The 67,477-nt window shown below is 40.8% G+C and overlaps 9 protein-coding genes across 14 annotated transcripts; 7 read left to right on the top strand and 2 right to left on the bottom strand.

Moving 5' to 3' along the window:
- Positions 1-8,534: 8,534 nt before the first annotated feature.
- On the bottom strand, positions 8,535-10,456 carry ift22 (intraflagellar transport 22 homolog (Chlamydomonas)). 3 transcript variants are annotated; one of them, XM_069692288.1, is made up of 5 exons: positions 10,179-10,456; positions 9,660-9,742; positions 9,388-9,474; positions 9,042-9,244; positions 8,535-8,956 (listed from the first exon to the last, which is right to left on the bottom strand). In XM_069692288.1, the coding sequence occupies exons 1-5, from the start codon at positions 10,215-10,217 to the stop codon at positions 8,808-8,810; spliced, it is 561 nt and encodes a 186-aa protein (XP_069548389.1). In that variant the 5' UTR covers positions 10,218-10,456; the 3' UTR covers positions 8,535-8,807. The 3 variants fall into 3 exon arrangements, with proteins under 3 accessions (XP_069548389.1, XP_069548390.1, XP_069548391.1); XM_069692289.1 differs by having other exon boundaries at positions 9,120-9,244; XM_069692290.1 differs by having other exon boundaries at positions 9,660-9,699.
- Positions 10,457-10,634: 178 nt separating this feature from the next.
- Positions 10,635-19,034, top strand: LOC138617341 (outer dense fiber protein 2-like). Of its 2 annotated transcripts, XM_069692271.1 has the most exons (17): positions 10,635-10,714; positions 11,071-11,242; positions 11,348-11,471; positions 11,593-11,724; positions 11,927-12,001; positions 12,438-12,509; positions 12,589-12,705; positions 12,812-12,997; positions 13,108-13,217; positions 13,297-13,432; positions 13,718-13,828; positions 14,392-14,496; positions 14,887-15,045; positions 15,447-15,547; positions 15,628-15,790; positions 16,821-16,946; positions 17,089-19,034. In XM_069692271.1, exons 2-17 carry the CDS (start codon positions 11,079-11,081, stop codon positions 17,260-17,262), a joined length of 2,055 nt encoding a protein of 684 aa, XP_069548372.1. In that variant the 5' UTR covers positions 10,635-10,714; positions 11,071-11,078; the 3' UTR covers positions 17,263-19,034. The 2 variants fall into 2 exon arrangements, with proteins under 2 accessions (XP_069548372.1, XP_069548373.1); XM_069692272.1 differs by lacking the exon at positions 14,887-15,045.
- A 1,343-nt stretch (positions 19,035-20,377) lies between these two features.
- Positions 20,378-22,136, bottom strand: LOC138617342 (CCN family member 1-like). The gene is made up of 5 exons (XM_069692274.1): positions 21,964-22,136; positions 21,646-21,859; positions 21,206-21,556; positions 20,882-21,078; positions 20,378-20,760 (listed from the first exon to the last, which is right to left on the bottom strand). The coding sequence occupies exons 1-5, from the start codon at positions 22,003-22,005 to the stop codon at positions 20,440-20,442; spliced, it is 1,125 nt and encodes a 374-aa protein (XP_069548375.1). The 5' UTR covers positions 22,006-22,136; the 3' UTR covers positions 20,378-20,439.
- A 5,523-nt stretch (positions 22,137-27,659) lies between these two features.
- Positions 27,660-30,113, top strand: bcl10 (BCL10 immune signaling adaptor). Of its 2 annotated transcripts, none has more exons than XM_069692270.1 (3): positions 27,660-28,141; positions 28,559-28,847; positions 28,961-30,113. In XM_069692270.1, exons 1-3 carry the CDS (start codon positions 28,091-28,093, stop codon positions 29,359-29,361), a joined length of 741 nt encoding a protein of 246 aa, XP_069548371.1. In that variant the 5' UTR covers positions 27,660-28,090; the 3' UTR covers positions 29,362-30,113. The 2 variants fall into 2 exon arrangements, with proteins under 2 accessions (XP_069548371.1, XP_069548370.1); XM_069692269.1 differs by having other exon boundaries at positions 28,958-30,113.
- Positions 30,114-31,153: 1,040 nt separating this feature from the next.
- LOC138617339 (mucolipin-3-like) lies at positions 31,154-35,232 on the top strand. The gene is made up of 12 exons (XM_069692268.1): positions 31,154-31,307; positions 31,411-31,578; positions 31,675-31,828; positions 32,103-32,184; positions 32,261-32,357; positions 32,485-32,584; positions 32,809-32,921; positions 33,386-33,535; positions 33,719-33,820; positions 33,914-34,036; positions 34,153-34,359; positions 34,465-35,232. Exons 1-12 carry the CDS (start codon positions 31,218-31,220, stop codon positions 34,603-34,605), a joined length of 1,527 nt encoding a protein of 508 aa, XP_069548369.1. The 5' UTR covers positions 31,154-31,217; the 3' UTR covers positions 34,606-35,232.
- A 1,240-nt stretch (positions 35,233-36,472) lies between these two features.
- Positions 36,473-42,819, top strand: ssx2ipa (synovial sarcoma, X breakpoint 2 interacting protein a). The gene is made up of 14 exons (XM_069692249.1): positions 36,473-36,674; positions 37,644-37,773; positions 37,996-38,159; positions 38,252-38,458; positions 38,812-38,922; positions 39,027-39,162; positions 39,273-39,348; positions 39,443-39,623; positions 39,755-39,902; positions 40,070-40,206; positions 40,520-40,693; positions 40,788-40,905; positions 41,868-42,021; positions 42,239-42,819. The coding sequence occupies exons 2-14, from the start codon at positions 37,740-37,742 to the stop codon at positions 42,381-42,383; spliced, it is 1,785 nt and encodes a 594-aa protein (XP_069548350.1). The 5' UTR covers positions 36,473-36,674; positions 37,644-37,739; the 3' UTR covers positions 42,384-42,819.
- A 102-nt stretch (positions 42,820-42,921) lies between these two features.
- Positions 42,922-45,802, top strand: gng5 (guanine nucleotide binding protein (G protein), gamma 5). Its single transcript, XM_069692250.1, has 3 exons — positions 42,922-43,094; positions 44,857-44,999; positions 45,528-45,802. Exons 1-2 carry the CDS (start codon positions 43,014-43,016, stop codon positions 44,980-44,982), a joined length of 207 nt encoding a protein of 68 aa, XP_069548351.1. The 5' UTR covers positions 42,922-43,013; the 3' UTR covers positions 44,983-44,999; positions 45,528-45,802.
- A 992-nt stretch (positions 45,803-46,794) lies between these two features.
- On the top strand, positions 46,795-62,236 carry gpt (glutamic--pyruvic transaminase). Of its 2 annotated transcripts, XM_069692246.1 has the most exons (12): positions 46,795-46,966; positions 50,954-51,140; positions 55,007-55,096; positions 55,268-55,376; positions 55,581-55,714; positions 56,646-56,889; positions 57,905-57,984; positions 58,073-58,209; positions 58,448-58,622; positions 59,207-59,362; positions 60,632-60,744; positions 61,580-62,236. In XM_069692246.1, exons 1-12 carry the CDS (start codon positions 46,932-46,934, stop codon positions 61,668-61,670), a joined length of 1,551 nt encoding a protein of 516 aa, XP_069548347.1. In that variant the 5' UTR covers positions 46,795-46,931; the 3' UTR covers positions 61,671-62,236. The 2 variants fall into 2 exon arrangements, with proteins under 2 accessions (XP_069548347.1, XP_069548346.1); XM_069692245.1 differs by lacking the exon at positions 46,795-46,966 and having other exon boundaries at positions 50,522-51,140.
- Positions 46,977-49,192, top strand: fuz (fuzzy planar cell polarity protein). The gene has a single exon (XM_069692248.1). It carries the CDS (start codon positions 47,357-47,359, stop codon positions 48,665-48,667), a length of 1,311 nt encoding a protein of 436 aa, XP_069548349.1. The 5' UTR covers positions 46,977-47,356; the 3' UTR covers positions 48,668-49,192.
- Positions 62,237-67,477: the final 5,241 nt, after the last annotated feature.

Below are 67,477 nucleotides of genomic sequence, written 5' to 3'. Positions count from 1 at the left end.
AGATCTTTTTTCCCCAAATATACATGTGTATTCTCTATGCTTATATTACAAAGGGGTATCTAATAATTTTGTATGCATTACAAAATAATTTGAATGATTTAGGATGTCTGTCTGAAGTTTAAATATTCCCAAGAAATTACAAAACTGCAAATGCAGAGGTCGGCAGTTTCAAAGTAAAATTGCTATTAATCAGCTTAATATGTAATCACTTCGGAGCAAAAAAAAAAAAAAAAAAAGCCACAATCACTTGATCAATGAACTGATAATTTTGTTGATAAATTAATTGTCAGTGGTTTTTGTTATGTTATGACTGACTTTTGGTCTGTTGGACAACAACAAAAATAAGCTTAATATATTGACACGGGCTTTGGGCAATTACTTTTGTTTAATGATACATTAATCAAGTAAATTATCTAGATGTCAATCAGTCATGAAAATAATCATTAGTTGCAGCCCTAAATAGTTTGTCAGCTTTAGCAGTAGTTTGGCAAACTCTGAAACCTGCGAGGATGCAAACATGAGCTCCACTTTTTGGCTACTGTTCAGTGGCAACGTGTTGTTCCTCCAACAAGCCCTCCAAACTACTGATGACAGTAATGGCGCACACATGGTAACCAGTTCACTACCAGACCGTGTCTAGTTAGTGAAAGATTATTTTTTTCCACCTATCACTTCATTCCAGTAGTTTACCTCTAAAGACAAATCTGTAAGATACTAACTTTAGTCCAAGTTGAAGCTGAGACAGACACCTGACTGAATAATCACTGATTGCTGTTTGTTTAACCACAACTAACCAAGTTGAAAGGTGATTTTGTCTTGTGTATATATACATATATACATATTTCTGGGCTTGTTTTGCCTTTGTTTTGCCAGTTCTCAGTTGGTTTTGTCTGCTGCAAGCATTTAATAATAATTTCCTTCTCTAATCAAACAATTAAGCACAACATCAAGGTTGATATAAAAAAAAAAAGAAGAAAAAAAAAAGAAAGCCCAACGCATTATTCCAACTTGTAAACTAACTAAGTTCTGTTAATTATTTATAAAAATGAATCATTATCAAATTGCTTTATTGGACGGTGCAACACTTAGGGTACCTTTGCAACTATTTTCTTTGTTCCGGACATTTGGACTTTTCACTTTGGTTCAGACCAAAATTGCAGGTGTGAAAGGTGCCGAGGACCCCGTCCGGCCAAAAGGGCCAAAATTCAGTCCAAGCAAGATCAAACTGAACTCTGGATCATTTTGTCCGCAGTCTAAAAACCCTTTTTGGAGGGTTTGAACTTTCAGCCCAATTACAGGAAGTTTACAGAAGCTATCGTCACACATTAAACAATAGAAGAAGAAAAATAACCAGAGTAGGAGTAAAAACTTATCGAAGGAACACGGAGGGAGGATGAGACAAAGTTGTTCACTGTGATTTCATCCAACAAATAAATCAAAGCTTAAAAATGTCAAAACTTTTCTGGTTGTAAAGTCGTCATAAGAATAATAATAATAATAATAATAATATAGAGACAAGGAAATTAATGTGTTCATTACTTTTCTGCATTCAAACAGAAAAGGCCACCGGCTGCAAATCTATCTACAAACCAATCAATGTCCAGCATAGGGATGTAAATAACTCGAGCAAAATTGTTTAGTGCGTTCTCAAGATTGCAATGTAAAACCAAAAAAAAATTTTTTTTTAAATCTTGGTTTGGACTTTCGTTTGTGATTAAAATCCTCGTTAAGGATTGCACCTGCTTACATGAATCCTGCACTGCATCTTATTGCTAAGCCTGAGATAGCGGTCGACAATATGCTGTATATTAAAAGATAAAAGTGACAGATGTAATGTTTAGAAGCTGCGATGATGTTGCTAGTGTTACATCTTACCTTGCACCTCAGCCTCAAGCTTTTCCCCGGTCTGGATCCTGCAGCTATGAGTCACGTACCCGCTTTGTTTGTCATGTGGCCTGTTGTATCAGCACATAAAGGTGATCACATACACATTTATGAACACGTCTGAAACCACACAAACACCACGATTACATAAAGCCCAGTTTTTGTTACTCCCACGGGCTTAAACTGTACTGCACCAAGAAGATCCATACTAGCCAGCATTTTCCCTTTGCTTTGTAACATCACAACATTATTGCGCCACCATTGGAACTTTATCTGCATTTTGCATCTCAGTAAAAACACAGCCATGAACTTGTACTAAATTGATGGAGATGCCAGCTTGCGTGACAACAGATCCTCTCCCCCATCTGAGAGAAACGGCACACACGGCAACAGCTGCATGTGTGAGTCTGTGTTATGCGTGTTGATAATGGAAAAAAAAAAAAAAGAATTATTTGAAAGTGTGCGTCAGGCTTTTTTTTTGTGACGGCATCAAAACCAGCATGAGGTTTCAGATTTCAATAATTAAAATAAGACTCGGACACATTCATGAATGACACACCTCAAAACCCATTTCACATATGTGACGAAAACTGTCAAATATAGCATATACTGTTTTTAGATTTAACAAATATGAGTCAGGACAAACCTTAAGACCGTCAGGCTATTTTTGAAGCAGTCTTTGGGTTTAGATTGAAATATTTAACTGCAGCATCTGTCACATGACATTAGTGTCCAAACTCAATAAATTCTATATGCAAAGCTCTGCGCATTTCTGGCATTTTGAAATCTTTTGATGAGAGATGAGATAAATAAAATATCGTCTGCGGCAATTTAAGGCATCTTAAAACAAAAACGTTGGTTTATTACTTGTGGCAGACAAAAAAAATAAATAAATAAATACGTGTTAGTCTGTTCACTTTGGAAACCCAGCCAGGTGGCAAATAAATGGCAAGCGACCGAAACCTGCGCGCTAACACGTGCAGTAATGGTCGCAAATAAGTAAAGCCTATAACTAATTATCACCAAGAGATTTCTTAAGAGTTGTGGTAAAGAGTCAGACTGCTAACCGTAGCCAGCGTCACTGAGCTTACCTTTCAGTGGGCTTCCTCTCAAAGTGCAGATTCAAGTTTGACAAGAAAGCGTTACACTTTTCTTCTTTTCTTTTTTTCTTTTTTTTTTTCCCTTTGCACGCTGTTTTATAGCTGAAATCTTTATGGTTTCAGTTGCCAAACTTTGCAGCAGATTTGACCGACATCTCCTTTCGGACGGTAAGCGTCTTCACCTTGTGCGTTTGGGGGACAGCCATTAACACTTAACAAACATTTCAAACTAGAAATGAGCTGTTCTTGGTTCTTGTTCTTTTGAGGCAGAAATAACCAAAAGTCTAAAAGATAGGAGCTGCAATCACTTTTGTACTGCTTGTTTAAGTGTAATTCTACTGGTAAAAAAAAAAGGACAGGATGAGCTATAATGTTTAGAATACAACCCCCGTGAATGCTGTTACCACAGACATAAAGTCATGCATATTCATTGTGACTAATACGGACAAAAGCAGCAGTATAGAAATATTGTAGCTTTACAAACTATTATTTGTGGGCAATCTGTTACTGACAGACAACCAGGTCTTGGCACAGCACCAGTCTTGAAATACAATTCAAAGTTTGAGAAGACTGCAACTCTAGTGTAGATCAATCTCACATTCTTAAAACACGGTTCTCCTTTGAACCACAACAAGCTGTGGACCCAATACTAACTTAGTGTTATCAGCAAATTAATATGGCAAACAGCTGCAATATTAAATTAAGTAGACATGGAGACGCATTCAAATATATTTAGGCTTGTTTTGGGTAACCTAATGATTGTGTGGCTAAAATTCACCTTATCCTTTGAGCTCTGTTTTGGTCTCCACCATATCCATATTTGTCTCTTTATCTGCTAAAACGTTTAATGTGTTCACCAGTTACTCTCTAATTTTCTTTACCTACTGTTTTGAGCTGGGTAGTGTTCAGAGGGTTTGTCAGAGTTTTTTATTGAACACATCTGCATGCAGACAACAGGTTGAAATGAGCACACTTACCTGACATGAGGTACAATCATGTGCTATACTCTCTCTTTCTCTATTATCCAACTCTATTCTTTTCTTCTTTTTTTTTTAATAGTTTCATCCAATTTGCAGAAGCACACGACAATCCTCTTCTCAAGCTGCATGGCCACAAATTCCCACAGATAAAATCTGCAAGTGGGGAAGCGTAGTCTAATCAGAATATATCGGAGATCAAATTTTATGTCAATTGTGAACTGATGTGTGCCTCTGATGGATTATCAGCTGATATGTCAGATCTGAACAGGGCCAGGGAGCGAGAGAAAACAGTCACAGTTGAGAAAATGAGAGGAAACGACTGATTAGGATAGAGATGATTATTAGAAATAGGAGAAAGAGCCGTGGAGTATAAAAATCTGCTTGGTGTCTGAGATTCTGAAATAGCTACAGAAGAGATTAAAACAAATGATTGTATCACCCCAGTCTTGGCAAGCAGCTTGACAGTAATACACAGATCAGCACACACAACTGGATTAGGCCCTTATCTGTCTTCATACCCCGGAGGGCCAAGACTCATTAATGGCCTGTACTGCTGCTCTGCCACCAAATGTGTGTTTGTGCTGATTGCCAAAGCTGAGGGAGTGATGTCATTTGTTTTAATCGCATTTGCATGTGTAGGCAATTTTAGACCATGAAAGGCTAGATTTAGTCCGCTGCCTCCGTTCCCGTCTGTCTGTGTTTATTTCTGTCTGTCTCAGTCTGTTTCCATAACTCGCATTATCCTTCTGTTTCAATGTGTGGAACACATAACTCTTGAATGACCTATGTGCTTTAGGGTTTCACGAATATACGGAAGGCGCAAAGTCTCTGACTTTTACTCTTCAAATTGGCTTCTTGTCTTTTTCCACATCAAAATTTCTCCTATTCTCCTAATGCTACTATTTCAAATATTCAGCATGAAACACTGGATAAATATGGCATTTGAAAAGCAGCAACTAGATGTTAGTTTCAATTTTCTGTATTGTCTTCCAGTGTATCCTGTTCACACCTTAAAGAAATTGTTTGACATGCTGGGTAAGAGGCGTCTTTGCTTTCTTGTTAAGAGTTAGATGAGAAATTGTTGTCTGTGCATAAGGAGCTGGAGCTAGGCTAGTTTAGCTTAGCATAAAGACTGGAAATGAGGACATGAGAATCATCCCCATCTTCTCATTTAACTCTTGGCAAAAAAATTATAAAATGTCAAAACTCCTCCCTTTCTGTGGACACTTTTATGAGTAATTTGTTCTGGGCATTACAACAGCCCAGATTTTGTTTCACAGTTCAACATTTCTGCTTAGTTACTCTGAAAAAGCCTCAACATTAGTAACATAGTCTGCCCCAGTGTCTGCCCACATCATACCTGTTTGTAATTTACTTTTGCTTTTATAAAGGCTTTAAATGGCTGTCACATTTACACTGAATGAAATCTAAGGTGACATTTTAATGGTTACTTGAGATGGAAAATTCTTAATTCCTTTTGAAACATTTTTCTTTTGATGATATTTCTCAATAATTCAAGCTGACATTTTTGCTATTTTTGGAAACCATGGGCAATTTAAGTTTAACTCAAAATAAAGTTCTGTGGATTTGAACAGTGTTTCTCTGAAACATATGAGGAACCAATGCATCAGAGGCTCGAATAGACCTAAGGCCTTGAAAGACTGCCCCCATTTGGTAAGTTCCAGGTAAATTCAATGCTTTACATTAAAGTGCGTTCAGCAACAAGTTACATGAGAATATGAAAATATAGGAATGCACAGCACTCTTCCACCCATCCTCCGTTAGAGAAACCGCACAAGTTAAATACAAGTTCCTTTCAACTAGTGGTTTTTTTTCGGAACACAAGGTAGTTCAGTGTTTTTCCTGAGTTTTAGGCGTAGATAGCCTCCAGTTCTGTATCTCTACAACTCCTTTCAGTATTGTAACACATCCTTAAACTCGAGAGAGAGATTTGGAAAATGGGATGAGAAAATCTTTAGAAGTTATCATTAAACTTCTCAATTTGTTCATTAACACTCACAACCGTCTAAAAAATGTCCAATTTAAAGATGTTCATGCTCGTGCTACTAGGAGGTGTTGTCTTCGGGATATCATGCAGGCATCTGGTGCAGTAAATTAGCTAAATGTTTAAAATTGTAAATGAAGCAGCTAGCACCAGCCGTTGGGTGTTTGTCTGGGAAATAATCTCTTCTCCCTTCTTGATGGTACATTGTTATTGCACCGGTGTCTTGTTTCATGTGGGTTTCAGGGTGAGATAGGAGTGAGTAATGATTTAGTCATCCATGCAATACATAGCAATTACACGCACACACATACAACATTGACACATTTTATTGCCTGTTACGCCTTTCTTTCCTTGACTTTCACACAATGCACACACCGCGATAGTGATCCTGTAATTATCCAATGTGTGTGGCCATTTTGGAACGTTAGTCGAACAAATACAGCACCGAGGCATATCAGGGTGTGTTCTTTAAGTCTTATTTGTTCTTCTGGTTAATCTTTATGTGCGCTGCCTGTTAGTAGATTAAGCGTTGATAATTAAATAATAATTGAAGTATTTTCCTTTGTTTGAAATAAGAATTATTCAAGCCACCTTACTGAGTTTGATTGGAATTTGTCCAAATTTAAAACTTGATTGTTTGGTTTCTCTGCTGCACTTTTATTTTCTTTATTATTATTATTTTATTTGTCACGGTCCAGCTCAAAAGCCATGACAAAACTGAAGAGACGCAGGTTGAAGGCCAAACAGAACTACTTTATTAAAACTTAAACAAAGTTAAACGCAAAAGAACAAAGGAACACATACGATGTGTGGTAGTCAGTTAAGTCAATAAGGAGATGGATGGATGGATGGATGGATGGATGGATGGATGGGTGAGTAGTATGGTGTGAAGCTGTGTTATGTGGCATGACAAAAACATGCATGTGAGTGGAGAAGTCTCTCTGAAGGAAAGAAGGGTGGAGACTTCATGATGTGGAGACACCGGGCCCAGGTGTCCCCAATCAGTCTGATGGCTGCCTCCAGCCTCCTACAACACAGAGCTAGAGTGTATAGATCAAAAACAGGCCGGCCATTACATGTTTTATTTTAAAATATGGTGCATTTCTTCATTTTATACTTTCAAAGAACTTTGAAAAGTCTCTGTTTGAGGGTATACAAATGCAAATAAAGTGGCCTTGGTTTGCCTTTTTAAAAATACTGGTTTATGAAATAATAGATCAATCTATGGCTCCAAGTCAAGTATATAACAAAACTTTATTTGGCCTATTTTCTAACTTCTGCTTTTATTTAGAAAATAAATAAAGTATCCTTTATTTAGAAAAGTCCATGATCAATTTCACATTTTGCTTATATTTTGAAATTAACGACCCGGAAACCATTTTTTCCTTCTTTCCTCAGGTTTCCAGTACAGATCGAGCACACTCTGGTGCCTTGGGAAGGCTTACTATGGCTCTGGCAGTTCAGAAAGTTGTTGCCAAAGTGCCTGCATTAGTCGACGCTACGACGCTGACACCGAGCTGGAAAGGACCTCATGAAGTCACGGGTTTGAGCCCCGCCAAGGTAACACACATGGTTCACGGAGGGGGAGTCCCTCTAAGGGTAAGCCACACAGTTCACACAGAGCTCACAATTTCCGGTTTCGTGTTATACATGCAGTCATACTAATACCAAACTGAAGGTCAATAACAATACAAAAACCCTAATATAAAATATTTAATACAAAATAATAACCCATTAGTACATTTTAATGCTATAGTATGACTTTTTTTTTTGTTCATATTTCGGACGACATGCTGTAGTATGACAGTGGTGCAGTGGTTAGAGCAGTTGCCTCAGTGAGAAGTAACTGGGTTCGATTGCAACTTGAGGCATGCATGTCAGTTCAGAAAAAGGTCATACTCCAAAAAGTGTGACAAAATTCAAGCTGTACGTTGTCCAAAATATTCAAAAATAAGTCATACTATAGCATGTCGTCCAAAAAGTGAGTCAAAATGTATTATTGTACGTAGTATATAGTATAGCCAGGGCGTTTCGGCTAAGTTTGATGTTTCGCTGTGACTCAGGAAGTTGATGTTTAAGGTCAAACCTCACAAAACTTTGCGTCAGGCACCAACTGTCATGAGTTTTTAAAGATGTTAAAACCGCAAAAAAAAGGCTATTTTAAGGAACAATAAGGAACAAGAAAAAAAAAAATTAAACTGCAAGGGGCAATATGCGGACCCTCGTGTGCTGCACGTTGGGGAGCCGGCGGCCCCGACCCGTTGGGTCACTGCTTGCAGTTTTAATTGCAACCGACACTTGTCTCATGCAAATATAGCTTATCATAAATCTGTCTCTAATTCGAGAGCCTGTCAAAGTTTACTTGAATAAAAGCTGTTTTATTTTGTTTGTCACAGGATGCTTTAAGGAATGGACTCGTAACCACCAAGGTTCTAATGTGGTTCTACATTGGAGAATGCATCGGCAAAGGAGGCATTATTGGATACGATGTCTAAATGTTGAACTTTTCTTTCTCCCTTTAAACTGTTGATCATCACATTCTCAACAAACTACCCCAAATTTTCAAATAAACAGATGTTTGTAATGAGAGGAGAAGATTTTGTGTCTCCTGATTTCCAGAGTGAGTTGGGATATATTTTATTCACAAAAAGACTTACAAAAATGCAAAAAACAGAACGACACGAGAACGCCTGACTGTAGGAAAATATTAAAGGTTGCAAGATGATTCATGCTCAGCTGATTGGCAGCGAAAATGTACAAATAACTTAAAAATAAGAAGTATTGCAGATGCCAACAAAATATGTCTTCATTAAGCTGCATATTCTATACATTTTACTGCTATGTAATGATGGACATCTCCTCCCGTTCTCGACTCTCCGACATTGTATTTACAACATTTCCCAAGTATCTGCAGAAAGCTTGCCTCGCTTCCTCGGGCTCCTCTTCCAGGTTGGAGTGAATAAGCGGCAGTCTGGTCAGATGTGAGGCTGCATCACAGAAAGTGAATATGTTAGCCCAAAAATCCTAATAATAACTCATACAACAGCTTTAGGGGGACTGCAGGGAGATTACCTAAAGGCAGCCGTCCATCTTCAACTGCGCTGCCGGGCTTGTGGTGAGCTATGAGGAGACACTGGTTGTCATGCAAACCTTGAGAGGAGATGAACATCGAATGCCACGTCTCAATTTCTTTGAGGTGACTGGGGATGTCGGGGTTAAAGATGATCGCCACGCCGCTGGAGTCCTTCATGAGAGCAGGCCAGCATGATTCAAATCTGTATGAAGAGAATCCACTGCATCAGCATCAAAGCATTATACATAACAAGGGAAACAAACAATGGAAAGTAATGAGACCTTTCTGAAATATCACAAGAAGGGAAAGGAATTTGTTAACCGTGTTCATGATATTTAAACTCACTTGAAATCCCCCGAACAGTCCCAAAGTTCAACCTCACATGTCTTGTTGTCACCGCTGCCCTTAGGCTGTGATTCAAATTCCAGTATCCTTGAAACGGTAAAAAAGTGACAGCATTTACTTTTCGTGAACATAAAAACGAATACTTCTCGAGGAAAGACAGATATTATGTTGCATTAATCAAGAATTTTGTAAGAATTGTATTCCCATTTTCTCAGGGCCGTAAATGTGGGAGCATCATGTGGAAAGCAGTAAAGTTGTCACGGGCTTTGTACCTGACTCCTTGAGTTGGTCTGTATTCACCTCCCACGTTTTCTGTTGTGTCAGAGAGAAAATTTGAAAGAATCGTTTTCCCGCTCTGAAAAATAGGCAGACAGATGGCTTTAAAATAGTCCCATTGGTTTGAATGAAAGCTAACACATTAACTCAAGATCAGAGATTGAAAATACCCTTTCTACAATAACTACTCTATTGTACTTTTAAGAACAAGCTTGAGGTACTTCGACTTTATTATTCCACATTTCCACAAGTGTTTCTGAGGGATCTATTGCAATTTACTTCACTATTCTTGTCTGACAATTGTAGCAAATGCTTATTTTACAGATAAAGCTTTTTATCATAACCCTGTGAAAAATAATGCATTTAAGTAATTATAAACACACTTGTGCTGAGCATGGCCAGCAATATCAGCTAACGTGACTAATGCACCTTTAACAATTTTGACTATTAACGACCCGTCGTTATCTGAAAGTTAAAATTACGCGAGCTACAACATAAGATAAGCATTTACTCACCTCATTGGGACCAACAAAAAGTATTTTTGCTTTGAACATTTCCACTCAACGGAAGCTGAGCATTAGCTGCCCAGCTAACTTTGATTAAAGAAGCTCCGGCAATGCTAAGCAATAACGCTGAATTAAGGTAAATGACACTCGGAGAGACTTAGCTGAATATAGATTTAAACAACGATGTAAAACGACGCAATGAAAGGCACCAAAAAACAAAAAAAGTCTTAAATCGTAAATCGATGTTACAAGAGAACGCTTTTCCAGATACCGTGAAGTAAACTTCCTTTTCGTTTCTATGGTTTCAGCCAGTTAACCTCTTTTCTTCTGTTCATTGGCTGTCCGTAACTCTAATCAAATTGAGTCCCGCCTACTTTGGCCCGAGGAAACTAATCAGCAGCGAGCAAATCAGTCGGTGTGATTACGTCACGCCAATGCTAACCAATCCGGTTCGAGCATTTAACTCCAGTTTGTAGCAGTGCCGTTGGGGAGTACGTATGGCTCCGTTTTGGAGTAGTGTCATTCACAACAGACACAGCGACAGTGTAAGTAATACTTACATTTACGATGGCATAGTTTTGTAAGGTATTACTATTTTAGCTCCAATAATCATAATGGAGGCGCCAGTGACTTTACTCGGTAGAAAAAAACAAACGGCTTGCCGTGTTTATTGCGACGCGACGCTTAGCAGCCACTTAACCTCGTGTTACTATGTAAGCTCGTTAGCGTGCTTGACGACAGGCTTTCTGGCTTTCATAACAATAACCGACCCATGGTCCAAATCAGAGTATGTAGTGTAACTAAATGAATTACGGTGGTGTTGAATCCTCCTGTGTGTTTTAACACTGACTGATGCTGGTTTTTGTTGTTGTTGTTGTTGTTGTTGTTGTTGTATTGGTAGTTAAAGGTATGTCTCCAGGGGATGAATCCCAAAGTCCCCCCCTTGGTATCAGCTCTACCAGGGAGGATCTCACCCTGACCCGTGGTGATCTGGATGGCAGTCATGAGCCGGGGAGGGGGAGCAAGGCCCGCAGCACTCTCCAAACCAGAACCACAGAGTCTGAGATCAGTTGGTGAGGTCCTATGATGCGTGAACATTTGAACATGTAGCCCTATCTGATGGGATGAAAATTAAAACGGATTTAAAAGATTTTCTTGTTTTCCTGTTTCTGATTTAGTTGTGCAGACGTTGTCAACGGAAAGAGCCCTTTTCTGAAAGTACTGACGGAAGCAGAAGCAGCTGCCAACTCTGCAGCAATACAGCTTGTGTCTTTTAAAGATGCCATAGCGGATGAATTTGCTGTAAGTTTGATGCAGTTTTGCGTAACTCAAGTTGGGTTCAAACCTGGTCCTTCCATGTGGCAACACAAAGTACTTTATCTACATTAAACATATGTTTTAACATGTTTTTCTGTCAATTAAGGGTTCGAGACAGTCTGCCAAAGATAATCGCCGAATTGCAAGACAGAGAGGACTTTTGCTGGAGAAGTTGGAGGATTTCAAACGAATAAATAAATCTGTGCGACAGAAACTGAAACGGCTCCAAGATGAAGAGGTTAGTTACACTTCAGCCACAGACTGCTGTCTCAGGGTCATGAGTACTGTGTTTAGATTTGTAGTGCACAATAATTTTGTGGTAGCTTTTAGTTCACGGCAGCAAATGAAGCACCAACTGAAATGTCTCTTATAAACATGTGATTTTTTTTTTTTCAAGTTCTCCTTAACCTTTTTTAAATAACTCGTATATTTCCATACAGGCAGCCCGAATTGATGCGGACCAACGGATTGACATTTTACAGAAGAAAATCACACAGGCTGAAAGTGAAAATGAGGTGAGTGTTTTATTTTGTTTAAGTGAAGGCACAAAGGGAAGAACCTAATTTAAGTGTATAGGAATTTGGGATTTAGCTGGGAGGATCCATGTAGTAGCGATTTGTCCTCAAACTAGACGATAAGATGAATAAATAAACCCAATTCAATTCAAATGACAAAACTCCAAGGAAATCTTACACAGGAAAAACAAGTCCATTGTTCAGGCAAGCATATTGTTTCATGTCATATCATTTCAACAAGCAAACAAATAACCATGTCACTTGCTGCTATCTTGCCCTGGTAAAAAAAAAAAAAAAAGACATGCAATAAACACATTTAATGTATGTAATTATAAGCACTTTCAGGAAGTGGGCACTTGACAAGCATAAAAACTAGAAGGATGATAAAGTGATGAAAAGTCCAATCTCTAACATGTGAATAATTTCTGTCCCCAAGCATTTAAAAAAAGATTTGAGTGAGACGGAAAGACGAGTCGAGAAACTGATGGATCTGCGGAGAGAAGAGCAGGTAAACATTCATGTCATTCATCTTGTAGATTAATAAAATGATTGAATTTGAAAGCATATGCCCATGTTGGCTTCCACAGGAGAACATAAAAAGTGCGGCGCACATGACAAAGTCAGTGGAGGCAACTCGTGCTCACCTACAGGGACAGCTGCGCAACAAGGAAGCTGAAAACAACCGTCTGACTGTGCGGTTGCGGGTACGAACGTCTTGATCAGCCTGCTGCCGTGTCGACAAACTGCTTTAAAAAAAAAAAAAAATTTGTTAAATAATCGTTAGACTTGTGTCTTCATGGTCTTTTCCAGACTCTGGAGAAAACACTCACTGAACAGAAGATGGAGATGAACGATCTGAAAGGGTCCATCACCTCTATGTCGGAGAAGGCCGCACAGGACCAAGAGCCTCTCAAGAAAGCCGCCCGAACTCAGAGACTGAGAGCAGAAAGGTTTGAAGCTGCTATAGAGAAATGCTACGCACAGTTGAGGAAAAAGGTATGGAGTCAAAACGACTATCATCTTTTCATTTTAAAAGTAGTGTCGTTTCTATTCACTGTCACAGTTCGGGACCCGGCTTGGACCGACTTTATCTTGTTTTCTCACAGGACGCTCAGTTGGCCGAAGCCAACTCCGAGAGAGACTCCAGAAGACGGCAGAAGGAGCAGGTGGCAGACGAGAAAGACAAACTTGTCGCTCATGTAGACTTATTGAAATGGTTGGTTGATTCTCTGTATTGAGTAGAAGTCAATATGCACAAGAGTTTTCACTGATGAATATGTTTATCTCCAATGAAGTCAAATCACAGGCTTGACAGTGAGGCTGCAGGGGGAGAAGGATGACTTCATCGCAGCTAATGAAACTGTCATGCAACGTGCTGAAAAATTGAGCGCTGACAATGGAGACCTCCGCCTCAATAATGCAACACTCAAGGTACAAGTTGGCAAACAGCTTGTATGTGAGCGTCAAGCGTGTAATTATTCACAGACATTTAGTAGGAAGTTTGAAATCAATAGTAACTCTGCAGGCTGCTGTTGGCAAAAATACAGACAGTCTGTAATTAGTTCATTATTATTAGTAATCAGTAGTTTTTGCTGGAAGCCACATATATATGGGTTTTTTTTTAAATATCAAATTTTAATTTCAATGTCACTGCACATTCTGCTGCGGATTTTTATTCCCGTCACTGAATTGATTTTTATTTCTTTGTGACCTCAGGCGTCCGTCGCTCAGTTGGAGCAGCAGCTCGCTGATTATGAGTCTGACCTCACGGAAGAGAAGATCATCTCACAGGAGAGGAAACATCAAGCTGAACTGTCTCAATGTCAGGTTTGTTTTTTTATTTTTATTTTTTAACTTTTTACTTTCGTGGTTTTCTTTGTTTTCATAGAGTAACCCACAAGCAATTAAGAGAAAAAGACACCCCTTTATCTTATTTTACGCACACATAACAACAGTTCAGAGAATGTATGAATAACTTTAATACATTTTATTCATTCAATCGAACTTATTAGTAAGAATCAACATACTGTGTTTTATTTCCAGACAAATTTCAATCCTTTTATCTTTCCTTCTTATTCCCTAAACTGTTCTTTTCTTGTGCTCTTCAACTCTCTTTCCTATTTTTACTTTTGACACCATCTTCTGGTTTTTAAATGCTCCCTCCTAAAGCAGTTAAAAAGCCATGTTTTGAAAAGTGCTTTTCAAAGAGGATTATGATTTTTATCACCACATTCTGTCGAGCTTTTCATTTACTATCAAGTGTACCACTGAATGTGTTCCGTTTAGACTGCTGAATGAATGATTCAGCACTTGTGCTAGTTTGCAGTTTTCGACTGTTGGGAAAGACCCAGCGGGTTTCACTCTAATATTATGTGTTTTACTTCCCCAAGGCTGCCGAGCTTCAAGCTGAGATTGATGATCTAAGGAAAAAATATGCAAATAATTTGAAAGAGACTAAGAAGACACGAGATGGAAAAGAGACAGAAGTTGAGAAGGTACTGCCCTTTTATTTTATGAATGTTTTGAACTCTTTTATGTGCACAAATATTACATCTTCCAGTTCAATTAAACTTTCTTTCTAACTGTACTTCTGTGATTTGTTTTGAAGTATGTGCAGCTGTACAGCGCTGTTTCTCCTGTCGTTGAATGTCCAATCAGTGTGCTCTTAGATTTCTTTTTAGCTCAATAACATTTGTTGCGCCAGCACCTGCATGCATTTTGACAAACTTAACCTCCAGTCACTCTGGAGAACCAGCATGGGTTGCCCGCTCAAAGAATTCTGCACAACTGCGAGCCTCCCTTTGAGAGGTGTGATAAATCCTTAGGTTAATATTGTGTTTATTCCCAACACTTCACTCCCTCTGCCGTCGTCCTCTGGAGCCCAGGTGAGGCAGGAGCTGCAGAGGCGTGTGGACGAACTGAACGCTTACCCTGAGTTACTGAGCGCAGCTGAGCAGAGTCTCGCCAAGTGCCAGGAGAACCTGCAATGCTCAGAGAGGAAGTGCTCTGAAAAATCAGAGTCCATTAGGCAACTGCAGGTCAAGGTGTGCAACGCGCGCTGTCGCGGGTCAGAGAATGTAAAGTGCAGTGATTTTCCCACGTCTGACCACCAGGCGGTAGTACAACCCCATGTGTCTGATGGTGCCTCTTGTTCTCTGGTCCTGCTGTGAGTTTTGATGTTTTGTGATTGCTGTGCAGCATTTAGATTGTCCCCATCCGTACCGACGCATCTATTTTGTTTTGTGCTGTGTGAGTCCTTTTCAGTTACCAACAATGGTGAAGTGGTATCTGGAAAACTGCCTGTTTTGTGTTTGTAAGATTGTGGCAATTGGCATTAAATTAGCTGGTTTTTTTGTATTCATGTTTGCATGTGATATGAATCTTTCTGCACCATTCACTTGTACTCAGTGCAGGTGATTCTGAATTTACAATTTTATATATACAGATGGAGAGTCAAACCAAACTGCTGAGATCATCCGTGGAGATGAAAGAGTCCATTCATGACGGCAACTTAAAACTGCAAGAAAATGTGACTGCTCTCCAAAGGTAAGACGTCCCATAACAAAAGTCTGGTTCCTTCGAACAGTGAGCTTGTCCACATTGTGCACGCTTGTGTGTGTTTGTAGGAAGATGGACAAGCTGAAGCAGGAGAACCTGGATCTCGTGCAGAGGCTCGCAGCTCAGGAGGAAGCTCTCAGCTACAGTAACCGGCAACTGGATCAACGCTCGTCAGAGTGTCAGGCCCTCAGCCGGCAGCTGGAGGCCGCTTTATCAGACGTCAAACAACAGGTAGGGCTCAAAGGCCGTCTTCTGATGTCTGACGAAGAAAGGAGCAGTGGGGGATGTTTGAAGTTTTTGCTGATATTAGGTCCGTCGCAATTACCGCATAATCATCGTCTGATTGCGATTATTTTTGCATAATCTTTCAAATAGTTTCCATGAATCTACTAAAAAAAAAAACAGCTGGATGAAACACGTCATATTTCTATCGGTTCTAAATTTGACTGGCGCTCTTTTAATGACGTCATGTTAATGGCACGTGAGTGGACATTTAGCACCAACACATAATTTATATCGAAGTTATTAACCTCTCATTTTTGACCGACTGCATTTCGGTGAGCATCTATCGACATGAGCATCAATGACCTAGTTGCAAAGCCAAACACAACACACTTCTGTAGGAACATTGTGGTTTTAAACCAGATGAAAAAGGAGAGCCCAGTACCTTAGGGGAGGCGGCAAAATGCTGGCGGTCAAACTAAAATGAAAAGAAAAAGCCAAATAAATAGTTAATCGCAATTATTTTATTATTTACAACTAATCATTTGTGATTGGGACGGCCCAACCGGAAATTCACACATCATCACCACAAAACGAGGAAAAAAAGCAGCTGATATTTTTTTTTTTAGCTGTTGGTATGATGTCTAGCAGCTTACTTTAAAATGTCGTTGACTTGCGTAATCAAGGAAGACGGTGCAAACTTGCGATCCAGTCAACATTTCGAATTGGCATACTTTGAAAAATGTGTCCAACTATGCGTATGGACCAGTTTGAGTGTTTCTCCACACAGATTTCAGCTAGAAATATTCGGTTGTAACAGTCGTACATCTGTCCTGCCACTCTCTGTCTCTGAATGATAAAGCTGCGCAATACCCCCTCTATATGATGCAGTTCCCGAGAGTCTTTATATTGTCTGTTTTTTCTTCTGTAAACAACCAGTTCCCAGTCACACCCAATCTCTGATGCAGCAGGTCTCAACGAGAAAGAAGATTTAGCACAAAGGAAGCGATGTCTCACTACACATTTTCCATGTGTCCAGGTCAGCAAGGTAAAACACCTGGCTGTTTCCAGAGAGGAGGCCCTTCAGACAAAAGTCCTGGAGCTGGAAGCCGAGAAGAGCAGAAGGGACACCGATCTGAGGCTTCTTCGTCAGAGCAAGCTCACTGTGAGTATCACGCTTTCCTTTCAAATGTAGAAACCCTGTCTTTGTCGAGGAGCATCCATGCTCATAGAAGCAAATGATGAGATGTGCTGTTGTTGAGTAAACATCTGAGGAAACCACTGTCGGTCTGTCTCCCAATCTGCAGGCAGAGAAACAGTTTGAGGTGCGTCTGAAGGACCTGCAGCTTAGCCTCGACCAATCAGAGCGCCACAAACAAAGCATTGAGAACTATGTTGATTTCCTCAAAAACTCCTACAAGACCATGTTTGATGAAGGACTGCAGGCGTCGTGTTTCGGATCATCATATTTTCTGAAATGATAAAGGTTTGCATTTACATTTTGTAAAAGTATTTATTTGTTTTGCACTGTAATATTTATAAGACCTGTTTTAAAAATGACAATTGGGGCAAGAATTAGTATTACTTTCAGGGGAACTAAGGGCTGATTTTTAATAGATTTGCACTGCCTTTAAATAGCTACCTTTACTATTGTGACCGTTTACATATATCAAAGAAATCTGCTGGTGTGCTACGAGGTATTTTTAGCTGTTTTAGCTCATAGTCCAATATATACTATGTAGCATTTTCAAAGCTTTGTGGACCATGAACTTTTGGTGCTATGTACTCCCATACAACAAGGAGCCAGTTACATAAATATTGTATAAAAAGAAGAGCTTTATAGTTTTTTTGTTTTTTTTTAACCTGTTGACAGTTGTTGTATAAATAGCTCCCCCTTTTTATTGTAAGGATGGGAAAGACTAACTCGTTGTCATAGCAATATGTTTGAGCAGCTTACACATTATGGAAAATAGGTGGTCTGTTGTAAAAGCCTTAACTTTTCATTTTCCAGCCCAACTGACACTGGATATCTGTGGTCAGTGTTAATAAAGATAAACAGAAGTTAAAAAAAAAAAAGAGTCCAATATTGATAGTATCAGCAGAAATGTGGTTATGAAACACATGAAAAATATATGTATTGGAGGCCGGGTTTAATGATCAACTTTATCGTACAGAATGACATCAGTGCACTGAAACATAAAATGGTAATGTAATCATTATAAATAACTAGAATAAAAAACAACAACACTAAGACAACACTTTTAAATAACTTTTTTTTTTTAATGTAAATTTTGTGCATTATGATCTGTAAAAAAAGATTTTCTAATTGGACACCATATACGCTGATAAAGATACATCTGTAATAGGCCAATATCAGCTGCCAAAGTCAACCAAACAATAAATTGGTCAGGCACTGACTGATTTTCATGAACTAAAAAAAATAGAGCTTCTAGCTGTTGAAAAGTAATGTGCCACGAGGGGGAGATGTGTTTCTCCACCGTGGAGTATCTTATTTGACCAACAACGCATTACTCCATACATTGTCTGTCTTTATGCAACTGGCTCCTTATGAACTCGATGAAGATGGGTTTTTTTGTGGCCACAGTTTGAAGCTGTACATACACATAAATGTGAAAGCAAGTGTTAGCCAATACAAGTCGTGTTTGAAAACCAGACATCATGAGTGTGTTTGTGTTTACCTGTGGTAGTATGAGCCAAAATTCCCACAGTGCTCCATTTAAATGGGAAATATGTTCTGACTTTGCTTTCGTTCACATCATCATGTTCTTCCTCTGTGAATGATGCATCTGGAGGGAAATGTAGACTCCTGACACTCCAAAAATCTGAATTTGATGCTGAAAGTAAACTTGGATCATACAAAAGGTGCGGTGTGTCTTTAATGTGTTAATGTTCAGATTCTCTCCTGGACTGAGATGAATTAGGCTGAATATTAATTACTCAGCTCTTAGATGTGAATGCCGTGCCTTTAGGTTGTAATCAGTGAGATACATGAAACACTGGAATATTTCCCAACCACTTAAAACTCTGTTGCTGGTTTTCTTTTCTGCTTTTGTAATGGAGGTTTTTATATTTCTGAAGCTTTCAGGACAAACCCGTGAACTGTGGTATCTGCTGCAGCAGGATTTTCCTGCAGTAGATTTACCGACAACAACCTGTTGTCTGTTTCTTTTTCTGCCGTTGTTGCTTGTGGTTCCTTCTTGTATCTGTGGTAATAAACCTCTGCGAGTCCAGACCTCTGTGATGCTCTGATGTGTTCTTGCAGCGGACGTATTCCCTCGAGTGAGCAGTGTTCCTTTCAAACTTCTCAGAGACAAAGCTCTATTGTGCTCTCTGTCAGGGGATGGAACCATTTCATCTCTGCTTGCGTCAGCACTCCTGTTTTTCCTTCGCTCTTGTTCTTGCCCGTTTACGTAATTCTGTTGATCACTTTGGGAATACGCTTTTTTTCTGATATTTGCTTGGGGAAAAAATGCTTCCATAGGACTTTTGGCAATTTTGGAGGTATTATATTTCAGCGGCATGAGGGGCACACCCTCAGCTTATGTGCTCATCAGGCTCTAAACCAAATGACCCATTTGTTTTTTTTTTCTTTTTTTAAAGAATTCAGTTCTGCAGAGCCAATTATACAAAACAAACAGGCTTCAGTGTTGCATATATTTAAAACATTCCCTCTCAAGGTCACACAAAGTTACCTAGCAGCTGTATAAACTGTTAGATGAAAAATAACCTCTGATTATTTTCATTTACACAAAGTAATACTTCAGATTTGCAATTCATTGCTGCTAATGTTTGGATGACAGTTTAAGGACTCAGGATTGTTCTCCATTTTGCACATTATAAATCTCTGTGGGGAGTTTAGATTATCCTCTTCGGTCTATAACTTTGTCATAAAACCTAATTTCGCAGCTTGTGCCCAGCATCTGTCAAGCAGAAGGAAAACTACTCAGAGGTTTACATTCCCCAAAGTATTTGGAGATTTGTACAGTAGGTACTCTCAGAAGTAGGTCAGCCAGATGCTGAAGGAAGAGTATGGCCTAATTCCTACTGAAAATTGTTACACCAGACAGTTAAGCATATTTTGATCTTTTCTTTGTGAAAGTACATCATAAGATATTGACAAACTGTTGGTTTTCTTTGTGTTTATTTAAGAAACATTAATGTATCCATTTATCAATCATATTTCAACATTTTGCGTAGACAAGTGAGTGTAGAGCTCACAATGACAAACCAAAACTGCTGTACAATATTCCATGATTAACATTAAATATAAAAATACATTATGCAAAGTATGTAACATACATCTTTATAAATAAAATCAATAAGTACTGTAGATCAACACAAACATGGCAACATTGTGTAATGACTTCTTTCGTAGCTGCCGCAGTTTTTACGTCATTTTCATGTTGTTGTGTGAAATGTTTTGTCCAGAAAAATATGTTAAGTATATCAAATAAAAGTGGAGAACAAAATTTGGTCAAAACTAAAAAGCTACAAAAACTAGCTACAAAACTAAGAAGTTTCATTATGTAAAAGCTTCACAAAGAAGCAAACTTCAATGCTCCAGTGTTATGAAGCAAAATTATGAACAATATATTTCACTAAACTGATGTCTGCCGCCTAATGACTCTTCTCTGCACTTAAATCAAGCCTTTCCTTTCCATTTTCAGTCTGTGGATGTCGTTCAAAATTCCATGGAGGCTGCGTGTCTTTTTGTTGCTGTTGGAGCATTTGAGGTCGCACTTGCAGGACTCGATCATCATCACCATCTTCTTGACGCTCTCTCCGTCTTTGCAGCGGAAGCGGACAGGAAGCGTCCGGGTTCTGTGAGGCCTGCAGCATCGCCCGTCTGAGCAGGACCCGCAGTAACTAGGCTGGAACATTTTCAGGCTACGGCAGCCTGCGTAGGACAGGTGAACTGGATGGCCGGCCTTTCCTGTGTGCTTACACTTCTGACCTTTCTGTAAGAGAGAAGATGCCGAGATTTACAGTTACATCTATGGATAACATTTGACACTAACACTACGGAGTCTCGTTAGATCATGAGTATATTAATGAGGACATGAGAGGTTTTGAGGGTACCTTCAAGCTCATTTGTTTGCAGGGGCGGACTTCGCAGATCCGATTCTCCTTCATCAATTTGCACTGAGTATTGCGGTTGGTCACCCTGGTAGACACTCCAGTGCCACAGGATTTGGAGCAGGGCGACCAGGCTGTGGTGTGAGACACACACTGGACTCCACTAGCAACCATGTCGACCATTGAATCACTCCTGAAAGCTGTACAGATAAAAAAGAAAGAAAGAAAAAAAAAATAGACGAATAAGAAAAATCAAGACATCTCATGCACAAGTCTCAACATATCTGGCTCCCTCTTAGATCCCACCAGAGAGGGCGTTGTGCTCACCAGGTAAAGACTTTGAATCTCCTCCCCACACAGGAGCCAACTCGTTCTTGTGAGTGAGCTCATCTTCAGATGTTTTGTCTTTACTGTACTTTCGTCTGTGCTTCTTTGTCACAGAGCTCACTGTCTTTGTCCCCTTCAGGCAGACGAGTTTTTTGCAGCACTGTCCCAGTACCTTGACCCGCCTGGGCTTGGCACAGCCCAGTTTGGGCAGCGAGAGTTCCTGTGGGCACAGGGAGACGCATCCAACGGCACCATCCATGCAAGTGCACTGGTGTTTGCAGTTGGGACAGAAGGTTTCTCCATTCTGGTAAATCTTGCTATTGTACTCACAAGTTCTCCCGTCTGATTTGGCTGTAGCAGAGAAACAAGGGAAGTTTGGTGTGAAATAAGAAGGTTGAGAAGTGAGATTCAGTAAACATAAAGAAGAGGAGTCAGTGTACCTCGACAGATTCCCTTTGCTGAGTCATATCCACCTCCAAAGTTGCACTCCAGTCCCTTCGCCATGTCACATGGCTGTGTCTTGCTGCAGTCTTCAAAGAGCTGCCGTGCACAGACCTTACAGCATCCGCAGCTATCCAGCATGAGACTGACTCCACCTGCACATCTGGGGACTTCTCTGGGACACTGGCAGTCCTTCGGGCATGAGGCTGACACCTGACAAAAGACAAAACATCACACATGTCTAATCGTCAGCAAAAGCAATCCTTACACAACAGTAGAACAAACATCTTATACATGATGAGGGATTATTTCCTCACCAGTGTCACGCAAAGGATCACACCGACAGAGACTGTCCACATGTTCGGGAGCTGAAGCTATCTTTCCTAAGTAAAAAAAAAAAAAAAAATAACATAAAAGAATCTCCTAAGGATCAAACGCCAGACCTGGCAGTGAGCTGAAGAGTGCTTGCTCTCCCGCTTTCGGAGTCCCCATCTCCTTTTATACTCCCCAAGCAGATCTGACGTCTGCACGGGCTGAAGAGGTGTCCCGAAACTATGAGAGGAATGTTTCTCCACGCGTCCTCCCATAAGCCCAGAAGAAATCCACCCCCAATTCTCTCACACACACACACACACACACACACACACACACACACACACACACACACACACACACACACACACACACACACACACACACACACACACACACACACACACACACACACACACACACACACACTGCCTCCCCTCTCACTCAGAGTGCCAACATCCACCGTTCACAACTTTCACTCTGCCAGGGCTTTCTCTCCAATTTAACCGTGTAATTTTATATTTTTATATCTACTTTCTAATCAGGTGGAACCAGGACCAACTTCTCTACCATGAAGAACAACAAATTATTTTTATAAGTATAATAAAATATTACCTAAAGTACAAAATGCATATACAGTGCTAGAAAATACAGCAATGAATCTGTTATTTGGATGAATATTGTTTGCTTTTCTATCCAACTAGGTTTTAAAACTCATGCATGCATCGTGACTGAATATTATTTCTATTCTTTTATGACGTGTGTGTGAATGCATTGTTCTGATTGTTTTATTTGTTTGTCGAAGCCGTGTTCTTTAGTTTCTTTATCCGGGTCTCATCGAAAAGATATTTTAATCTCAGTGAGACTACTCACCGGTGATACTGCATGTGATTACATAATGGGCAAAAGGCATACATTTGTAACTGATTCCTGAAATATTCCCTCATCAGCACCCCCCCCCCCCCCCCCCCCCCCGTGCATATGAGCGCTGCCCCTCAACATCGGGGGCACCACAAGTTCTGACATAAATATTGAGGAAAAGCTACATATTTCTCATATTTCTATGACCAACTGAGTTTCTATCTTGGTTGAAGCTGTGTTTAGACTGTTGCACATTGTCTGTGATCGCTGTTTGGATTTCCTGACCCTCAAAAGTGTTAAAAGTCGCAGATGATGAAATTCCTGTCAGTCACCTATTAAGGTGTGGATGGATTCGATTCGAGTTTGGATTTGTGTTTGACTTCAGAATCAAAAAAAAAAAAAAAAAAAAAAAAAAGGGAGACGAGTGCCTACTGGAATGTTTGAACCTCAGGAATCCTTTGTTCAGTCTGAACGAGAGCATCCAGAATGAGAAACACACACAAACTTATGCAATGCCTGAAGCAACATTCCTTTCAGGATGAGCATTGCAGGTTTCTTTGAAATAGCTTCCAGGACGAAATGCATCCTCTTCTATCCACATCAAAGAACAATGAAAACTATCAGGGAAGGGGAAAAAAGCCTTTCCTTTCATTATAACCTGTGAGAACAAGAGGCCGGGCAGAGCAGACTGGCACGGCCTCCTTCTTATCTAACTGAGGATACGAAGGCCAGTTTGAGTCGGTGCCAGCTCAAGCAGATGAAGAGCGAGCAGGCGTGAGCTCGGCGCACTCACTGGTGCCTGGAAATCGCTGACTGTTGTGGTTTGGAGTGGAAACTTTTCCCTCAGAAGCTGTAATACAAAGAATTTGCAGAACCATGTTAGGTGAGGAACAGTAGATACATAACAGGCTGCTTGGGGGACCTGGAAAGGAGTTTGCATGTCCCACCCTCAGAGCAGCATGTGAATATACTTTACACTTTATAAATTCTAATATCACTGGGGTTGAGAAACTTTGTTATTATTTCCTCTTTCTTAATGTCATAGCTCAGGGTGAGACTTGATGCCATTTTCAGGACCATTTTAGCGAAGCAACACTTCTGATGCTGTTAGCCAAACAAATATGGCATTCAAATTCTGTGTGGCCCTTCAGATTGGCCTCGGAGAATGGAAAAGGCAGAAATACCTCCCCGGTGGTGTTCAGTGTAAAACCACAGAGGGTCTGAGACAAGCTTGTTTTGGCTGCTATGTGAGAGCGGGTCACACACAGTACCACAGACGGTAACGTCTGTAGGGGCTGCGCAGATATGAGTGAAAATCCAGTTCATTACATCACTTCTATAAATGCCTCCTTGTCTTTGTGTCTCGTTCCCGAGAAGGGCCACTCACGAGTCGGTACACTGGGTTCATCTGAAAGTCTCCCAGTCAATTGTGGATTATTTCCAGGCTGCTGCACTCTGCTGCTGCACTCTGCTGCTGCTGCTGGCATTGATGATGTGATCTGTCATGAAGCCAGAAAAGTGGGCAGGTGTTATCAGTATTTTTTTTCCTTACTTAAAGGAAAGTGCAGTTTGACCTTTGACAAGCGAAATTTAAAAGGCATTTTTCTACAACACTTTTCCTCCAGAAATGACTGGGATAGGATGCAATAGCAGCCACACAGTTATCATATCCTGTGTGACCCCCTCCAATTCAAATCATTATCACTGCACGAAAAAACCCTTCAGGGGAGAGACAGAAGGCCATGGCCTGATTTACAGTTTGCATAGCTCTCTAGCTTGGCATGGTGTTTTCCAGTGACACGCTACAACACTACATTACAGAACATGACAAAACAAGTCTGACAACAATCTCCTCAGGGAGCACCCGTCCTCGGTTTGTGGCATATCGTGATTAGAGGGAAGGGAGAATCTTGACTGCATGTGTTCAGCCGGTTTATAATCTATTTCCTGTGTACTGGAGTGTTACATTGGTTCCTCTCCAGCACCGCAGTTCACATTGCATTCATGAACTTTCACACTTTGTTCTCTTTACTTTGGCTCACTCTTAATCTGCCAATCCTACAAAACAGTTCTGTTATTGCTGGCTCTACAGCTGCTGCTGTCATTTGTTTGTATTTAATGCCAGCTTTTGTCACATCCCTTCAATTGTGTTTGAAGATCAGTGAACACAAATAAATAATGTGGGATGTCTAATAAATCTATAACAAAGACTGATAAACTAATGTAACCGCCTCGCGGGTGTTTGCCGCTACCAACCAGTCAAGTTGCAATTCACACACATTTAATATACGGTATGTAGTGAAGACTTTAAAGGAACTTGGCCAACAAATCTGATTCTCATAGAACAACATTGTAGCCATGGCTGTAAACGATTCTAAAATATGGATGCTTCACACACATCTTTAACCCGACAGCACACATGGTACGATCACCTCAGTATCAAGGTGGACACCCAAGATTAATATCACCAATTCCCTATCTGACCAGAACTGAAATATCAATCTCCCCTTCTGTTCTTTGAGTTATGAGCTCACGTTCACATGACCTTTGACCTTTGGCTACCAAAAGCAAATCAGTTCATCTGTGAGTCCAAGGGAGTGCCTGTGCCAAATTTTTACCTGAGATATAATGAGCATGGGACAGACGTGAGGTCAGAGTGACCTTGACCTTTGACCCACAAAATATTTACCAGATAGTGAAAAAAATACACTCTGATTGGCCACTCCTCTACTTTGTAGTGTGCTACATAGTGGACAAGTGGACAAATCCAAAGAATACATGTGATTAGCTTATGAGATATGATGTAATACTTCCCAACAACCAATAAGTTATATAATATAGTTCAAACAGAGCTCAGCCATGGGCTACTTGTTGTTGCATCAGTATCATATTATATACAGTATATAATAATATAACTCTCTGAAAGGGATCCTTCTGCATAAATGTCTGTTGTCCCTGAGAACAATACAAATGTTCATTTCTTCACTTTAACAGGAGCCAAAGGAGCATAATGTCAATCAAGAATAGTTTATGCACCCACACAATGTTGAAAAAAAAGGTCTAATTAGGCAAAATAAGTGAAAACACCCGTGTGGGAGTTCCTTACTTCTTACACAACAGCATTCAAAGCGCACTCAGTTTCCAGTTTATTAGGTGTAACTGGCTAAAATGAAGCCTCAATGCTACAACTCAGCAACAAATACTCTTCAGAGGCTGGAGGCTTCAGTTTACGTTTGTGTTGAGGTGTGTTTTTGTTGCACTGAGAGGCGTTTCTTGTATTTGTCCATTCCATTTATATCAATGACAGACCCAAAATGACTGTGAAGTTAAAATAAAACCATTCTAAAACAGTTTGGACAAAATAAAGAACATTGTTGTACGGAATTAATTTTGGGTGTACTTAGAGAGGAGGTGTGACTCATGCACAATTGGCCAAGAACTGTGTTATGTGGGAGGAAAACAGTCATTAGGAATTTTACTCAACTCAACTGAGGAAAATATTTGTCAGACATTTGTAGTTTCTTTATGATTATGACTTTAATGATAAAGCATATAATCAGCTTCTAAAATCTGATGCAATTATGTTCTCACTTATGAAGTAAAATTAGTTGATAATACGTCTGTACTTCAGATGGATTCAAATTAGGGATTCTTCCTCTTAAACGAGTATTTAATAGGCTATAGTGTTCTTCTTTTTTTTTTACTTAAGTAAAATACCACTCTCTTCAAAGTATTCAAGTTGATTCCTGCACAGCTTTTTTTAATTTTAAATAAGAGCATCTAAATATCCAGATGCATGTTTTAGTTTTTTCTACTATCAACAGTGGTGAAAGAAGTATTTAGATCATTTCTTACATAAAAGTACCAATAGAGCAATGTAAAAATGCTCCATTACGAGTAAAAGTCCTGCATGAAAAATCCCACCTAAGTAAGAAGTTAAGTATGTATTTAAGGAGGTTGCCAAAGTATCAGCAGAAAAAATGTGTTAAGGTATGAAAGTAATACTGTTGGTTCTGGGTCTGACGAATATATGGTTATATATGTCACTGTTAGATTATTAATACTGAAGCATCGGTGTGTAAGCAGCATGTTACTGCTAGTTTAAACTTCATCATATCCAGTTTTATTTACAGAGACAATAGATACATGTGAGGGGTCATCAGATGATTACTGGGAGAGGAAGGAAGAAAAAAAAATTGTGATCCACAAATCTGCTTTTCATTTTTGACTTTTTGTTAGTTGGACATTGGAAATGTGACCCCAAACATTGACTTTTGTCAAATGTTCATAATTCAACGGTTCAATCTTTAATCCATTGTGTAAAATATTCATCTCAAAGTAGTAGTATGTCCCTCAGTATGTCCTTCTGAGATGTAGTGGAGTGAGAGTATAAAGTATACCAGCAAATGGAAATATTCAAGTAAAGTACAAGTACCTCGAAATTGTATTTGAGTAAATGTCCTTAGTTACTTTTCACCACTGGCTGCAAATATCAGCTCATTAATCTAATTTATTTGCATTGAAACAACATATTGTACTGGTTAATACCACAGGTTAATAACACTTAAATAAACTAAATACTCGTCCGACGCAGACTTTGCATCGGCCTTTGAGACGCTGTAGGACACTGAACACTGTTTTCTATAGTTGTCACTAAAATATAGGTGAGTAAAAATCACTGAGAGTCTAAATCAGTTAAAGATTGTATTTGAGTAGATGTACTTAGTTACTTCCAACTCCTGCCTCGTAATGAACTGTGTTTGCGTGTGTGTATGTGAGGAGATCCGACAGCGCCACCCAGAGGAGTTAATGGGAGCAGCGCTTCATCTGCATCGGAAACATTGCAAAGCGAAACAAATCGATCTGCAGCGTCAAAGGCTGGAAAGTCGGACAGTTTGGACCTTTTCTGGAAACTTTGGATAGACCTCCTCTCGAATATAAACTTTCTCTTCACAGATACGAGCTTAAAGTGCGTGTGAGTGTTAAACTGCTCTCTCAACTGTGAGTACTTCTCTCTTCATCTGTCGACGTAGCTGAACCTCGAAACAATCAGGAAGTACGGGCATTTATTTTTCCCGTTCTTGAATCGCAAAAGTTGAATGGGCAGTGGATACGCCGCCTTTTAACGACAAATAATGAGGTGTCACATACTTCAACGATTGGAGTTTATTTATTGACTAAGTTGCTTGCATTTGTACGAACTTTTCACTTCTCTTGAGTCGTGATTCTTTTACCCGGAACACCTGGATTTTCACTGTGCGGGTGAGAGCGATGGATGCTCCTCACCTCACTGAGGATGAAATGGCAGAGATAAAGAAAGACGTAAGTATCATAATTCAGCCTAAAACTGTCTTCCAAGTAAATCATCTTTCTAATAAGGTTGGGTCTGTTTGCAAATAGACAGGTTTACTAACCAAACGTGTGTACCTTGTTTGGTTGCTAAAGGCCTGATTAAGGAGGAAATACTCCACCACACCCTCCCTGTGCCCACGACAACCGCCAGTCCTCTGTAAGATGAGGCATCAGGCTGGAGGTCTACTCCGCTCTTTTTGTCTGTTTGTGTTTTAATGAGTTTTACCAGAAGATAATTCAGGAAGAGCAGAACCAGACCAGGTTTTAGGCCTACGTGTGATTTCTGATACCTCTACCCGAGGCAAAGAGTCCCCTTCCTCTTCGGGGTCTTGACAGCTCACTCTGTTCCCGTCTCGCCTCTCCCGCACGGCTGCTACGGATCTCCAGGTGCTGATCAGACTGCGGCACTACCTCTGCGACAAGATCAGGGCAGACCGGCATCTGGACTACCTGCGCTCTCGCAGGATCCTGACCCGAGACGACGCGGAGGAAATCAGCTGCAGGAGCACGCAGACCAAGAGGACGGCCACCCTGCTGGACATCCTGTCCGAGAACCCCCGCGGCCTGGACGTCCTGATCGACTCCATCCGGGAGATGCGCTCTCAAAACTACATCATCGCCAAGATCACAGATGAGGTGCAAAAGGCCAAAAACGAGAAGCTCGAGTCCGTCAGAGGTGAATAGGTCTTAAACTCTTTGTGTGGTTTAAATCTTTGATATCGTCTGGATGTTTTGATTTAACATCTCAGTCCCCATTTTTCCTCTCTTCTTCTGTCTCTTAATCAGCAGGGGGTTCCAGTTCCTCGTCTGACTGCCAGCTCAGCAGCCCAACCAGCACAACCAGAGACCTCCCCACCACGTTTTCCAACAACTCCACCCTGCTCTTCCACCCGGATGGAGAATGCAGCCCTTCTACCTCCGGCTCGCTCAATCTGCCATCGTTACAGAAGGGTGGAGACTTGCCCTCTGTGGCTGGGGCGAGCGTCGCCGTGCCTTCCTCCACACCCTCCTCCAGCCTCCCGAGACCCGGCGACCCGGGAGCTCCTCCGCTGCCGGACGAGGTGCTGGTCGAATCCCCCTCCAACATCGATGCCGGCGGGCCGGGGTGCAGCAGCAGCGGAGGAGACCCAAACTTCCAGCCGCTGCGGTCGCGCTCGCTCACTCCAACATCACACAGGAGCATCTTTTAAGTCCGCAAAGACAGTTCTCGCGTGAAAAAGGGACACAACCACTCAACTCAGTTCACATACAAACACTCCGATTGTCTCCTTTTGGGTTGCTCTTCCCTTTGATCAGGCAGTTTGTGAGAAATCGCTGCACATGGGAAATACTACATGTTATCACTGTTCCAATCAATGATTTAGAGATAAAATAGGGAGATTTTGTCACTGGGTGATGTGTAAAAGTTTTTGATACTGGAGCCAATTTGTTTCCCTGGCCAAAATTATACCTTATTTCTTAGAATACATATATGTGATTTCTACAAATGTTTAAACAGATGTACTAGAAAAGGAAAAAAAAAAAAAAAAAAAACATAATTTCAATCAGAAGTTGTTAAATCAGAGAATAAGGACGCTAGAAATCTGTGCTTGCATTCAATACAAGCTTTAGCACTTGATCAATACTCGTCAGACACATTTAGGACAGTAAGCATAATGTATCCTGGTCATGAGCTCAGAAAATCTGATTCTTATTCAATGATGAACTGTAGGAAGCAACCTGGCAGCTCAAGTTTAGTTGCAGTGAGAATAAATGATGTTTTATACCCTGAATGACACTTGCGTCAGATGTTTGTAATAATGAGCCAGTCAGCATTAAATCATCAAGAATTGGCTTCATGCTTTCATCACTACAAAACTGAAAGGGAAACTATATGTCCCGCTTATGTCTTCATTCACTGGTCATGTACGACAATGTGTTGCATAAAAGTTTTATATTTAAATTCAACTTGCATTTTTTTCTTCTTTGTTGGTGTTTCTGCGGTCGATTAGAAAAAAAAACTAAGTGTTGTTTATTTTCCTTCCTCTGAGATAATGAAGACCCATTTGCTTTTCAGCAATCCTCTCTCTAAAACGGTATCTGAGACTATCGATAACTCTTGAGATGCCGTATTAATTTTCAGATTTAAAAGGGAAATCATTGACAGTTTGCTGGAGCCTTTATACTTAACATGAGCGTGCAGAGCTTCTGTAACTCTATTTTTGTGTTTGGAAAAACTGGAAAGGCTGAAAGTGACGCAGAGGAATGACAGTCATTGTGGCGAAGGTCTTTAGAAGCTGCACAGAAGCCCTGAGTGTTGGACTCTGCTGTTTGGATCACTGGTGGTAATCCATTTACTATTACTATTATTATGTAAATGTTGTTTTTTAAGACATATAGTAGTAAAGATATTACATTAAATGTGTAAAAATATTAAATAATTACACTAAGATGACAAAAACGGCATCAAAATTAAGTGTCTTAACTTTAATTACAGTTTGCTGTCATGATTTTTCTCCCAAAGAGAAAATTACATTTAACAGTATGATATGTTCAGGAATTAGTTTTAAAAGTTGCTGCAATCTGTTAATTTTCCTTGTCATTGATACTTCCTCTTGTGGGCAGTTCTGCCATAGTACACAGTGGGGGGAAGCACTAAAATGGGTTAAGTCATGCAAAATACACATTTACTGTTTTGGAGAACATTATATGTTATGTGTAGCACAATTTGCACACATAATACGTATCAAATTTAAGAGGCAGAGGGGAGAGCGAAAGCAGTGAACACATGAAGGAGAACTGGTTTGATAAACATCAGAATGACTGGAATAGCTCAATGCCTTCCTCCAAAAGATTTCAGATGTATGGTGAAAAAAAACAGATCTTCTCAAAAAAAGTAGTCGACTCGCTTATGTGTTGAACTTCAGGATAGATAATGGAGGACTCTGAGCCACTGCTGGCTGCGAGGTCGGAGGAAAGGAGGCTGAACGGCCACTTCAGATGGAGCACTCACACTCTGGACTCGAAGGCGGTCGAGGATTTCAGACGGAGGCTCAAATACTTCTTCATGAGCCCCTGTGAGAAGTACAGAGCCAGGGATCGGAAACCGTGGAAACTGACACTACAAATATTTAAAATCGCCATCATCACAGTGCAGGTACTAGATCGAATCCACTCGTTACAATCTACTTTTCACCAAGAATGAATGTGCACAGACTTGTCTCATCTGCTTGATTCTTATTCCACTTTTTTCCAATCAGTTGGTCTCCTTCGGCCTGAGCAACGAAATGATGGTCACCTTCAAAGACGAAAATCTGATGACATTCAGACATCTGTTTCTCAAAGGATACAAGGACCACCAGCCGGGAAGCTTTTCACTTTACACCAAAGCTGATGTGTATGATCACATCTCCTACATTATCAGCAGGGTACTGAAAAATGTAGTTTAATGACGTGGACTTTTCATGGCACTTTCTTTATAGTTTCAGAGCCTTAAAAATGCTTCTCTCTTCTTTTATTTTCAGTACACCAATCTGCGAAACCTGACTGTAGGCAATCTTGCATATGAGAGGGTTGATGGCGAGTACACTCCTCTGTCTGTCTGCCAAGTGTTCTACAGAAACAGCAGCATCGATCCTGGAAATGATACCTTTGACATCGATCCACATATCGATAAAGGTGAAACAGCACAAACATGTTGAGTGAAGACATAAACAAGTCGACTAACTCACAAGTATCTGCTGTATTTAAGGCTCGTGGCTACCTTGTGTTGTGTCATGTGTATTTATGGTACTGATTCATGGCAAGAATATGGAAAATAATCACAAAGTGGACGTGCTTGTGACATTAAAAAGAGGAAGCTTGTTCTTCTAGAGTGATCCATGTTAAATGATTGCTCTACTAAATGAACTCTAACTTCTCTAACCTCTGAACACATGGTTCCTCCTCACAGATTGTATTTCCATACATCCCATGCAGCTGTGCAAAGACAGCAGTTTGGCAACATGTGTCGACTTCTCTTTAGATTTCAAAAGGTGATTAAACTGAAAATACTGGTTTGGTGCTAGCTGATAAGAAGTACTACTTGTTAATAATTGTTTGTGTGCTCAGGCTGCTATCAGTGAACATCTACCTCACTTTGAAAACCATCAATCTGCAGACTGTGCGGCACCACGAGCTACCTGACTGTTATGACTTCCATATAATGGTAAGTGAGAGTCTAAAAACTGTGCACGCACTCAATCAAGGATTTAGGTCATTCTTACACAAGGGTATTAGTTACAGCTTGTTTCAAAAGCTCCGAAATAACTTTTGCTGTGCATGTTTTCACACAGATTATGTTTGATAATCGTGCACACAGCGGGAAGATAAAGGTCGATGTTGAAAATGACGTTAGAATTTATGAATGCAGCGACTGGACCGTGGAGGGCACCTGTAAGTTTTCATCTAAACTCTTATATCTATAAAAACGCTCCCATAGTTGATGATGTACGACACCAACAAACCAAGCACTAGTGACTGTTATTGTTTCTAAAGCCAGCAGGGGGCGCAGGGAATTGAACACCCCCAATATACAGTACATATGATCTGAAGACAAGTCTCTCAATTTTGTAGAAACTGTCTGTTGTAGAAACTAAATCTGTGTCTCTGGTTTGTAGCTGGGAAGAACGACTACCTCCTCCTGTCCCTGGATTCGGTGGTCGTCCTCGCCTGTTTCACCTCTGTCATCCTCTGCATACGATCCGTCATCAACGGCGTCAAGCTCCAGTCCGTAAGTTACAGCAGAAAGCGCAAGTAAATGGACTTTTACCCTCCCTACTCATAGGTGGAGGGTTTTGGTACACAAGATCAGTGATCCAGTGAAAAATGACTGATCCAGTTAGCAGGTATTTTATTGGCGACTTTTAAGCAACAAATAGACCAGAAATGAAGTCCTTGGCTGTGTGTTGAAGGTTTTAACACCTAAACTTTGAGAGGTTTTTTTTTATTTTTGTTGTTGCTGTCAACATTTTTTAAAGGATGGTAGTTTATTAGTGTTATAAAATAATGACTGTGGTCCCGATCAGATCATATAATGCTTCAAAAGTCAACACCTCTTCATGAGATTAAAAAGGACAAATTTATACTATAAGTACAACAACAACAAAATTCGTTTCATGTGGAAATCAATCAATCCAACTCGGAGACTGAATCACTGGTTTGTTATTATTTTTTACAATATCTTGATTTCTACAGGAGTTCAAAGTCTTCTTTCATGCCTACTACAATAAAATTGTGAGTTGGTCAGACAGCATGGAGTTTGTGAATGGCTGGTATATCCTCATCATCCTCAGCGACACGCTGACCATCGCTGGATCAGTGCTGAAAATTGGAATACAAACAAAGGTTTGGTTTGTTTTAGCGTTTTTTTAGTGTATTGTCACATACTGTAGGACTCAGTTTGTGCTTTTTAAGGGAAACCTGTTGTGCTAAATTCTCTACAAAAAGCACCCATAATTCACGATGCTTGAAATATTAACAAGGGCCCTAATGCTTCTTGTATAATACTTTCTTTCTTTCTTTTTTCAGTTCCTGACAAACTATGATGTGTGTAGCATCTTGTTGGGAACCGCCACAATGCTCGTCTGGGTCGGTGTGATTCGATACCTTGGTTTCTTCAAGAAATACAATGCAAGAACTTCCAAGGAGCTGCTTTTAGATAATGCAACAACAAATATAGCAAATGCATTTCCAGAGGAACTAAACTCTTTTATTTGTTTTTAGATTTTAATCTTAACCCTGAGGGCGGCGCTGCCAAATGTGTTCCGATTCTGCTGCTGCGCGGCCATGATATACCTCGGGTACTGTTTCTGTGGCTGGATCGTCCTCGGGCCTTACCATGATAAGGTATGGAACATATAAACAGTTCATTTCCAGTGTTCATGAAGGGCCCCAAGCATGATCTGGCATTATATCAATCACTGAAATTTCAAAATGCCATAATCAAACCGTTGTTTTTCCAGTTCCGAACACTCGACAAGGTGACAGAGTGCCTCTTCTCTCTCATCAACGGGGACGACATGTACGCCACCTTCCTGAAGATGAGAGACAAGACCTACGTGGTGTGGCTCTTCAGCCGACTCTACCTCTACTCCTTCATCTCCCTCTTTATCTACATGGTGCTCAGCCTCTTCATCGCTGTCATCACGGACACCTACGAGACCATCAAGGTCAGTCTGAGTCATCCTCACAGACACTTAGATGTTATTTATCCTGAGTGTCCTAATGTTGTTGCTGGTTTTTTTTTTTTTTTTTTTACAATGGCTCTCATGCAGCATCACCAGCAAGACAAGGAACCGGTGTCCCAGCTCCAGGCCTTCATAGCAGAGTGCAGGGACCAGCCCAAGTCCGGACAATACCAGACTGATGAAGAGGCATCAACCTGCTGCGTCTCTTCGTGTGGCTGCTGTGGATGAAGTGACAGGATGTACTTTTTACTTCTTGAGTGAGCGAAGACTTGTGACCTCATGAGACTGTGAAATGCCCCACTGAGTCCTAATAGTCTGTATGGAGTCTTTGATTGTGTTAGTGAATGATAAGAGCGTGAGTTTATCTAGTTACTTAAGAAGATGTGTTTTTACTTTGGTTTATATAATACATTTTTATTTAAATTGCCAGACTTTCTCTGTTGAAGACTGTTCAAAGGGCTACAGGACATGGTCTCCATGAAAAAGCTAATATGACATCCTGACGTTAATCATTACAGTATTAACATGCACAACAGACAGATTCCTCCTCAGTTCAGTGATGCATTCAGAAGTAGTGGGCAGCTTTTCTTGACATTAAAACTACAGAATCAGAAACTTAAGAATTTCCTGCCGACTGCAGAATAAAAACATAACTGAGCTATTCTTGTCATTTTACAAGTACATACAGTACTTCATTTACAGTATGTAACACAAGTGTATTTACTTAAATGTGACCCTGAATGTACCATAGAAAATTTCCCCTTGGGGATTAATAAAGTAACTACCTAACCTACCTAATCCATAGCTTGAAAAAACTGTGCAGTTTATTTTGTAGTGCTTCTTTGCATTTCTATGCGCTGGTAAGAGGTTTTATGTTTTCACATTGTCCGTTTGTACGTATGTCCAATTCTCAACTATGTAATATCTCAGGAACGTCTTGAGGGGAATAACTTGAAAAGTGTTGACTTGGACTCAAAAATGAAATGAATTAATTTTGGAGGTTTCATAGGGACATATTGTACTTTCTACTCCACTGCATTTATCTGACCGTTTTAATTACTTTTCAGATGAATATTTGACACGATGATTAATAGAACAAGCTCTTCTAATACAACACATTGTACAAGATTAAGCCAGTGGTTTCAGACCTTTGTGACTTTTGACGCTTTGCAAAAAACAGTGTGGAGTTGGGATCCCATTTCAGATGTCTATGATTTGTGAACAGCTCCACAAAGTAGTGATTTTTCCCTCTAAACTTCTCACATGGTTTTATTCCCAAAAAAATATTCAAAAGATCCAAAATGTCACTTAAAAATCAAAGGTTCGAGAAAAAGTCAAAAACTGAAAACAGCTTTGTGCATCGCAATTTCTTTCTTTTCTTTTCTCTCCCAGTAAAAAAAAAGTCCCCTCGGGGATTAATAAAGTAACTACCTAACCTAACCTAATCATCCGACAACTCTTCATTTATCTGGTGCCCTTTGTAAAGCTATAAAACTGGATATAAAGTAGTTCAAACTAGTTCCACCTGCAGCAGCTACAACAAGCTGCATACACACTGATGCTTCAGTATTAATAATCTAATGATGTCATCTAAATTGGGGACCAAAACAGTAGACTTCTTTTACTTTTAACGCTTTAACTACATTTTACTGATACAACTTTTACTTTTACTTAAGTGTGATTTTTCTTGCAGGACTTGTACTTGTATTTTAAAAAAAAATTATTATTATTATTATTATTATTATTATTTTACATCGCTGTATTTGGTCTTCTGCATACTTCTTCCACCTCCGCTTTGCAGCATCACAGGTGAACACTTACACGCTACTGCCACATGGGCGCGTTGCGGTGCTGCGGGAGACACATGACGGCGTTTGCGTAATCGAGCACCGCACAAGGTCCCATCCAATGCGCGGCTCACATACTGGTTGCTTAACAACGCTGCTTCCAATAACAACGCGGTTTGGTCGGCAGACAGCAGGAGGACGAGACTTTAAAAAAAACCCACACACAAGCAGCTGCCTTCAGCGGGCTTGAGCCTCCACCTGTGAAACCTGTCGAGGTTTCTCTGTCCGTTTTTTTTTGTTGGCTGCGTTGGGATTGAAGTAGGTGAGACTTTTTTTTTTTTAGGAGAGAGAGAGAGAGCTGTTTCTGCTGCAGACACGATGACGACCGAGCTGGACACCGCAGTCGTAGGTGTCGTCGACGAAGGAGGGGTTTGGTAGTTTTACCACCACCTCGGAAACTCGGGAAGCCAACGGGTTTAGTCGACCTATATATATTTCACGCCCTCTTCAGTGAGTATGTTCAAAGTGTTTGTTTGGTTAGCGGCAAGCTGTTACACAGGTTAAGCGAGCTGACGTCATGAGGCATTCAGGTCAGCGGTAAATGTCGCGTATTTCTCAAATTCATTACACAAGACGAGAAACCGATGCTGAAGTTGGTAAGTTATTTCAGAAAAGCCGTATTATTGGCTCGACATCGGGTAAAGCAAACTAGCTTCACTGACGACGGAGATAACTTTAATTGACTCATTGACATTCTGGATATCAAACAATAACACGACGGTTATAACCAACTACATTACACCGAGGCGCGCTTGGCTTTATCTCCGCCTCCCGTCTGCTTAACTGTAGATAAAAGTTGTGTTTGTTTACTGGACAAAAAAAAAAAAAAAAAAGTGGAGAGAGTCTTCAGAGACTTGACATGACCGACACGGAGAAGCAGCAGGCTGTTTTTTTTTTTTTTTCTGCTGACTGGTTTTCCTCACTGAACATTTCCCCCCGCAGCTTTTCTCTGTGGTGGCACCACTGAACTTGAATGCGAGGTTTTCCCCCTTTTGTTCATCGACACAACTCGTCCTTGAGCGCAAGTTGGAACATCGTAAAAGTTGTGGGAGTGGCTCATTGTAAAAGTGTTATCTGGTTCAGCCTGTTTCATCAGAGCACGTCTCCTATATTTCCTTGAAGGCACCAACGTCCAAAAAAAAAAAAAAAACACACGCACGCTTGTCGGATGTAGACCTTCCGCAGTGGATTGTCACATATATATATATTTTTTAATATCTTTGTAAATCCTTTGGCTCAAGGCTGAGATCACGTCTCACTACCCAGCAATTTAGATAGCAGCGGCCAATAGGAGGGCCCCTTTAAGCCCCGGTCTAACCCAACTGGCACACATCTGACGCATAATCCTGTGTGGGTGAAACGGCAGCCCAGATTATCTATCGCTGGTAGTTTATCTCATTGCTTGATGCTCTGTTGCAGGGCTCTGTTCCAGTGGGATCCACCGCCTGACTGCTAATCCACTTCCCTGGGGATAACTCATGACCCGGCATCCTCGTGCCCTGATGTGTCAGTGATATGGGAGAGTGGTGGACAACTGAAACATCCATGGGTAATTTTCTCCGCTAATAGGATGCGTTTGCCAGAGCATTTCAAGAATAGAAATGCCCATGAGCGATGCTTTTTTTGGGATGTGCTAAGAGGTGACCCATATTTTTTGTTCTCATTTAGAGCCGCAACCTAATTCAAGCCTCAAGCCTAGTAAGATAAAGAACAGTAGCTGTGATGTACTTACAGTTGCTGTAGTGTCCCTCTGTCTGTTCTCTGTTTTCAGAAAACTATGAGATCTCCAGCATATCGCACGTGACGATGTCCCCCTCGAGACAGAACAACCTTGTGTCAATGTACTCTTTGCCCTCGTTCAAAACCTCCTACAGTGTGATAAGTGCCTTTTGCACCGAGGATAACATTCCTCAATGCATTTCATACATCAATCGGGTATGGAAATATCCTGTGTTTTATAAAAACAAAATGCATTCTTGTAATTAAGGGAAAATTTGATGTGACATAAGCCCTCTGTCTTTCAACAGGAGCTTGCCTCACTGGGCCTCTCCACATGTATCGAGGCCACCTCATCAGAGGGAGCCAGCCTGAACGCTGTGCCAGCTCTGAATGCCATGTACGAGGTGCTACAGATTCACAGACGAAATATGTGCAATTTAGAAGAGCTCGAGAAAGATCAGCTGAAGAAATCCAGCAACTTGGAGCTCATGCAGATAAGCAATTCCAGACTCAAGGCATGTTTGACTGGGGGGGGGGGGGGGGGGGGTCTCAGGATCACTTTATCCTTAGTTCAGTTTCGAGACAAGACTGTCTTTTTCCATTTCTCTTCGGATCTAACTGTACATCTGCAGGCTATAATCGGCATACTGCATGTCCAGTAGTAAAGCTGCAGTAATAGATTTCTCACCACTAGGGGGCAGAAAAGAATACACAATATAATGCAAATCTCCCCTTTCCAAATCAAAATGACTGCTGTGATAGAGAAACCAAACTAACTAACAAAGCAGTATACGCGTGTTGTGTGCTGGGAACTCTCGTTACTTTATAAAAGATTAAGAGAGTTTTATTGTCATGTATTTCCTTCCAGGATCAGTTGGAACTGTCCTTAAGGGAGAAGTCTGGTCTACATGAGACGGAGCGGCAGCTCCAACTCAAAATTAAGACTTTGCAGAGCTGCTTGAAAACAGAAAAGGATGAGGTAGGACTTCCTTTTATGCGATAATCTGCAGCAATTGTGTTTCCAAGTTTTATTTGAGAACGCATGAACCAGACAAACTCTCATATTTCAATCATCCTGGACAGGTTCAGAAGCTCCAAAGTATCATTGCCAGCCGTGCCTCTCAATACAGTCACGACGCCAAGAGAAAAGAGAGAGAAGCGGCAAAGCTCAAGGAACGCCTCAGCCAGCTACTGGTTGACAGAAAAGATAAGAAACTAGGTAAATGTCCTTGTCCTCAGCGAAACTTTATGCACCTTGTTTTTTTTTTTTTTTTAATCTGAATTTTAGAACAATCAAATAGAATTTTGGTTCCATATTTTCCCAAATAGCCATCGACGTATTGAATTGCTTGGGGCGGTCAGACGGTAAAAGGAGCCACTGGAAGACTGCAAAAGCAACAATCGGGTATTATAAAAGCTGCCTTGTCATCTGTTAACCATAGAATTTGTGGAATGTGGAATCTTATTTACATAAATGACTTGTAAATTTCCGTCTGCAGCCACGAGGGTGAGATGTACAAGTCATTGCTCAGTGACTACGAGGCGAGTCAGAGGTCCTTAATGCTGGAGAACGCTGAGCTGAAGAAAGTCCTCCAGCAGATGAAGAAGGAGATGATCCATATCCTGAGTCCACGCTATCCCTCCACCAGAGGAGCCTCTGCTGATGACAGCCAGGAGCAGGTATTGAATCACACTTACACACTCAAAGAAACGTAGCAGATGGATTTGAAAAGTTAAGGGCTGATGGGAGGACTCGTGTTCATGTGCATTAGATTAAAGGAGATGCTGACAAGATATTATTTTTGCTACAGTATGATTTCGATGGAGACGAGAAGACGGGGGACTCCAGCAGGGAAACTCTGGACCAATCCTGTGAGCATGTGAGGGAGCAGCTCACCAACAGCATCCGCCAGCAGTGGAGGAAGCTGAGAAGCCACGTGGAGAAATTAGACAGCCAAGGTACGTACTCCCAAATTCTTGTGGCAAAAGTTTTATAGCTTAAACACTTTGATCCGTAATACTCGCTCTCGATGTGGTTACTCTGGTCTTTTTAGCATTTAAAGACATAAATTATACCTGGAAAGAAACTGGGGTTGTCAGTTTATCAAGTGGTTTTGTTTGCGAAGCCTCACAAGTGCAGAATCAGCTGGAGTCCAATAGGGAGGTGATGCTACGGGAAACCCACGAGGATGAGATGGAGAGGATGAGGCGTGAAGTCCAGCAGTGCAAAGAGTTCATTCACGCGCAACAACTGCTCCTCCAGGTCAGCATCTGCTTGTTTAATGATGAGATAATCATTAAACCTAACCTAAAAAAACCTAACCTAAAAAAAAAAAAAATTCCCCTCAGGGATTAATAAAGTAACTACCTAACCTAACCTATGTAAAAAAAAAAAAAAAAAAAGAAGAAGAAGCGTTTAATACAAATATAACAAGCCTCCTCATAATAAGAGCAAATTAATCGATGAAATTGCATTTTAGATAAATGAGTCTGTGTTTGTTTCAGATTATTGAAAATTGCTTGGAAACAGTAAGAAATAACATGGGGTTAAAGGATAAATGCTTCTGCTTTTGCAGCAACAACTCAACACATCATTTGACGATGAGACGGCTGCTCTCCTTAACGACTGCTACACGCTGGAGGAGAAAGAGCGCCTCAAAGAGGAATGGAGGCTCTTTGAGGAACAGAAGAGAAACTTTGAGAGGGAGAGAAAGAACTTCACAGAGGCCGCTATTCGCCTGGGGCGCGAGGTACTCGAGTCTTCTTGAGTGGCGCCTTAGTTCAATTAAACATTTATTTTAAGGGTTGCAAGTTCACTTATTTGAATGTTTTTGTATTCCACAGAAAAAGGCGTTTGAGGAGGACCGTGCCTCTTGGCTCAAAAATCAGTTTTTGAACATGACTCCCTTTACAGACCGTAGGAGATGTTCCTCCTCTGATGGTCAGAGTGCCTTGTCAATTCGTAAGTCAGTGTCATTTTAATAAAAGCTATTTCAATTTGTACTACCACACAACCTTTTTCAGTAACACTTAATCCATTATGGGCCTAGCTTATGTGCTACAAGTTGAAATGGAAAGGTAGACCGACCCGACTCCCGGTCTTGCGGTTCACTTTCTACATCCTGTTTGAAGGACATCAGTGAGGAAAATGCAAAAACGTGGGGCACCTCGTGGTTTGAGTTCAACTACTGGAGTGAAAACTAAAATAGTAGACACATGCAGTGCAACAGGAGAACTAATCAATAAGAGATAATTGTTAACTATGTTATACATTTTTCCCACTATTATTGCCACGACGGAGCAGACCATTGCCAGAACAGGACCCCCCCCCAACCCTCTGTGAAACATATTTTATTTATCTTATTTACCTAATTTATGTGCACCTTTTTTAATTTCAGTTCAGTTGGAGTCTGTACAGTGTTTTGCTGTCATTGACAGTCGCGCTAGTATCTTTCCTCTGTGTTTTTCGTAAAAAGCAGAGGAGAAACGGGTGAAGTAAAGATAATGTTACTCTTAAGTTGTTGACAACTACGCTTTTTACGTAACTGCAAGTGCACTATAAGCCAGTAAGATCAGTTTATTAATGGACAGGTGGTGACCTCGAACGTCTGACAGACACGCCAAAATATCAGCGTTTTTATACGCGCCCCAACCTGAACGTGGCAACAGTGGAAAGGATGCTAACATAAGAAGCTCTGGTCGGAGTACTAGCAGCTCTACTGCTGAATCAGCTGCCAGACAAGCAAAGGAGGACAGGCTTTGATAGGAGGAAAATTATCATGGCTCTACGAGACCAATATTGCTAAGGTGAGGTGCAAATGTAAATGCAAACGTGGGCTAACATCGGGTCAGAAAAGTCTTGCAGCACTCGGAGCCCCAAACTGTTTCCACCGACGTTAAATTTGATGATTTGCTCCATTGCAGGAAGCGAGCCGGAGATCAGGATGTCTTCGGTGAAGGATCAGCCGGCCAAATCATCAAGCTACACCTTGTTCTCCACTCCTAAACCTTTACAAAGTGCTGCTGTGCCATCGACGGCGGAACTCTACCGGACACTCCGCCTGATACCAGACAGCAGGTATCCTCCTGTCTCTAAAGCACCGTTTTCTCTGTTTTCAGTGATTGAGTTTAATTTGTGCAGTGATATTTCATGAGGAACGCAGACAATGTAGGATATGACGTTTTTTTTTTTTTAACTTCCTAAAGACAATCTGGTGTCTTTTGCACCCTGAATGTATTCGGTGTTTGTGCCGTGTCACATGTTAATCGTTAATCTTGCCTTTCGCCTTTTTCAGTTCCTCCAGACATTCAAATCGAGGATGCTGGCAAGAGTCCAGCCACCATGATGAAGGAGACACTCGGGTCAAATCCAGAAGCAGAGGTCGCTGTAGTGACTTCAGCATGTTCTCTTTGGGTGAAGATGAGAACAGCCTCAATTAAAGAACCACCAGTGTCTTTTTTTTTCTTCTTCTTCTTCTTCTTTTTCCTTCAATGGACTTGAAACCCCATGGCTGAATTCCAACAGCATTGAACACTTTTTTTTTTTTTTTTTTTTATGGACACGCACAAATCATTCACCAAAGCTAAATCAAACAAGAAAGCACTTTAAGGAGTCTGCCATTATTCATGTGTTGTCTTTTACGAACAGATCGACGCTGACAATTTAAGCTATATCCAGAGGATTTTTGTTTTTGTTTTTTTTGGAACAATCCCTTCCTGCATATTGATGACATTGAAAGCGACCATAATGTTTACAGATTCTATAAGTATTAAATTATGAGTTTTAATTTATGTATACGTTGACAATAGATTGACGATGTTCTGCTCTGCAGGTGTGAAAGCGCAATAAAGTTTTCTCTTCTTTTTTTTTTTTTAATTTGGCGCCCACTGGTGTATTTAAACGGGAGCTGCAAGTCAGAAGCGTTGAAACAACCGGAATCCGGATGTCATCATCTTTTTTTTTTTTTTTTTTTTTTTTTTTTTTTTGCTTTTGTCTCAGCATCCAGCCCGCGGATCGCACCCACCGCCCAAGCGTCTTATTTTTTTTTTCCACACAAAAACACAGCGACAATGTCGGGCTCCTCCAATCTGGTAGCCATGCAAAAAGTGGTGCAGCAGCTCCGCTTCGAGGCGAGCATAAACAGAGTGAAGGTAAGCTGGTTGTTTTATTGTTGTTGTTGTTTTTATTTTCTTTCTCTTGCCAGAAAACGGAGAAATCTCGACCGTTATCCTGATCTGCTAACAAAGCTAGCCGCCGCCGACAGTCAACAGGCGGAGCAGGGCGTAGTTTGGACCCGGGAGGAAGTATTTCGCTTGATTATTACAACCACCACCACCACCCACCCCAACATCTGAGAAAGAGGAAATAATGCCGACGCGCCGAGCTGGTTGTCGCTGTCTTTTTTTAATTTATTTTTTTAAATCGAAGATCACCAAATCTGGGGTTAAAACTTCCATTAGGGCAGTAAAACGTTGCACGTGACCGACTCCAATCACCACAAATGTCATTTCCTCTCCTCCATTATTTCAACATCTCACCATACGTCTCCGCTGGTTTGTTGTAAATAGGACGCGTTTGTGTTCATTATTGAAGCATGTAACCCTTTATTAGTATAATGAACATGGAAGTGGAAAATAACAAATATAGTCTATTTGCGTTATGTGATTAAAAATAATAATAATAATTATGGCACAGTACTTTTTTTTATGAATGTGTCAATGCTAATAGTCCAAATGTATGTGGAAAATAACTGCCCACTGCAACCGCAGCACTTAAACCCCTATACAGAAAACTATAAAAAAACAAAACAACAACAACAACCTGTAATCAACATGCCATTATGACAGAATATGTCAAACTCCTGTAAAAGTCCATCCATCCAGACATTTTCTTCCACTTATCTGGGATCGGGTCAGGGTGGCAGCAGGCCAAGCAAGTTAGCCCAGGCGTCCCTCTCCCCTGAAACATTATCCATTTTTTTCCTGAGGGATCCTGAGGCGTTCCCAGCCCAGCTGGGGTATATAATCCCTCCAGCGTGTTCTGGTTTTTCCCCCGGGGTCTCCTGTCTCATTAATATAAGAATAAACAAAACGAATGTATTGAACATCTAGCTTTTGCTAGCTGGGAGAAAAAAAAAAAAAAGAAAGAAGTAAAATCATTATCTGTAAGGGGTGATAACTTGATTACACTAAATAAAGATTTAATTGATATCGTCTGGGCTTAAAATTATGGTTATAGTTGAACTACTTTCAAAGGTCAAACATTACTGTTCCTCCCAGTTACACATAAAAAGAGGGTTTATGTATGTAAGTTATTGCAAACATTTTACTTCGTAAAACGAAGTTTCAAGGCAAATTAGCAATGCAACTTTGAGAACTCTGACTAGATCAAATAAACCAAATAGTAAGATAAGAAATGGGTAACTGCATGTACTCAAAATGAATCAAATCCAGAGGATCGCCTTTACAGGATGGTTTTGCAAATTGAAACATTGAAAGAGTACAGCGGTGCTTTACACAGCACATCTCAAACGGAGTACACAGTATTTGGTCCCCTCGTGCTTCTCCATTCACAGTTCTTTGTGAATTAAGATGATCCCTTTTTAAAATATTCCTCCATTTCCATTTGGTGCGACAGTCCAATTCAGGCAGTGGGTTCTCATCTCGTATGCAAGTTTAAATACCAGATCCTACGGTTTTCCTTAACTCAATGAGTACTATCTGTCCAAATGATCATCAGGGTCATCTGCCAGACTTTGAAAATATCCTCTTGTACCAAGAAAAGACCCTGTAAAGCAGTTTTTTCTAGCTGTGTAGGATTATTCACAGTTGATGTGTATGTTTGTGTTTTGGTGCGCCTTAACCTGGCTGTGAAAGAGGCCACTGTATAATCCCATGTACATTTTGGCACCAGGTTTCCCAGGCAGCTGCAGACCTCCAACAGTTCTGCTTGCAAAACGCCTTGCAGGACCCTCTGCTGACCGGTGTGTCCTCCAGCACCAACCCCTTCAGGCCGCAGAAGGTCTGCTCCTTCTTGTGAAACCACTGTATTTATTGGTGAGTAATGTTCTTCGCAGAATAACGACTGATGTGTTCATCTTAAATATTACAGTTGTTAGTGGGGAAAATCTTCTAAACATCCAAAGAAACTTGTCACATCTACGCAGCAAATTTTACTCCATTGCTGTCGATTTGTACCCTCACAGTGTGCCAAAAATTAAATCTGTTGAATGAAATCTACACCCCTATACTTTTGTTTACTTTACCCTAAAAGGTAAAAATAGTAGTTAATCTAGGGATGCACCAAAAGATTATTTTCATTATTTATTTGTCTGAGCTGTTTGTTCTTTAGAAAGTCAGATAACGGTGAAAAACCAAAAGATATTCAGTATATAATCATGGAGGACTAATGGAAACAGAAAATATTCACATTTTAAAAAGCTGGAATCAGTGATTTTAGCATTTTTTAATTGGAAATTTTAAATTAGTATTAATTATTTGTTGCTGCTTTGTTTACATTTATTTTCCCATTGAAAAATCAAATCCAATGTTGACGCTTTCAGTTTATATTTATTTGTTCTGCAGGCCTTCATTTTGATGCTACAGGGAAAAGTTGACCTCATCACTGCTCCTCATGCCAAGCCATTATACTGCCACGGGATCTCTCAAGTGTAAAACACATCATCAGGAAGAAGACCCTCTATTTTCAGCCACAGTAGAAGAAAGGAGACCGTTTTATTTTTCATGGCACAGTGTGATTTTTGAGTAAATTATTGTGCCTTTTCTATTATTCTATTTTAGTCATCACCGTTCTGGACTTTTTTGTATTTAATGAATAAAAACATTCTTAACTACTCAAAGGTTGTACGAATATGCATTTTCTTTTTTGTTTGTTTTTGTTACTTGGCATCATTTTTGATACCATTTCTAACAAACATGACTGCTTGTGGTAAATAGCTGACAGGAGGCAATATTTTGAACGTATCTTAAAGAAGATAATAATAGAAACAACCAATATGTTGATCACCAAATATAGAGGTTAGGTCAAGAGACACTGTATTTCCAATGTTTTATGTTTTAGTTTTGTTCATTGGAAGGCGACGCTTAGGAAATAGAATTAAATAGAAGAAGAATGCAGAGCAAATAAATACAAAAAACTATTTTTGGGCCGAATTGCCTGATCCATTCGTGTCCACTGGTAGATCGTTTTTAATAGCTGCGGCTGCAGAACAGTATGATAAATATTTTCTGACATTAGATTGTGGAAGATCACTGAACAAAGTACGTTCATCCTTCTCTTAAGCCGTAGTAAAAATATCACAATGTAAAATATATCTACACAGGCTATATTTTAATCTTTGATTTTTGGTGAGGTTTTGGATCATTGGAACATTTATTGAAATGAAACCACGTGGGAATTTTACAGGGAAAAATCAATATTTGGTGGTGCTGTTAACAACTCATAGACATCTGAAATGTGATCCCAACTATGCACTGATTAGTGCAACAACAACAACAACAAAAAAAGGTTAAAAACCATAGATTTAATTAACGTGTTGTATTTTAAATTATTTTATCCATTGTGTCGAATCGTCATCTTAAAAGTAACTAAAGCTGTCAAATAAATGTTGTGGAGTAGAACATACTATATTACTCCAATAAAAGTAAAAGTACCTTTCAACGTGTACTTAATTACACTCCGTGACTAAATGTACTACTCAGTAATCCAATCGTATGACGCGTTGAAAGCGTCACTGAGGACCCTCGCCATCTGCTTGCGCGAGCGTAACCGATAAATGGTCCACTCTCGCGAGATGTGAATTAACGTTTGCCCGATCCATGTTGCGAAAGAGCGGTTTTCCTGAAACTCCGGGGACTGAACCCAGGTCGGTCTCCGTGTCCCGCTCCTGAAGCGGCTACAACGGAGCTCGTAACTCGTAACTGCAGCTCGACCAGCCGAATGAAATCGCCCTCTCGCCAGCGTGAAGAATGAATCATGGGAGAGCGTTACTGTGGAAACGACGGTAACTTCTTTTGCTAACCATAGCATGTTAAATGCGGGGTAGCGGAACGAAAGCTTAGTGGTTATCCAACCGGGTAGTGTGTGTGTGTGTGTGTGTGTGTGTGTGTGTGTGTGTGTGTGTGTGTGTGTGTGTGTGTGTGTGTGTGTGTGTCCGGTTATGAAAGGACGGTTTTGTTGCATGGTATCTCGTCTCGTTGCTTGTGTCCCCCGGCTGAGTGATTTACGGGATGCTAACGGCTCACGCGCGCTGATGTAACAGCTAGTTCGGTGTTTGACTCCCTGATTTTCAGTTAGCTCCGCGGAAACCGTTACCACCGTTACCACCGTTACTACAGTTACCACCGTCACCACCGTTACTACAGTTACCACCGTCACCTCAGCTAACCCTACAATGATGCTCCAGGATGGGTCAACGCAGCTCCTGTGCCTCACAGCCAGCAGCGGCGTTCCTCTTTTCACACGAGGAGCCTCCAAGCAGCAGCTGCCCTTTTCCGTCATCGGCTCCCTGAACGGCGTGCACATGTTCGGAGGGGGCCAGGGAGTCGCGTTGTCCTGCTGCGAGACCGAGGGTGGAGGGAAGGTGGTGTGGCGAGTCTTCCGGGACAGCGTGATGCTCATCGCCGTGAGCGCCGGGGGCGCACGGAGCGGCGCGGGCGGCAGCAAAGAGCGGGAGGTGCGTTTGCAACGCCTCCTGGAGAACGTGTGGAACTGCATGGTGCTGGTGTTGGGGCAGGATGAGCTGGCGAACGTCAGGAACGTGGAGAGGCTGAAGAGGGACCTGAGGTCCTGCTTCAGCCTCATCGATCAGCTGCTGGAAGAGAGGCAAGAGGGCATTCTGGGGAGCCTGACACACTGCGCCGATTCGCTGCTGCCTCCGAACCCCGCTCTCCTCCAGGAGGCCGTGGACAGCTTTGCTCAGGCTGCAGACAGCGAGTTCGGGTGCCTCGTCGTCCACGGGCGGATAGCCACGGCGACCGAGAAGTGGTGGCGCCTGGCCCCGCCGGAAGTCGTCCTCCTCTCTGCTTTGATACGTTCCCTCTCCGCCTCCGGGTCGGCTTCTTGTGATTACCCAGTTTTCCTTCCTCAGGGCAGCCCCACCGTGGCCCACCGTCTGCTGCGCTTCCAGCTGCTCCCCGGGGCAGATGCGTGCGTGCTGTGCGGTCCCACTCCTTCCCTGCACGGAGCCGAGACGGGGCCGGTGGGTCGCTTCTGGTCACCCCTGGTCGAGACCCTGAGGGACTGCCTGGCTGTTGGAGAGCGCTGCTTGCCGGGATCCGTATCCCTGAGGCCTGATGTGCTGGCACTTCTCCTCATCAACCGCGAAACGCGTCGCTCGGTGTCTTGCGTCCGGACTTCCACTTGTCACTCCCACGGCGAGTCTCCTCCACTGTCCAAGGCGCGCTGCTGGGAGCTACTGAAACTCTTCTACATCTTCAGCACGTCACGCTACTTCAACCAGGAGGAGACGTCGTGCGTCTCCCCGGAGGAGAGGGCTCAGAGATGCAACACTGAAGACTTTGCCCTTGGATTCCCCCACCAGCCACAACAGTGCTATCTAGTAACAGAAGAGTGCAAAAGCTTTGGACTTCAGACACCACAGCACCAGCTCTTTCTGCTTATCTTACCTTCTGTGCCCACCTTTGCTCTGCGTACAGTGACCACACAGACTCTCTCTGATATACTCGCTGGCACAGGATTTTAATGGATTTACACCACGTGTGAATAACTATTCATCGATAATGTGAATCTACATGCCGGTGTTCTGATTTTTCTTTTTACTTTATTGATGAATGCAAACATATACGAGTACACGTTGACAAACAGATCAAGAGGCATAAAAATGTGCTTTAATTTTATGTAAAGGCAATGATTAACTGAGCACTGGGACGAGATGTTCAGTAGGAAAAATACATCACTTGTTAATTAGTTATCAGACTGTTTTTATTGGACTGCTGATCAATGCTGACGCAAATATGAAAACAAGTGATTGCACAATCGGGTCCAACCTTATAGTGGCACCAAGGCTGTTTATGTCACAACAGTAACATAATCACTAGGATTGCACTGTTACAGTATATTTAAAGATATATATATATATAATGTGAAGATGTTTCACTGGGAAAAATAAGTGCCTGCTCTCTTGTTGTATTTTGAATCATTCAAAGAAGGTGAAATTGTTTGTTCGCTCTGGTTTTAAACCTAAATATAGTTGGCTCATTGCTCTGGATCTTGGTATCATTTTATGTGATAACAACAAAGTTTTCCCACTCCTGGTTTCATTGCAGAACTCAACAACTGCATCTGCAAATGAGACGTTTAAACCGCTTAAAAAAAACAACTACGGAATGATTTCAGTATTATTTAAATTTAACCTGCTTGCCAATGAAAGTAAAAACGTTATAATGTTTATTCATATTACACATTTTCTTGATGGTTGCGTAACACAGTCAGTGAACACTGAGTACAGTCAGCTGAGTGTATTTAACAAACAAAAAAGAAAGCTAATCTAAAAACACGGGTTAAGACTTGTTATATAACTAATTTATGCACACAAAAACAACCTTTGCATTGTGTAAATAAATAAAAACGGTATTTAACAGTGTAATAATGGATGCAGTGACCAAACACACACACACACACACACACACACACTGGTATAGAAAAGCACTTCTCCTGATTGTTATCAGTGTTTTTTAATGATTTATAACTGCACTTCTGAAGTAATCTATCACTGTCTCATATTTCATTTTGAGTTTAAAACTGAAAGTCACACTGAGGATCGCTAACATCCTAATCAGCAGTTTCTAATCCTAGTTTATCATCAGATGCTCTGGTTTGAGTGTTTACTTTTTATCTTTAGTAGAGTTTTCTGACAGACACAGTCAGAGAACAGGACATGTGCTGCACTTCCTCAAAGGACTGTCCTAGTTTAACCTGCGAAATGGGTCATTTGATCTAGTTTTTATCCCTGACCTTGTCTCTGCTGCTTGACCCTGCCCCCCAAGGGCTCAGCAAACTTTGTGCTGAGCAATAGAAACTCTAAATATACCTCCGGAGATACTCCAGGAAGAGTGATTTGTTTTTTTTTTTAAATTAAAACCACTGCATGTCTGGTAGCATTTTTCACATGATTCTAATGTGACGAGTTATCACAGATCTGATCACAATCATTTGCATTAATCCCCTTCAGAATATGGAGGTAACTTAACGGCAGGAGGAACTTTGAGAATCATTTAGTTCATAAAGTCGCCCTCGGAGTCTCCTCCCGAACCGCGTGGAGCTCTCGGGACAACGAGTGAGGCGCAGTGAAGCGTGGAGCAAAGTTGGGAGCTGCACCCGCTTCGCTGGTTGTAGCTCTCAGAGCGACGTCCGTAGTCTGGAGCTGTTTGGTCTCAGTAACCGGAGAACCGACGCTGACTGACAGCCTCACGGTGCGTAGTGTAACGGCGGAAAGGGGGGGTAACAGTGGTTACACAAAGGGGGAGGGATACGATCGCTGCTGCTATGTTGTTATATGTGCACCCCCTCTCCCCCCCAAAATTAAAAAAAAAAAAAAAAACACGGACAAATTTGTATGTGGATGCAGCCAGGGTCCTGAGATCCTCTTTGGGATTATATCACGGTTGTCGCTTCACCCAATCGGCAACATTATACCACCTCTGAAAGGTGCAAAGGTCCGAGCGCTGAGTGACTTCAGGAGCGCGGAGGCTCCACTTGCACAACTTCGATTTCACTTCTCTCGGCTGCAACCTGGCGCAAGTCGCTGAGCACCGCCGAGCCGTTTAAAGTTACCCAGCTTTTTGTTGAAAGAGAGCCGCGTAATAATGTCAGCCACGCGGATGCAGTTGCTGTCACCCAGAAACGTCCGGCTTTTGAGCCGGAGGCGAAACGAATTGTTAGCGGGCAGCTGTGGGGCGCAGCGGGCCGGCGGCGGTGCCAGGGTCCGCTCACTGATCTCTCCCCCTCTGTCCTCCTCCTCTCCCGGCAGAGCACTATCGAGTCTGAGTGCAACGCGGCGTGGGCTTCCCAAAGAGAAAATGTCCGAGAACGGAATGATGTCCCGGGCCAAGGTGCTGACCATCGACAACATGAACCCCACGGTGAAGAAAGTGGAGTACGCCGTGCGGGGGCCCATCGTGCAGCGAGCTGTGGAGCTGGAGAGGGAGCTCTCAGAGGTTCGTACTACGGGCCGTCTGATCTCAGTGTTTACACCGCCTGTATCCTCCATAGACAGCACACCGTGTGTCTCATCGCTCCCTCTCATCTGTGCAACTAAAACGCATGTTGTATTTATTTGTGATTTGTTGCCGGGCAAAATTGTACAAGTCTGGCATACTCTCATATATGTGCTCATTTTAATCTCATGGAACTGTAAATGTTAATTTGTCTTTACAAAAATTCCCATGACATCACAGATTTAAATCAGTTAAAGAGGGTCAGTAATTGTTATTTACTGCTGATGAAGAAGATATGTTTTTTTGTGTGTGTGTGCCTGTAAGTATAGATGAAGTCAGCATCTTTATTAGCTGTTACTGCAGATCAGCAGGTTTCCATTCCTCGATTTAGTCTCACATCACCATCGAAACTTTATCCCAAAGAGAACACTGTTTGTTGTGACTGCTCACACACCCTTTTATCAAAGTCCATCCGTTAGTTACTAAATCCTGAGGTTTATCATGTCAGACAGTTTGATCCGGTGGATGTGCCATTCTGTCACATATCACTTGTTTTTGTTTCACTCTGTTGCTCACTGTTAATTTCTAAGCCAGTCTTGTTGTGCTTTGGTTGTTTTTGACCCCGTCCTGTTTCTGGTGGTGAATATTCAGATTTTGGTTTTTGTTTTTTTTCCACTTTTGTCTATTTAATTAATGTTCCTCTTAAGAGCAAAGAGACTGCAGCATGTATAAAAAATAGAGCTCTGAACCCTGTTTCCAACATTTAAATACAAAATTTAAATCAGTAATCGAAATTACTTTTAATTGGCCACATTATAGACTCTTTCAGTTTTATTGACACTATAAATATTGACCATTTGGGAGTATTTTCTTTTCGCTGCTCAATCTCTTCCTCTCTCACTGTTTGTGGTGATGTGGCAACCAGCTGTTAGTGTACCGAGTGCAGTCTGGTGTGAAGACTGTCCTCTTTTGAGTGCTTTGCTCAGGAAGGAACGAGTATGCGAACAGGTTCTTGCACAGGTGAAAGGCACGGCGGTGTGAGCCAGCTGGGGACTGTAATGACAGTAACCTTTTAACCAGATGGTTCACGGGGCCCCAAATATTTTATGTTCTGTTCACTCTGACTGATGCTTATCCACAGCTGATCCCTCTCTTCATATGGGATTTATTCTGTTTCCTTCCAGTTCATTTACTTTATTCTTAATTCTACATGAGTTTGATCAGGTGTTATCGAATTGTTATTAAGATGCTCAAAAAGCAGAAGAGATTGCAGTTGGATTCAGCTGGTTAAAACCAAAACAGGATTTTCTACAGCTGATAACAAACTATTTATCACATTTGTATCTAGGGCAGATGAAATGCAGCCGTTTACTGTCCCTTTCACCGTCTTTTCAAAAGTTAAGCAGCCAGCCAAAACGCAGAAATGTGCCGCAAGTAATTACCCACTGTCCTCGCTCACATTATTCAACACTTTTCAGAAGCACTGAACTCTAAAAATGTTTCATTGTCGCGCTAAGTTTCGGTATGACATACTCCTCTTTGTTTTGTTAAGGAACCACAGTATTGTACTTTTTTCAAACTACGGTTTGGATGGTGTTGGATTACTTTGGGAAATAGGTCGCAGTGCTATTCTCTCTTACACACACACACACACACACACACACACACACACACACACACACACACACACACACACACACACACACACAGGCAGGCAGAAGAAGGCACACTGTGATCCCCTACTCCTGTACTCAGAGCACTGATAAAGACTTCACATGCAGTCATTACATTGGAGTCTTTGTTTATTCCTAATGAGAAGCTAGCTGATGGTGAATGGGGACCTTTTGAGAGTGTTGCCATGGGGACAGGGAAACAAAGCGTTTCCTTCGGGCAGATTCTTTCCACTTGTTGTACCAGAAAAAAAAGAAATATAAAAACATTTCAAATGTTTTCCATTGTAGAAGCTGTGATGGGTTTGTATTTCAGACACACTGATTTCACTGGTGGGTGTGTTTGGCATCAATACTGAGAACCTATTGGAGCGCAACTTAGCCGAACAGACCAAAGAAACTTCAATTATACAAAGTGCGAAGTGAATTTTTAAAATCGTAGTTTATGATCAGAGGTTTTGCTGTTTTATGTCACTGATCAAACAATTGAGTGATAAAACCCTGCAGGAAAAAGAAAGACTGCCGGTTCTGCTGGAACTTCGGCATTGTCTGCTGGACTGTTTTATCGGGCATGGCGGACAAAAAGCAAAGGAATTCAAGTCGGTTCAAAGGAGCAGATGTCAGCTTGTCTATAAAAGATCCCCATCATGAATGGGTGGTTTCTTTAACCCAGGGGTTGTTATTCACGCTCTATAATGTTATTGGCTCAGCCTGAGAGACGCCTCTTGTGCGTGACCAATGAGAGCCAGAGACTCAAGTTTCCTAAAAATTGAACTGGACTGGTTAAATCAAACTAACAAGGCTGTTTGGATTCCTGCAGGGCATCAGTGTGAGCTTCCACGTGTGGCTTTTCTGCAGCATCACGCTGTTCCCAACACGCGGTGTTAACGCACGCACGTGTGTGTTTGTGTGTGTGCTTGTGTTTGTGCTTGTGCGCGCGTCTGCTTGCGTTTCTGTTTATCCGATGTCAGTGGTCTCAGCTGCTTAAGAGATTATCTTTTCAAAAGTATCATCTCATTGGCCTGAAAGACAGTAAATTAATACCTTTACTTAGATCATGTATTTCTGGCATTTTGCTCACTGCTGCTTCAGATCATACATTCTGTTCTTTTATCTGTTTACACCAAGCGGGTGAAAAGCCTCTGTGTAATGTATGTCTCTGTGTTTGTGTGTCAGAAGGTTAAGGTTATTATTAGTCTGATAAGGAGGTTTGTTCAGGTTGAAACTTTGTCCCCGTGTTTATCTGGATCAGGGCTTCCCTGACATCCCTAGTAAACCCAGTTCTCTATGTAGAGTAGACCTACATTTGTCTAAACATTTCACTTAGAAAATATTTTATTTCCATGTTGATCAGTAACATGGAAATAAAAGTTTTTTGTTTTTTTTATAAGCTGTTATTTTTTCCCTCTCATCAAAACATAACGTGTTTTGAATGCATTCCTTCCTCATAAAACATTTCTTGCTCTTTGGGAGCATTTGAGATCTGCCTTGTTTAGGTCAACACTTTCTTGCCCTCATTGTTCTCTGCCTTTGCGGATGCATTGCTATGTTTTTGTTCATGTGTCCTTGTGTGCAAAAAAAAAAAGAAGAAGCAAAACAGGAAACCACTCTAAAAAAAAAAACTTAGTTCTGGTAAGAACTACTGACCGACTCACTTAAATGAAAGTTGACCTAAATCTAGAAAAAAAAAACTATCACCTGCTTTAAAGTGCTGTATAGGTTCTCTGTTGGCTAATGTAACTATGCCTCCAAACGCAGCAGAATAGCTGTTGCATCACTTGATGATTTTTGAATTGTAACCTTTACTCCATTTCTTTATACACTCCAGCCGCAGGAAAGTTATTGGTCCGGTCCAACCAATAAGCAATAATCCATTGCGAGTGGTTATGAGTAAACAACCGACCCATTGTATTTTCAGCTGCTGGACTCTCAGCCTCTTTGCATACATGTTTATAGAACAGCTGTGCAAGTGTGAAAATGTGTGCAGGCGAAGGGTCAAAGTTCTTTAGCTGCAGTGGGGCTTCTGAGCTGACCCCATGCATATATATATATATAGTATATATACAATATATATATATATATATATATATGTATTATTTATTTTTTACACTGTATATAGTGTAAAAAAAAAAATTAATGGTTGACTTTTTTTCACATTTTTCTTACATTTCTGTACGTTGTGTTTCTATTTGGCAGGGAATGAAGAAGCCCTTTGCTGAGGTCATCAAGGCCAACATCGGTGACGCTCATGCTATGGGCCAGCAGCCAATCACTTTCTTCCGACAGGTCTGCGCCTAAATCCTTCCCCCAACCTCTAAATATAGCAACTCCTTTCTGTCTCCCTAATGTGAAGATGATTTTTTTTCCCCCTCCTTAAACAAGTAGATGTCTCTGATCTGTGTAGTAATCAGTGGTGGATTTTACACTCCCATGCTCACACACCTCTTTTGTTTCAAGGTGTTGGCGCTGTGCTCCTATCCCGAACTGTTGAGTGACAGCACATTCCCAGAGGATGCCAAAAGTAGAGCATGCCGCATTCTGCAGTCTTGCGGAGGGAACAGTATGGGTGTGTATGGGTGTGATTTAAAAAAAAAAAAAAAAAAATTCTGCAACCACAATAATCTTCATTTAAGCGTGGTTGCTAATTATCACCTTCAGTGTCTTTATACGCCCACTGAGGGATATATGTGTTTTTCTGGTGGTGCTTTGTTGTGTCGAAGCTTTACGTTGCCGTAACATCTTGTATTGTCTCCTTCTGAATCTCCCTCAGGTTCCTACAGTGCCAGTCAAGGCATCGACTCTGTGCGTCAGGATGTGGCCCGTTACATCGAGCGACGGGATGGCGGTGTGCCCTGCGACTCAAACAACATTTACCTCACCACGGGGGCCAGTGACGGCATCGTGGTACGACACGCTTCTCATCTAGACTTTGTGTCTCCACTGTGCTTTTAACCATGCGTGTTTGTTTTCCAAAAAAGTAACGAGGAAAATGTGAATTTCCAGTAACAATAGGGGAAGTTACCTGGTTTTAGTAAATAAATCTACATTTATCAACAATAAACGGACTAATTCAACTTTTTAAAGTTGAACCTTCATCAGTGATTCCTCTTTTAAAAGACACATAATACAAGCAGCAACTCGATGATGGAGCACAAAAGTAATATGATGTATTCAAGGTTAACCAGAGTATTCATTTAGAATTAGAAATTAGATCAAGGTGGGTGTTTCCCCCTTGCATCAACATGTGACACGTAAGATCGGCTCACGAGCTTTAAGCCGTGTTCCCACCTGATGTTACATGCATCTCGACTGACTACTTGGAAACGGGGTAAAAGATGCCAGAAAGTACCTTCTCATGACCCCTTTTGTAGGTTGTCTTTGAGCTGTCTGTGTGTTTAAGAGTTATGTTTCCTTCTTATATTGTTTTTCATGAAAAAAAAAAAAATGAAAAAAAGTTTAGAATCACAAGACAACAGTAATGTTTTTGTTTTGTAAATGTTTTGTCAGTTGTATGTTGTTGATCACATTCTTCAAGATCCTCTTAAGGGTCATAACCCACCGTGTATAATGTTTTTATTAAAAAGAGGACTTACTGTATGCTGAGGACTTCATGCCATAATGCAGCAGCAGAACATCCACATTAAATAAATGTGCTAATAGTCGACCTTTTATGGTATATAACATACTGTATATGTGTATGCATATTTAAGTGGGAAGCTGCTACGGTATAATTCTTAAAATATGTTTGTGTTTATGTATAGTAGGTAGTAACATGGTTGAATTGACAAACAGTATGTCTCATGTATTGTTTGGCCTCCCTGTCCTGCCCTCTCAGACCATGCTGAAGCTGCTGGTGTGCGGCGAAGGTGAGGACAGTACAGGCGTCATGATCTCCATACCTCAGTATCCCCTGTATTCGGCTGCCCTGGCTGAACTCGCCGCTGTGCAGATCAACTATTACCTAAATGAGGAGAACTGCTGGAGTATGGACATCAGTGAGCTGCAGCGCGCCCTGGATGAGGCCAGACACTACTGCAACCCCCGAGCCCTGTGCATCATCAACCCTGGAAACCCCACTGGTACACTTTTTGGTTTTCAATCAAAATCATTCCTTTTATGGCTGTTGTTATGATTATTATTAGTGACCAGTAAATCATCTTCAGAATTCTTTACAATCAAGTAGCGTCCATTACAGTGAATAGGCAGAAGATCATAAAAACCAGGATGGAAATTATTTTAATTCATATGTAACAAATGAGGTGAAGGTGTCACATGAGGCTTGGAATCTATTTGCAGTATTTAATGTGTGGGCTATATTTTTTTCTTTGTTATTTCAACACATATGTGTGACATGATGTATTAATTATTTAGCAGTTGAGCCTGAAAGTTTAATTTCTGCCCTTGGAAACCATAGTTTGATCAAATAAAATCTTAACTCGAGGTCTATTTATTAGCTTTTACTGGAGCTTTCAGTTGTATCTTGTGGTCTTCCTCAGCAGATGGAGTTTGTTGTGTTGTGTTGAAGCTCAGTTGTCGTCACAGGACCTGATGACAGCTGAGTTTATTGTCTGACAACTGATCAAACTCTCAGTCTGCTGAAGAGACCATAAGGTGTGGATGAAAGCCATGGAAAACATAGTAATTTACTTCTTTTTTTTTTTTTTTTTACAAAGTAAGCACTTGTTTTAGCAGACACATCTTCAGTTACCTCACAGATTATTTGTGTTCTGTTGTCCCTCTCTTTGCATATTTTATAGATTATTTTGAAGGTATATTACTTTCATGAGCGAATTAACAAAGGTGGAGACAGAACACATGAAATGAACACGCACAGAAATGAAGCGTGACATGCAACAAATGTTGCCTGGCCAGCGAGTCCAACGGGACGTTGTGGCTGTATGGCGTACACCCTAAACCACAAGGCCCACCAAGACACCCTCGGATTAAAATGTTTAATATTAAGCCATTTATGCACAAGATGTCCACATATGTCTCCTCCCAAGTAGAATTCATTTTCTGCACTGCTAGAAGAAGACCCACTAGATGGCAGCAAAACAACATACCTGTCTCTATAATGAGCGTCCTTTTTCACAGGTCAGGTTCAGAGCAGACAGTGCATCGAGAATGTAATCCGATTTGCAGCAAGGGAACGTCTCTTGCTGATGGCTGATGAGGTAGTGTCTCTGCTTCTCTTTAGACATCTACCCGCTTCATGCTCCTTCTTCACCCTGTAATATTTGTCATTCTGTCCCCATCTGCCAGGTGTACCAGGATAACGTGTATGCTGACGGTTGCCAGTTCCACTCTTTTAAGAAGGTTCTGTTTGAGATGGGGCCGGAGTACTCGCAGACAGTGGAACTGGTATCTTTCCACTCCACCTCCAAGTGTTACATGGGAGAGTAAGTCATCTCATTTTCATGCTGGGGATAAGTCCATCAGACCTTGTTGAAATGGTCATAACCACATGGTTGTTGCTTGAATTATTGGAAGCGGGAATTTGATCTCATCTACTCAGTTCACAGAAAGAAAAACCCTCATAGAATACAGTACAGCTTATTAGCTTGTACTTCTGTCTTATTTGTTTTATATTTTTCTGTAATTCTTTCTGTCTTTGTCACATCCTAATCTTCCTCTCAGGTGTGGTTTCCGTGGAGGCTACATGGAGATCATCAACATGGACGATGAGGTGAAGGCCCAGCTGACCAAGCTTGTGTCGGTCCGTCTGTGCCCTCCTGTTCCCGGACAGGCTCTGATGGACCTGGTGGTCAACCCTCCGCAGCCTGGGGAGCCTTCATATGACAGATTTATCAAGGTACACGGTCTACAGTACATCCTACTGTACAACAGTCACAGTAGTGTGTACAGTTATCCATAATACACAGATATACTGTATCTCTTCTACAGCAGTGTCATTACACATTCCCAATGCAAAATGCTGTCAGTACATTGCTGGATTTGACCTAGTAATTTGTTTGGTGTTGCTTTAATTTGCTATTTTGAGTTTTCTCTTTAATGTAAACACACACTCAATCTTACGTGCTGTACAATATCTGGCGTGGCCATTCCTCTGTCATGTGGAGCTCAAAGACGTCACGAGAAATTCAAGCAAAAACTTAGGAAAGGCTGGACACATTGGATCATCCAATAAAATAAGGCCGTGGTTCACTTAATGGTACAAAACCAAACTCTTTGCAGACCTGGTCATTTGAAAACACTGCTTTAGATTTTATCATTGAACTCGACAATACAGGGGATAGCTACACCGGATCATTATTTTAGAACAGTCAATCAAAGCATCATAAATGTTGTGTTTCCTGATTCTAGTGAGATCTCTCTTTTGTTTGCATGCTTTTTATTGTGTGTATTTTCTTTTCTTACTGTCTCCCACATATGCAGGAACGCACAGCCACATTAAGTGCCTTAGCAGAAAAGGCTAAACTTACAGAGCAGGTTCTCAATACAGTCCAAGGCATCACCTGCAATCCTGTTCAGGGCGCAATGTACTCCTTCCCTCGCATAACCATCCCTGAAAAGGCTGTCAAAGAGGCCACGGTCAGTCCTGAATCTTCTTTTATAAATGTTTCAGTGATTCAAGTTACACTGTATTACTGTTACAAGGTAATTACGTTGATCAGAAGCAACAAAAAAGACAGGAATAAAATGAATCATGCAGTTATACAAGAATTCCTTCTCAACACACTCTAATGTCCTTCTTATTATTTGGCCCACTTATTATTGCTTTAATCATGATATCTTTCCATGACCTCAACCTTTGTACTAACACCTGTGTTTGACCCCACACGATCCATATTAGGACTTGAATTAAACACAGCACCGGAGTTACAGCACTGTGTTGGACTAACAGACTCTTTAGACAAGTTCAGTACATTGTGCGTCCACCACCCTGTTTGCTAAAGAGAACAAACGATTTCCAATAGCTCGTAGTTTCTATTCTGTCCCACGCCTGACTGCTCTGTAGGAATTTCATGGAGGTCTGAGCCACTGAAAATCTGATTAGCTTTACAGAGGATAAGGTCAGAGAAAAGCTGACCTACTGACGCCTGATCAATCCAAGTGACTCTGATCACCATCTTGATCTTGCAGTCGTAGCTTTACCCCCCAAAACACCAACACACACAAAGAAAGATCTCTTTTATGTCAACATGGTCATAGTTTAAATTTAAACATAGTTGCTCATTGCAACCTGTCGAGCTTGTCTTGATTTTTAATACTCAGCGGATTCTAAGGTTGAGACATAAAAAACAGTTCAGAATACTTTGATGAAAGCTTTTAATTTAGAGGAAATTAGATTTACGATTTATGTTCCTCGTACGTTTTTGTTTTATTCTCATCAATCCTTAAGTTACGTTTACACTGCTTAAGAACATGTCTTTTTTACGTTAACTAGGGGGCCTCGAACAAAATAACGGTGTAGGACAGCAGAAAAAAATGAGTTAAAGAGGTTTTAGAAGGTTTTGCAGGACAAAAGAACAGTCAAATTGTAATTCATCTTTTCTTTGCTTTGAATAGATTTTATTTCATTTGGAAATCCTAAATTTGTTTGGTCAAATCAAAAATTGAATTCAGATGAAGGCTAATAATAAAGTAATGCAATGTGTCAAAATCTCTTTTATTATGAACCATCTCTACCAAAAGCTGTTTTATTTTTTAAAACAGTTTTATCCATAATAGACATAGTTTTTAATAACTACACTTATCAAAAAAGAAGTTGCTCGATTTCTGGTCGATTACTTACTTTAGAAATAGTCCCAACTACCAGAATATCAAACTTCATGTAATGTTTCTTTTTCTCTGTGTTAGGAAAAAGGACAACTGCCAGATATGTTTTACTGCATGAAGATGCTGGAGGAGACGGGAATCTGCCTCGTACCTGGAAGTGGTTTTGGACAGAAGGATGGAACCTACCACTTCAGGTACAGAGCGCTTCTGAGGCTGCAGCTAACTATTATACTGCTCGTTCATTAATCTACTAGTTATATTCTCAACGAAACAACGAATTGATCAATAAAATATCAGAATAGTAGAAAAACAAATGCCCATTAAAAACAATTTCTGTCCAACCAACAGTCAAAGATATTGAGTTATTCAGTCGAAGTTTTGTTAACTTACAAGGCAGCTGGATTCGTAAGATCACAAAATGAGGCGAGAATTCCTTTTGTTAGCCTTCAAGTTATGCGTTTGTGTCCAGCAGTGGTTTGGAACAATCTTATGAGGACCTATTGGCAGCTACGGATGTGGTTCAGGTGCGATGACAGCGAGAAGCGACCGATCGTTCAAAAACAACAACGATACACAGCGATAGACAGATGGTTTGTCGGTTGGTTGGTCTGAAAGTTTTTGCCCTTTACAAACAGTTCTCAAGGGCAATTTCTCAGATGGTTCGGTGAAACAAACCATCTGGTGCGTCAGGTTAGAAGTTTTGGCAATGTTGTATTCAAATGACACCATTTATATCAACCAGTGGAGGCTTAAAAGGTTGGCTTTTTCTGCAGTGCTACTGTTTTAGACTGCTACAGTTTTTGCTCGGTGTACCTAAGCTGGTTGGTTTGTTATTAATTAAAAGCTTGTTACTATTTTTAAGAGAGAAATTACACATTATCCCTTTTGCAGTCGCTTTAGTTATTAGTTATAATAAAATAATTCTTTGGCGATTTTTCAAAGTCCATATTAACCTTTAACTGTTAGCCAAAGCTGTTGTTAACTCACTCTGGATCGTTTTTGTCTTTCCTTTCTTGCCCTCTCAACCAGAATGACCATCTTGCCACCGACAGAAAAGCTGAAGATCTTGCTGAACAAAGTCCAGGAGTTTCACCAGAAATTCACCGAACAGTATTCTTAAATGTCCAATTCCATTTTCCCCTCCATCACAAATGGAGGAGCTTGCCAACTATAACAAAAGGTATCAGCCAATCAGAATTCATCTGTCACTAATAAGTGCCTTCTCTCCGGTGGCTCTGGTGGTCTCTGTGATGACGCACTTCGGCCTCTATAGCCATCACATCTGGACTCACTCATGGACCTTACTCACAAGACACTGTTATGTGTCACAAAACAAACCCAAACTGGATATGAATTTAAGTCGGAGACCTGTGTCAGTTATGGTGCAAAAAATATGGCTTCGTCTGTTGTCTTTGTTATTTCACTTCTGAGAGATGGATATACTGTAGGTCTGTTTAATTTGTGAGCTTGCATAGCATAGCTACATGAATGCCAAACTTAAAAAAAAGAAGGTCCGACTGAAGAAAAGAATTATGCTGCTTTTAAGCCGTGAATACTTGTATAACTGGTTAAAATATTCCATTCCTGCAGGCTGTACTTGACAGAGGGAATATACTGAAAAAGGTCCTTATGCATGATGATTCAGCAAGAAATCATTTTGTAGTCAGAATAAATGTAATAGTCTTATGTTTTGTCTCATTATTTTGGAGAGTTTTCAGAGCCTTTTAAACTTAATAATAACAGAAATAATTTTTCTCTTTTTCCTGGCAATACTGTTATGGCACTGTGGCCTCTCTTTACACCACATGTTTCCACTGTTTTTTTTTTTTTAATGTCACAGAAAGAAAATGGTCTAAAACAAATACATTTTCACCAGTTGTGATATGTTTGTCAACATTAGCCTCTGTGGCTTCTAGACGCTGTCCACATTGCTGTTGCCTAGCAACAGTGTTCTTTGACTTAACCACCTGAACGCCAAGCATACGGTGCACACGACTTCCAATGCCATAACCACTAGCGCACAAGGTCCATTTGAAGGCAGCACATGTAGCGATAGCTTATAAAGGTAACCAAATGTATGTTACCGACATATGTTAAGTTAGCTGCTTGTTGATATGCAGTTCAGAGCAGTTAGCATAGCTGTATGTGACTAGCTCAAATAGCTCGGCATCTAGCCATCTACGAGAGGTCATTTTATGTAGCAAACAAACCAGACACCAGTATTTGTTTGGACAAGCTCTTTAGTGCACAGATCTTTAGTGCTGCTAATGACAACACAAACCGTACTGAAAAATATACCCCATGGCGTTCATGTATATATATATATTTGCTATAGTTGTTTTCTTGCTATTACGGTCTTAGCGTAAACTATTGGCTTAACCGATCACTTTGTTTTTGTCAATCCACTACTTGGTCCATACAATTTAACTTTACAGTCATAAGTTATAAGTGGTAAAAAGCCAACTACTAACAAACGACAGACAAGAATAGGCAAAATTGGAAGAAACTGCTGAACCTCTGAGAGCTGGACTGAGTGCACACTGCCTGGACAGTGACTTACTATCACCGCTTAACATATAAAGTGATATTACGAGATATAATTAAAATCTTACATACTGCACCTTTAAGGCAAGCTTCAATAATGATTATTCTTTTTGTTTTAGACCACATGGGGGCAGCCAAACAAGCTGAAAACTAATTTAAGAACTGACATCACCTTATATAGTTGTGGTAAACACGTACTCACACATCCATCAATCATAAAGCAACATCAGCATTCACTTTTAGTTGTGTTTCTGGCCACCTCGTGAATGTAATTCTAATATCTTCTCTCCTTTTAGCTTTGCTCTGGCCTTTTTTGACATCTTAGAAAAACACCTTGATCTTTAGCTATTAATCTTTTCTCTTTGTTAATCAGCAATTTGCCAACATTGTCTGCTCCTTAAACGTTCTGGGCAGGAGGTGTTAAAAGTGACTGGAGAGGAGGTTGATGCAAAGAGAGTAGCAGAAAAAGGTCCTAAAATCCACAGAGTTGAGTTATCATAATAATAATGTCATTCATAGCAAGCTACCTCAAACTGTCAATAGATCCATTGCTCATATAAAAATATTGACTTGTGCAGCTTTAAAATAAACAAAACAAAACAAAAATAGAATAAATTTCAACCAGTGGCCGCAGTGGCCCCTTTAAGCAAACCAGATCTAATCCTCAACTGGAAATTGTGGATTGTTGAGTTTTTACTAAACACATTATAAGCCCAGTAATGAAGAAAACGTCTATTATAAAGGAGAGTGAAGTTGAGGCGAGAGCTGTCTGCACTGCTGAAACTCACCTCTAATAATGTTGGTCAGTTGTTTCCATGTGTAGATCCCACACCTCTTATTGTCTCCATTAATCTGTCATCTGTATTATTGCCTAGTGTGCAGTTTTAGAGCAAGTTGGGATGATGGATGGTTCTGCAGGTTTGCGTGTGGTGTGTGTGTGTGTGTGTGTGTGTAAGACGGAGATTGAGAGACGATGTAGAGTGTGTGTTAAAAGTGAAGCTTGTAGTTTGAAGGGGTTTTCTGCTCTCTTCCTCTCTGCTCTCCACGGCGGCTGTCAGCTTTAATTATCTTTGACAAAGGGCCTCCTGAATCCTAATTATACCGAGCTTTGTCTTCTCATGGAGCCCTTCACAATTCACTCCAGCTGCTTGACGCACTCAACACGTTCCAGTCCTCTTCACCTAAAATTAATTGGGAGCGTTTGCAGTTTTTCTCTCATCTCCTGACATCTTTTGGGAATCAAAGGTCATCATTAGTTCGGGCGAGGATGTAGGGCGACAAGGAGACAGTCGTGCATCAGACGTCAGCGCTGTCATGCAGCTGTCCTGGTTTTGACAATGACCAGTCTTTATTCACTGTGTACATTCTTATACCAGGAGATACACATGACTGATCGGAACAGCTTATTAAGACTGTTTGTGGATTAAATATCGCATTGGGCTCATTATTCTGTGTGTGGACATAAGAGCCGGTGTCTGGCCAAAGTGTTAACTTTGGATGGCATTTAGCACAGAAATAAAAGGTGATAACGCGAAGAAATGTCCCATTAAAGGCCTTCAATATACCTTCACACATAATTATTTAACTGTTATAGAAATACTGTGGTATGAAATACAACTTTAACAGATTATTTTTTTTTTGGGGGGGGGGGGGGGAGGCCAGCAACAATCTTAAAATACTGTATTTTCACCACATGTCGTTGGGAAGTTTTTATTGTACTGTGAAACTTTAGCTGCTATAAACTAAACTGCGTTCATTTCCAAACTTTAGAATTTGGTACTCTGGTAAAGTGGAATTGCGGAGCTACAGCTGTAAATTTAAATATACGTTTTGTTTTTTTAAAGTTAAAAATGAGGAAAAATAAATTAAGAAATAAAAATGTTATCAGATTGGTTGGAGTGAGCCAAGAACAGAGCAGGGGACTGCCTTGATGGGGGCAAGTTGTTCCAACCATGTACTACTATATACAAAACCAAATTTCGTTAGTGCTTTGCTATGATGGACATGGCGTGACGCCACCCTACCTCATAATTACAGGCAAATTTTGTTTTCAAATTTAAATGCATTTTTTGGGGGGGGACTTGGAAAAGTTGGAGTGCACTAGTTTGAGCAAGTTCAAAGGCTTATAGTGCTGGTGAGACAACGAGACAAATCAAGAAGTGCGGCTGGAGTAACAGATTATGTTTTACAGGTTTATCAGATACTAAAACACGACACCGAAATTTGTAAGACTCAGACAGCCTTCTGGACAGCTTTCACACCAGCAACTGTTTTCTCTTTCATTATGATTACTGACAAGTAAACAGCAGAGATGTGCAGTTCATATTTTACAAATATTGTGCACTTACTTAGGACTGGCCAATGCCGTCCTTTTCTGAGTGACGTGATGTGTGGAAGATCCTCATATAAAAATACATATTAGCGCAGATTCAAAATCCAATTTAATTTAAGGAAGCTGAAAGAGATAGTTTTACTTTTCCTTGTTGCATTATTTATTGTCTGAATGAGTTTGAGAGTTGACCACGTCAGATGGATTTGCACTGTGCAGTGACAGGTAAGCTGTGCCTGTTTTTTCTTATATTTGTTCATTCACTCCCGTTTATTGTTTTGTAAACTCAGCCGCGATGTTTCTGGCATCATAGAAGTTTTTTTTTAAAGAACCTTACGTATTCCAAAACACTAAATTATCCAGGTCTGCTTTTATTCTCATGTTATCATCATGCTGCAATTAGCATGTGCTGACAATGGAACTGATGCATTGTGGGAAGTGTAAACGAGTGAACAATCAGCATCTCCAATCATCAGCTGCATTGTTTTCTTGAAGGTAGGACATGTGGTTAGTACTCATGGTTAAGCTAAACTCGGGCTGTTGCAATCACTATTTTGAACAGAATAATTTGCGTGTAGCTGTGGTATAATTGCAGATTTGAGGAAATAAAGACTTCTGCTTCTCCTTCATGTGTTCATTTGTAGTTGTGTCTGAATGTGAACTTGATTCATGTCCAAATGACAGTTAGATTGAGTTAAAGTATATTTTGTTTTACTTTTTGTAGCCAACTTTCTTTTTCTTCTTTCTTTTTTTTTTTTTGCATGTCTAAAATTATTTCCATTTACCTTTTGACACACTACTTGGTCCATGTTTATTTCTTTATTCGAAGGTGCAAAATGATGTCACTGTAGCATCCAGTCTGCCCCCAGTACAGCATTGGAGGAAGTTGGGCATTCTAACTTCCTGTTATGATGAGAGGAACCATAGATATGGCTGCATCGGTCACTTCCACACGTGCTGAGATACGTCGACGCGTCCGCCGTATTGGTCCGGGCAAGAACGGGCTGTCATCACATACAATTGAATGGGGGAGCTGGAGTTTTCCAGATAAAACAACATTATAACATTTCCAATTCCCAAGTAGTTGTATTTGTATTACAATGTTGTTGTTGTTTTTTTTTTATCAACGTGGAGTTCAAATTAAAGTTTTCCCTCCAGTTGCTTAGAATCTTCAATTACACTATGATCTCAAGTAGACACTCGAGAGAGGAGTGTGTATTAACATTAGGCTTACATGAAATTATTTACTGATATGGTGGGAAAGCTTCATTGTCATAAGGATTGTAAGAACTCAGATTCTGAGAACTCCGATAAGTCGGTCTGACGTCACTTGACACGGCAACGTTTGTGGTGAAAGGAAGAGATGCACTTGCTCAACGCTAAGATAAGTCATATTATGGTTAATTTAGGTCGTGCTAATTAGAGCAGGGTGTTGTGCCGGTAAACAAATACGAATTACTACGTTGACGGACAACGTAAAGTGTTAACGGCCCTCCCACACGGCCGTTATACTTCGTTGGCGTGAGTTTGCTGGCTGTTTTAGACGTTATTCGCTCAAAATAGATAACTGGACTGGACGCTGGTGACTCACTATTGCCTCTTAATGTACAAAATGGAATTACAAATCGGGACATAGTTTTTAAATACAATCGAATAAAAAAAAATAAAAAAATGTATCACATGGTGAAAGTTAATTGTCAGGTCCTTTCTGAAGTAAAGGCTAAATTAAGGTTACCACAGAAACAAAACACCTCTACAAAAACGGTTAAGAAATGTTAAGGAGTCAATCACACTTTCACATGACCCACTCGGGTTAGCGAATGGAGAAGGGCAGATTTGTGGAAAAAAAAAAAAAAAATTAAGCTGGAAAGAGAAAACAGAGAGGGATGGGGTGATACAGAGATTGGGTGATAAATCTTGTTCTGATCAGGTTTCTCTGGTGCCATCACACCTCAGTCTCTTTCTCGGGGTAATTAATCAATTCCAGACTGGAGCCATTGATCGGCTTCTCGTAGCCCTCGGTATGTTTACACTCCTCGATTGTATTTGCCACT

Source organism: Brachyistius frenatus, unplaced genomic scaffold, assembly GCF_029030835.1.
Source record: "Brachyistius frenatus isolate BFR_SWC_R1_liver_20210118 unplaced genomic scaffold, ASM2903083v1 Contig_12, whole genome shotgun sequence".
Taxonomy (NCBI): domain Eukaryota; kingdom Metazoa; phylum Chordata; class Actinopteri; family Embiotocidae; genus Brachyistius; species Brachyistius frenatus.
This window is presented reverse-complemented; position numbering and strand designations above follow the sequence as displayed.

What these genes read in the sequence shown, in the direction of transcription:
- gng5 (XM_069692250.1), top strand. Translation starts at nt 43,014, where the DNA reads ATGTCGGGCTCCTCCAATCTGGTAGCCATGCAAAAAGTGGTGCAGCAG. An exon ending in CGAGCATAAACAGAGTGAAG is followed by an intron (nt 43,095 to 44,856) that starts GTAAGCTGGTTG and finishes TTTTGGCACCAG; the next exon opens with GTTTCCCAGGCAGCTGCAGA.
- bcl10 (XM_069692269.1), top strand. Translation starts at nt 28,091, where the DNA reads ATGGATGCTCCTCACCTCACTGAGGATGAAATGGCAGAGATAAAGAAA. An exon ending in TGGCAGAGATAAAGAAAGAC is followed by an intron (nt 28,142 to 28,558) that starts GTAAGTATCATA and finishes ACGGATCTCCAG; the next exon opens with GTGCTGATCAGACTGCGGCA. An exon ending in GAAGCTCGAGTCCGTCAGAG is followed by an intron (nt 28,848 to 28,957) that starts GTGAATAGGTCT and finishes TCTCTTAATCAG; the next exon opens with CAGGGGGTTCCAGTTCCTCG.
- ift22 (XM_069692288.1), bottom strand. Translation starts at nt 10,217, where the DNA reads ATGTTCAAAGCAAAAATACTTTTTGTTGGTCCCAATGAG. An exon ending in GACTGTTCGGGGGATTTCAA is followed by an intron (nt 9,245 to 9,387) that starts GTGAGTTTAAAT and finishes CTCTTCATACAG; the next exon opens with ATTTGAATCATGCTGGCCTG. An exon ending in AGATGGACGGCTGCCTTTAG is followed by an intron (nt 8,957 to 9,041) that starts GTAATCTCCCTG and finishes TCTGTGATGCAG; the next exon opens with CCTCACATCTGACCAGACTG.
- LOC138617341 (XM_069692271.1), top strand. Translation starts at nt 11,079, where the DNA reads ATGTCTCCAGGGGATGAATCCCAAAGTCCCCCCCTTGGTATCAGCTCT. An exon ending in AGGCTGAAAGTGAAAATGAG is followed by an intron (nt 12,002 to 12,437) that starts GTGAGTGTTTTA and finishes TCTGTCCCCAAG; the next exon opens with CATTTAAAAAAAGATTTGAG. An exon ending in CATGTAGACTTATTGAAATG is followed by an intron (nt 13,218 to 13,296) that starts GTTGGTTGATTC and finishes TCTCCAATGAAG; the next exon opens with TCAAATCACAGGCTTGACAG.
- gpt (XM_069692245.1), top strand. Translation starts at nt 50,790, where the DNA reads ATGTCAGCCACGCGGATGCAGTTGCTGTCACCCAGAAACGTCCGGCTT. An exon ending in CAACCCTGGAAACCCCACTG is followed by an intron (nt 56,890 to 57,904) that starts GTACACTTTTTG and finishes CCTTTTTCACAG; the next exon opens with GTCAGGTTCAGAGCAGACAG. An exon ending in TCCAAGTGTTACATGGGAGA is followed by an intron (nt 58,210 to 58,447) that starts GTAAGTCATCTC and finishes TCTTCCTCTCAG; the next exon opens with GTGTGGTTTCCGTGGAGGCT.
- ssx2ipa (XM_069692249.1), top strand. Translation starts at nt 37,740, where the DNA reads ATGGGAGAGTGGTGGACAACTGAAACATCCATGG. An exon ending in GACAACTGAAACATCCATGG is followed by an intron (nt 37,774 to 37,995) that starts GTAATTTTCTCC and finishes CTCTGTTTTCAG; the next exon opens with AAAACTATGAGATCTCCAGC. An exon ending in CGCCTGATACCAGACAGCAG is followed by an intron (nt 42,022 to 42,238) that starts GTATCCTCCTGT and finishes CGCCTTTTTCAG; the next exon opens with TTCCTCCAGACATTCAAATC.
- fuz (XM_069692248.1), top strand. Translation starts at nt 47,357, where the DNA reads ATGATGCTCCAGGATGGGTCAACGCAGCTCCTGTGCCTCACAGCCAGC.
- LOC138617339 (XM_069692268.1), top strand. Translation starts at nt 31,218, where the DNA reads ATGAGCCCCTGTGAGAAGTACAGAGCCAGGGATCGGAAACCGTGGAAA. An exon ending in GTTATGACTTCCATATAATG is followed by an intron (nt 32,358 to 32,484) that starts GTAAGTGAGAGT and finishes GTTTTCACACAG; the next exon opens with ATTATGTTTGATAATCGTGC. An exon ending in AAATTGGAATACAAACAAAG is followed by an intron (nt 33,536 to 33,718) that starts GTTTGGTTTGTT and finishes TTCTTTTTTCAG; the next exon opens with TTCCTGACAAACTATGATGT.
- LOC138617342 (XM_069692274.1), bottom strand. Translation starts at nt 22,005, where the DNA reads ATGTGGACAGTCTCTGTCGGTGTGATCCTTTGCGTGACACTG. An exon ending in TGATCCTTTGCGTGACACTG is followed by an intron (nt 21,860 to 21,963) that starts GTGAGGAAATAA and finishes GTCTTTTGTCAG; the next exon opens with GTGTCAGCCTCATGCCCGAA. An exon ending in GCAAACAAATGAGCTTGAAG is followed by an intron (nt 20,761 to 20,881) that starts GTACCCTCAAAA and finishes TCTCTCTTACAG; the next exon opens with AAAGGTCAGAAGTGTAAGCA.